This window comes from Engystomops pustulosus, chromosome 7 (genome assembly GCF_040894005.1).
Source record: "Engystomops pustulosus chromosome 7, aEngPut4.maternal, whole genome shotgun sequence".
Taxonomy (NCBI): Eukaryota; Metazoa; Chordata; class Amphibia; order Anura; family Leptodactylidae; genus Engystomops; species Engystomops pustulosus.
This window is the reverse complement of record NC_092417.1, coordinates 112,388,494-112,460,582: the sequence shown is the minus strand read 5'-3', so window position 1 is coordinate 112,460,582 and position 72,089 is coordinate 112,388,494. Positions and strand designations below refer to the sequence as shown.

The 72,089-nt window shown below is 43.1% G+C and overlaps 1 long non-coding RNA gene across 1 annotated transcript; it reads left to right on the top strand.

Moving 5' to 3' along the window:
* Window positions 1-48,695: 48,695 nt before the first annotated feature.
* LOC140068930 (uncharacterized) lies at window positions 48,696-68,441 on the top strand. The gene is made up of 3 exons (XR_011848638.1): window positions 48,696-48,875; window positions 50,791-50,927; window positions 67,957-68,441. It is a non-coding gene; the product is annotated as an uncharacterized lncRNA (long non-coding RNA).
* The last annotated feature ends 3,648 nt before the right edge of the window (window positions 68,442-72,089 follow it).

Here is a 72,089-nt window from a genome sequence, read left to right as displayed (position 1 = left end):
TGTTGTATTAGAATAGTGTTAGGCAGGAGTGATTCTACAAGAACCCAACAGCCCTTCTTAGGGCTACAATAACGTTATATATATATTTTTTTTATTTGCTTGTGGCTGGGATTTCTGGCACTAGTAGTGCAGCTAGTACCATATTGTGAGGAATTTGCAGGGAAACTTGGGACCGTTGTGTTTAGCTCTTAGTGACACACATATCCATCTCAAACACCTAAGTGGGACAATTTATTAGGGGTTTGATTTGAATTAGGCACAGTCTGCTGATTTATTTTTTTTTACGTTTTTTTTTTTTATAACTCAAAGTCATCTGGCATAGCAGTGTGCTTTCAGTGTAGGCTAGAAAATAGCCATAGGAGAACCCCAACAACTTACTTAGGCCTACAATAGCGTTATATTTTACTTTTTTTTGTTTGCTTGTGGCTGGGCTTGCTGGCACTAGTAGTGCAGCTAGTACCATTTTGTGAGGAATTTGCAGGGAGACTTGCGACCGTTGTGTTTAGCTCTTAGTGACACACAAATGCATCTCAAACACCTAAGTGGGACAATTTATTAGGGGTTTGATTTGAATTAGGCACAGTCTGCTGATTTATTTTTTTTTACGTTTATTTTTTGTTATAACTCAAAGTCATCAGGCACAGCACAAAATCCAGTTGTGTGCTGTCAGTGTAGGTTAGAAACTAGCCATAGCAATAGGATAGCATAGTTTTGTTTAAAAAAAACACAAAAAAACAAAAAAAATTTACAGTTCACACTTTAATTTTGAAAATGTTTAACCCGAGGGCTAGGGGTAGACGTGGGCGTCCAACTACTGCAGGGGTCAGAGGCCGTGGTCCTGGGCGGGGTGAGACACCACCTGCTGATGAGGGAGCAGGGGAACGCCGCAGAGCTACACTCCCTAGGTCCATGTCTCAAGTTACTGGGACTAGTGGTAGAGCACTGTTGAGGCCAGAACAGTGCGAACAGGTGATGTCGTGGATTGCGGACAATGCTTCTAGCCATTTGTCCACCAGTCAGTCTTCCCCGCAGTCCACCCATGTCACAGAAATCAGCACTCCACTAGCTCCTCCACCTCAGCCTCCTTCCCCCCAGTCTGCCCCCTCCCAGGAAAATTTGGCATTTGAACGGGCATACTCTGAGGAACTGTTTTCTGGACCCTTCCCACAGTCACAAACCACTCGTCAGGTTGCTGCTGAACTATTTTCCGATGCCCAGGTTTTTCACTGGTCGCAGTCTGTGGGTGATGATGACATTATTGACGTAGTGGAAGAAGTGTGTAAAGAGGTGTCGGACGATGAGGAGACACGGTTGTCAGACAGTGGTGAAGTTGTTGTCAGGGCAGGAAGTCCGAGGGGGGAGCAGACTGAGGGATCGGAGGATGATGAGGTGACAGACCCAAGCTGGGTTGATAGGCCGGGTGAACACAGTGCTTCTGAGACAGAGGCGAGTCCTATACCAGAACAGGTTGGAAGAGGCAGTGGTGGGGCCAGACGGAGAGGCAAGGCCAGAGCTGGTGCATCAGCGCCAAATGTTTCACGTAGTCAAGCTCCCGTGGCGAGGTCTCCCGCGGCGAGGGCTAGATTTTCAGAAGTCTGGAGGTTCTTTAAAGAAACACCGGATGACCGACGGACTGTGGTGTGCAACCTGTGCCAAACCAGGATCAGCAGGGGTTCCACCACTACTAGCTTAACTACCACCAGTATGCGCAGGCATATGAATGCTAAACACCCCACTCAATGGCACCAAGCCCGGCCCAAACACCTCCCGTGCGAAAACCCCATCTTTGCCTCCACGATCCTCCACAGCATCCACCAGCGTTCAGCTCTCCATACCCCAGACGCTGGAGCGCAAAAGGAAGTACAGTGCAACCCACCCACCCACACGCCCAAGCCCTCAACGTCCACATCTCCAAACTGCTTAGCCTGGAGATGCTGCCCTATAGGCTGGTAGACAACGGGACCTTTCGAAACCTCATGGCGGCGGCCGCCCCTCGGTATTCGGTCCCCAGCCGCCACTACTTTTCCCGATGTGCCGTCCCAGCCCTGCACAAACACATGTCAGACAACATCATCCGTGCCCTGACCAACGCCGTTTCTGACAAGGTCCACCTGACCACGGACACATTGACGAGTGCTGCCGGGCAGGGCCACTATATGTCGGTGACGGCACATTGGGTTAACTTGGTGGAGGCTGGGACCGAGTCTGACCCTGGGGCTGGTCATATACTGCCGATGCTGAGGATTGCGGGGCCTACCTCGGTCCAGGTCTCTCAGGCCTACTATGCCTCCTCCTCCTCCCACCCCTCCTCCACCTCCTCCTCCGAATTACCATCCGTGGGCACGGCGCCATCAGTCGGTAGCTCTAGGCACAGCAGCAGTGCCGTCGCTAAGCAACAGCAGGCGGTGCTCAAACTGCTGAGCCTAGGCGATAAAAGGCACACCGCCCAAGAGCTATTACAGGGCATCACGGCGCAGACTGATCTGTGGCTGGCACCGCTGAACCTGAAGCCAGGCATGGTTGTGTATGACAACGGCCGTAACCTGGTGGCGGCTCTGCAACTCGGCAGACTGACACATGTGCCATGCCTGGCCCATGTGTTAAATCTCATAGTTCAGCGGTTCCTCAAGACATACCCCAATCTGTCTGATTTGCTCACGAAGGTGCGCCGCATCTGTGCGCATTTCAGGAAGTCCAGCACAGATGCTGCCATTCTCAGGGCAGCGCAGCGCCGCCTCCAACTGCCCGCTCACCGACTGTTGTGCGATGTGCCCACGAGGTGGAATTCAACATTAACCATGTTATCCAGAGTTTACCAGCAGCGCAGAGCGATTGTAGACTGCCAGCTGTCAACTTCCACTAGAACTGGTAGTCAGGTCAGTCAGCTTCCTCAAGTCTACAATGAGGAGTGGACGTGGATGTCTCATATCTGTCAGGTGCTGAGTAACTTTGAGGAGTCAACACAGATGGTCAGTGGCGATGCCGCCATCATCAGCCTCACCATCCCGCTGCTTTGCCTGTTGAAAAACTCTCTGCTCAGCATGAAGTCGGAAGCTTTGCGCTCGTCACAAGAGACGGGGGAAGAAGATTCCCTTGTTGATAGCCAAAGCACCCTCAGGTCTGTTTCTCAGCGCAAATCGGAGGAGGTGAAGGATGAGGAGGAAGAGGAGGAGAATGTTGGCGAGACAGAAGAGGGGACCATTGTTCAGTCCTTCACTGTTCAGTGTGTATGGGCAGAAGAAGAGGAGTTGGAGGAGGAGGAAATGTAGAGTCAGGCCAGTGAGGGGAGTGAATTCTTGCGCGTTGGTACTCTGGCGCATATGGCAGATTTCATGCTAGGCTGCCTATCCCGTGACCCTCGCGTTCAAAGAATTTATTCCAGCACCGATTACTGGGTATTCACTCTCCTGGACCCACGGTACAAGCAAAATCTTTCCACTTTCATCCCTGGAGAGGAAAAGAGTGTGAGAATGCATGAATACCAGCAGGCCCTGGTGCACAAGCTGAAACAGTATTTCCCTTCTGACAGCGCTAGCGGCGGAGGGCGTACTTCTGCGGGACAAGTAGCGAGGGAGAGTAGGCGAGCAGGCAGCTTGTCCAGCACTGGCAGGGGTACGCTTTACAAGGCCTTTGCCAGTTTTATGTCACCCCAGCAAGACACTGTCACCTGTCCCCAGTCTCGGCAGAGTAGGGCTGATCTTTACAGAAAGATGGTGAGGGAGTACATAGCTGACCATACCATCGTCCTAAATGATCACACAGCTCCCTACAACTACTGGGTTTCAAAGCTGGACATGTGGCACGAACTGGCGCTGTACGCCTTGGAGGTTCTTGCCTGCCCTGCCGCTAGTGTGTTGTCCGAGCGGGTTTTCAGTGCAGCTGGTGGCATCATCACCGATAAGTGTACATGCCTGTCGACTGACAGCGCTGACAGGCTGACGCTTATCAAGGTGAATAAAGCCTGGATTTCTCAGGATTTTTATTCTCCACCAGGTGAAGGAAGCTCAACCTGAATAATTTATGCACTCCTCCTCCTCATTTTCTTCCTTCTCCTCCTCTTTGTACACTAAAGCAGAGGAAACTGGCTATTTTTTGCCAGGCCCAACTGGCTCTAGCTATAGTACTCTATGTATTTAATTTTTCTGGAGGGCCACCTACCCGGTCCTCTGTTTTAAACAATTTTTGGGAGTGCCACATACAGGCACTCAATCTACTTAACTTTTCTGGAGGACCACCTACCTGCTCCTCTGGTTTGAAAACTTTTTTGGACTGCCACATACAGGCACTCAATCTATTTCATTTTTCTGGAGGACCACCTACCTGCTCCTCTGTTTTGAAAACTTTTTTGGACTGCAACATACAGGCACTCAATCTATTTAATTTTTCTGGAGGACCACCTACCTGCTCCTCTGATTTGAAAACTTTTTTGGACTGCCACATACAGGCACTATCCAAATTAAATTGTCTCCATAGCAGCCTCCACACGTCGTCTTTTTAGCTACCTCCACACGTTGTCCATATAGCTGCCTCCATACATCGTCCCCTTATCAAACGAGCTGTGTCAGGCAGAATTTTGGGTTGTTTTCATGGCTTCCACATCAAACTTGTTAACTTTGTCGCCAACCTGCTGTGTTATCCACAAAATATACTGGCAAACTTTTATCATTTACCGATATTACTTCAGCGCTTCTTGCGCATCTGTTTACATTCCCCTCACCCGCCATAACCCAAACTTATAAGAACACTACTACACTTGATCTTATACAAAACGTTCTTAGAAGTGCTGTTTGGAGAGGAGCCGAGGACAGGTGAAAGCTCGCCTGGCAGCGGAGCGCCAGCTCCATCCCAAGATCCAACTAACATAGTTTTAACTGCAGCACCTTTAATCTACTACTACTTCACTGCCTCCATACATTCTCCCCTTATCAAACGAGCTGTGTCAGGCAGAATTTTCAGGTGTTTCACCAGATACATAGTGGAACTCGGCCCATCTGTCGCCGCCATGCTGGAGACCTGAAGTTGCAATCATAGCAGCGCAATATGGATGCCCCATACTGTCGCTCTTAATCTTGGAACCATTTCCGAAAAAACAATTAAAAATAGAACCACTATGCTATTCCATTATTCCTAGGTGAAATATTCAAACGACCCCGCCTGCTTTGAAAATTTACATTTTTTCAAAGTAAACATTTCTGGCCCCCAGGCCCATTTTGGGTGGGGAGGATCCGAGAGACAGGGGCTTGGACAGGCGAAAGCTCGCCTGGTAGCGGACCGCCAGCTCCATCCCAAGATTAGGCATGCATGTTGCCCCTGCTGTTTCCTGTCCATTTTGCCTCCACGATCCTCCACAGTGTCCACCAATGTCTCCATGCGCAACTTTCAACTCTCTATACCCCAGACGCTGGAGCATGAGAGGATATGCAGCATATCATCCCCTTATCAAACGAGCTGTGTCAGGCAGAATTTTCAGGTGTTTCACCAGATACATAGTGGAACTCGGCCCATCTGTCGCCGCCATGCTGGAGACCTGAAGTTGCAATCATAGCAGTGCAATATGAATGCCCCATACTGTCGCTCTTAATCATGGAAGTCGTCTCCATGGCTGCCTCCACATGTCGTCCCCTTATCAAACGAGCCGTGTCAGGCTCATTTTTCGGGTGTTTCACCAGATACGTTATGGAACTTGGTCAATATGTCGCCACCATGCTGTGTTATCGACTAAATATACCGTCAACCTTTTGTTCACATAGGAAATCATTTCAGCGCTTCTTGCTCACCTCCTTTGGTGAAGCCTGAGTCCATTTAGGGTATGTCGCCATGACACTCTCTAGCCTGCCGCTGCTGCCGCTGCCTCTGCCGTCCCCTATAGTGTCAAGGTCAATTATTGGATGTTTTAGATGCTATCTAGCCTCATTCGGTCACTCTGTCATGGCCATGCTGTTGCCCATAATTTTGGCATAATGGTACGATTAAGCAGCCTCAGAGGCATCCATGCATGCTGCTCCTGCTGTTTCCTGTCCATTTCCGTGGTGTTTCCATCCTTTTCTGAGGTTACCAGGTGTTTGGCCAAGCTTCCCTGTGCAGAGCCTTGGTCCCCTGGAAAAATGCTCGAGTCTCCCATTGACTTCAATGGGGCTCGTTATTCGAGCATCGGGAAAAGTTTGTCTCGAATAACGGGCACCCGAGCATTTTAGTGCTCGCTCATCTCTAGTCACAATACGAGGGAGAGATGAGAGGTTCCACAATATCAGAAGGAGATGAGAGGATACAATATGAGGGGAAGATTAGAGAAGCCACAATATAATGGGTAGATGAGAGGTCACAATATCAGGGAGAGATGTGAGGGTCTACAATATGAGGGGGAGATAAGGGTGACCACAATATGAGGATGAAATGAGAGGACACAATATGAAGATATGAGAGGAGGTCACAATATGAGGGGAAGACGAGAGAAAGCCACAATATGAGGAGGCAATGAGAGGACACAATATGAAGAGGAGAGGAGAGAAGCCACAATTTGAGGGGGATCTGACTTTCTACAATATGAAGAGGAGATGGGAGGTCACAATACGAGGGAGAGATGAGAGGTTCCACAATATCGGAAGGAGATGAGAGGATACAATATGAGGGGAAGATTAGAGAAGCCACAATATAAGGGGGGGATGAGAGGTCACAACATCAGGGAGAGATGTGAGGGTCCACAATATGAGGGGGAGATAAGGGTGACCACAATATGAGGATGAAATAAGAGGACACAATATGAGGGGCAGGTGAGAGGAGGCCACAATATGAGGGGGGAGGTGATGGATCACACTATGAGGGGGAGATGAGGCTGGCTACAATATGAGGACAAAATGAGCGGAGGAGATGAGAGGACACAATATAAGGGGGAGATGAGAGTGTCCACAACATGAGGAGGAAATAAGAGCACGCACTATGAGGGGGAGATTAGAGAAGCCACAATATGAGGGAGAGATGAGAGGGTCCACAATATGAAGGGAAGGTGATAGGAGGCCACAAGATGAGGGGGAGATGAGGGTGGCCACAATATGAGGACAAAATGAGGCTTTTACAAAGTGTGGGAGGGCTATTGCCAAGAGTGTTGGGGACAGACTTTTACTAAGAATGTGGGGGCTATTATAAAGTGTGGCGGGGCTATTGCTAAGTGTGTGTGAGGGGGATATGAGAGAGGCCACAATATGAAGAGGAGATGAGGGGAGGCCACAATATGAGGTGGAGATGAAAGGGACCACAATATGAAGAGGAGATGAGAGGTCACAGTATGAGGGAGAGATAAGAGGTCACAATACAAGGGAGAGATGAGAGGTTTCACAATATGAGAAGGAGATGAGAGGTCACAATATAAGGTAGAGATGTGAGGGTCCACAATATAAGGGGGAGATTAGGGTGGCCACAATATGAGGATGAAATGAGAGGACACAATATGAGGGAGAGATGAGAGGGTCCACAATATGAGGAGGAAATGAGAGGATATAATATGAGGGAAAGGTGAGAGGAGGCCATAACATGAGGGGGGGGGGGGGGGGTGAGGGACCACAATATGAGGGGAGATGAGGCTGGCTACAATATGAGGACAAAATGAGAGGAGGAGATGAGAGGACACAATATAAGGGGTAGATGAGAGGGTCTACAATATGAGGAGGAAATGAGAGGACACACTATGAGGGGGAGATGAGAGGGTCCACAGTATGAGGGGAAGGTGAGAGGAGGCCACAATATGACAAAATGAGAGGAGGAAATGATAGGACACAATATGAGGGGGAGGTTAGAGAAGCCACAATGTAAGGTGGAGATGAGAGGGGCCACAATATGAGGAAGAGATAAGAGGACACAATATGAGGAGGGGATAAGAGGAGGCCACAATATAAGGGGGAGATGAGAGGAGGCCACAATATGAGGAGGAAATGAGAGGGCACAATATGAGGTAGAGATGAGAGGGTCCACAATATGAGGGGGAGATAAGGGTGGCCACAATATGAAGAGATTTCATAATATCATGGGGAGAAGAGGGGCCACAATATAACAGGGAAGGTGAGGGGCCACAATAGGAACTTGCCGAGGCACTGATTGCTTTCAACAGCTCCTATATCCATGTTCACAAGATTGGATTGGATTGGATCCCTCTCCATAGGTCACATGTCATGAATGTAACACAAATGATAATATCAATATTTATTAAAGTACAAATGTAAAACAGGAAACTCAATTGGACAGACAATATAAAAACATTTAAAACACGAAAGTGCAGATCAACTGCCTTCGTGATTGAACATAGCAGGTGATGCCACACAATAGTGTCAAACAACCTGCAACAGGGCCCCCCAGAACACACCAAAAAGATTAACCAAATGAATATCACAAACTGCACTCTAGCTACAACAAGAATTACCATATAAACTACACAATGTAGGGGTCTAGGCAAAAGAGGACCAGATGTTGGTCAACTCCATATGGCGCCACCAGGGCAAGAAAGGAAAGTGAGCAGCCCTGACGGTATAATGTATAATGCACGGAGTGGGTATCTCTCCAAATGGGTAAATGCAGCAAAAACGACCCAAATGGCTGTAGGCAAAGCTAGAGGAAAATTGTTACCAAACGTCTAGAGGTGGTCCAAGGCGATGCCCCACGCGTATCGCCGCGAAGCCTGGGCTCCCTTGGACCACCTCTACACATTTGGTAACAATTTTCCTCTAGCTTTGCCTACAGCCATTTGGGTCGTTTTTGCTGCATTTACCCATTTGGAGTGATACCCACTCCGTGCATTATACATTATACCGTGAGGGCTGCTCACTTTCCTTTCTTGCCCTGGTGGCGCCATATGGAGTTGACCAACATCTGGTCCTCTTTTGCCTAGACCCCTACATTGTGTAGTTTATATGGTAATTCTTGTTGCAGCTAGAGTGCAGTTTGTGATATTCATTTGGTTAATCTTTTTGGTGTGTTCTGGGGGCCCTGTTGCAGGTTGTTTGACACTATTGTATGGCATCACCTGCTATGTTCAATCACGAAGGCAGTTGATCTGCACTTTCGTGTTTTAAATGTTTTTATATTGTCTGTCCAATTGAGTTTCTTGTTTTACTTGTTGTACTTTAATAAATATTGATATTATCATTTTTGGCTGCTCGACATATGTTTCTCGTGCTCTTCTTATGTGTTATTTGCATATGTGTAGCTTTACAGATCCCTTATTCTATATCAATTTAGGGGTCAGATTCTGCTGTTTCATCCATGAATGTAACACAAGGCACCATGTAAAAAATTGACACAATGGGGCACATTTACTAAGGGTCCGAACGCTGCACTTTCGTCAGGTTTTTGCGGCGAATTGCCCAGGGATTTTGGCGCATGCAATTGGCTTTTGGCGCATTGGCGGCGGCTTGCACGCAACAGGAATTTAAAAACGGATTTGTGTCGCAAGATCAAGCACTCACATGCACCAGGAAGAAGCAGGTGAACTCCGGCGGACCTCGGGGCAGCAGCGACACATGCAGGAACTCGGGCACACGATGTTAGTGAATCACGCTGGACCCGGATCCTCGTCGGACAAGGCACCGCGGGATCGCGACGGGACCGGGTAAGTAAATCTGCCCCAATATATCCCATCTGTACATAGAGCTTTATATGGATGTAGTAGAATATTAGCAGACGGTCCCTAAGTACAAGGGGGCAGAGCAGTTATTTGAAGAGACACAGAGCTGTCAGTCACAATAATGGGGTGTGGTTCACTGCCAGCCTGAAAGAGAGAAGAGTCACAAAGACCAGACATGAGTCACAAAAGCTAATTTGCATATCAATAAACGTCTGTAATTATGGTACAGGGCCTCACTGGCAGCTAATTTTAGGTGATATGGGGAGGACTTGTAACCCTTTATCAGCAGGTATTGTTACTCAGGGTGGACAACATCTTGTGACATGTCCTCTTTAAGAGCTGAAATAGCAGCTATTTTGGTTGATACCAAGGTTTCTACAAGTACAACAAATAATTGGAGCATTTATACTTTATGACAACCTTACTGAATTGGAGGGAAAAGTTGTGTCATTTCCTGCGTAGCAGCGAGTGCATCAGATTTGGGAACTACAGATCCTCAGCAGTCCTTGCATTAGGTTCTTAATAGGCAGTCTTTTATAATATCCATATTTTTCCTAAAAGAACCCATAAAGATCAGTTACTGGGATGAGACAACTCTATTTACAAAACAACTCGTAGCAGAAAAAATGGTGACAGCTTATTAAATACATTGGGTTACATAACGGAAATACTAAAATCAGACGTTCTTGTTGCTCTGTACACTGCAGACAGTAGACTGTTAAACCCACAGTAACATGGTATTCACTTCAGTGAAGTGTTTTCAACTCCATGAAGGACTTAAAACAGAGAACACCCACACAACTTCTGCTTAATATACCAAATTTGCTTCATGTCTTGTACTAATTTCCAGGCACTCTATAAACTGTACGAATACATATTAACAATCTGAGCCCAGAATGTGAAAAGTAAATATCTATCTAGTAGACAAAGGGACATTTTCTTTTAAATGGGCATGTTGGTGTAATTATCTCAAATTGGCCTATTGATCTTGGTTCACTATGCTTCTTACAATGCAAATCTATTGTCATTATTCATATATGTACATATTAAGATGCAATAAAGATTATTTGGATTAGTGTTGAAACCTAAAAATTACCTACTCTTCTATATTATTTACAGTGCGAGGAGGAAAAGTAAGTGAATCACTTTGTTGATAACAGACCTGGACAAAGGCTTTCTGTCAAAACACATGTCGGTCAGACACTACTTCCTATGCACATGCAAGGATGCCCAGTATTTTATATTGAAGAATTAAAGATATACAGAATTTGATCCAAGATCTGTGAGTTCCTTCACATGTTCCACTTTGTTAATGACCTCCAAAATACCGAATTGACAATGAATTTCTGAATATACAGGTGTGATAGGAAATGTGGGTTTCACACAATATACGCACACAAAGCCTGGTTACTGACAATTCTGTTTTTAAGAAATATTGGTTAGTGTTCACCATGACTTCAATTTCAGACCTGTTATACAGGAGACATGGTATAGAGATGCACAAAACTGGAAAAAACTGCAAAGGTTTGACAATTTATCTACTAATAGTAAAAATGATGATTTGTTGCTACTCTTCTAATGAAAGAGTAGCTGTTCATGACAATGTATCAACAGCACAATGAGCATTGCTGAAAGAGATAAGCAATAACCCAAGGGTAACAACAATGACCCGTAGAAGACTCTACAAAATGTAAAATCCTTTGTTTATGTGTCCACAACTAAAAAAACACTGAACAAGAATAGGGTGAGTGTTAGGATGGCATGAGGGGAGAAGGTGAGTTTTGGGTGTTGCTGGGATCGATAATCAATGCCCCATTTAGAAATTGCAAAGAATACATCTGTTAATACTCAATTTCACACTCAGGGGTCTATCTATGAAAAGCTCAGCCCCTTGTGTTTCAATGTCTCTCATATTTTTTTTGGATGCCAAACAAAGTGACTCAGTACCCTTTTTAAATACATCTCCCATGGATTCCTGGGAAAATATGTTTGAGCACATGAGACCAATGCTAAAGGATAGAAGTTGTATTGCTAAACCTCAAATTGGGTAAGGCAGAAATGTAAGTAAATGTAAATGGAGACAAGAAAGAAAATAGTAATTTACTTGCACTAAACATAGCATTTATAGTTTCAGGAAAGGCAATTAACAACATATGAGGAACATTGGATATACATTGTGAGAGAAATCGTGGGTGAAAGTCAATAATGGAGAAACTTTTCATGTAGAATTTTGCCATGTATTGTAATATTCGACTTGTCACTGAGTATTTTATATGTTCCAGAATTATACTGCTCCAGGCAACGTGTATTTAAAATTCAACTCAAACACTAAACTGTAAACTGCTGAATTCAGATTTCACAAGACAAGGCTCATTGAACTCACAGAGTCAGCTAATGTCTTAGTGTCTCTATTTACAGGGGAAGAGGAATTTGTACCTCTCCTTCTGCTTTATCTAATTTCTGATGTGTTGCTAATTGTGGCTGGTTGTAACACATATATAGAAAATTATTCAACTAGAGGAGAGATCAGTAAGATAGCACAATGAATGAACAGAACACACTGGAGATCAAAATTAGAGAACAACACACAATTTAAATGTCAAATGTCAAGATCAATGTGTAGTCCTCGCTGAATATACCCTAACAGCTGGAATTACAATAGCATAACATTGAGATAGAAAAGAAATAAACAAAAAATATAATTTAAACATTTATGTCACAGTTGTTAAAGGCTCTCTGGGTGTTCATACCCAATTAGTCATCCCCAAATGGTAAAAGAAGCAAAAGGAAAAACCAAACACCCTTCACTCTCTTTTGTGGTTAAACGCACTCTGGGTGTTCAGACCCAGTTGAATGTGGTTCAGACCCACATACTATGTGGGATTTAAACAATTTTTAATTTTTAGTTCCATTAATCAGGAATTGAAAAATTGTAATTTGAAGTACAATTAAACCAGAATTTAAAAAATTTAATTTGAAACTCCATTAATCTGATATTAAAACATTTTTAAATTTGAAGTTTCATTAAAGATGTATTCCCACAAAGACAAGTTTCTTAAATGTTCTCAGGATAACAAAATAACACGTTATCTAATTCCCTGTTAATAACAGAAATAGAGCATTTCACAGATATAATTCCAACCTGTCTCTATCAGTCTTGGTGTACACAATTTTAGTTGCCCCTAGACCCGACCCTGGATCTTCTGAATTTAGGGTCAGGGTCTTGTTCTTCTGTCTGACACTGGGCTGAGCTTCTTTCTCCCTCTAGCCCCCACCTTTGCATTCCAGGATGAGCTCACACAGATACACACTGACTTCCTGCCGGTGTGTGTGGAGAGTAAAACTACAGACAGATAAGATCTTTATCCAGGGGAGGCACAACAGATCTGACAGTATGTGTTATAGGTGAGGTGTAGCAGGGCTGTGTATGTTATGGCTGAGAATCACGTGTAATATGCATCTCATGGATCTCATCATCTCTCATCTGTCTTTTTACATAGGTAGCACATCTGTCTTTTTCTATAGGGGTAGTGGGCCCACTGGACCACCGGGGACGATGATGTAATCCGAAACCTGGGACCGCAGTGTAAGTGGTAACCAGTTTTCACCAGATCCTGCTGCAAAGTGGGTTGGCTTTGTAGCGGTTCGTTCCCCAGGCGCGACTTTGTCCACGGTGGCGGCCAAGGCGTAGTACAGAATCGTCAGGCAAACTCGTGGTTGGGGACAGGCAGGAGGTCGAGACAAGCAGCACAGGATCAGAGTCAGGAACAGAATCGAGATCACAATGATAAATCAGGATAGTTGCAAAGGGCATGGAACAAAGCTTTCTCTTATGCATTGAAGCTCAAAGGTCTGGCAGGGGACACAGGAAGGGGAAGGAATTTATGTTGTCAGGGGGCCAGCTAGCGGCAATTATGGGTGCGTTGGCCCTTTAAATCCTTCTGAGCCGGTGCACGCGCCCTTGAAGATGGGAAAGTGCACCGGACCATGGGGAGCCAGGAGAGGTGAGTCAACATGCAGGCAGGCTTCGGGGGCACAGTAAGGCACACAGGTGCGCCTGCAGCCAAGGATATGTGTTGCTGGGGCACCCGTGACGTATATCAGAAACTTGTGAATGTTCATAAGCTAAATGAAAGTGTAAATAGACCTGTACCCTGATAATCTAACCACATTGTCAGCACACACCATCCCACAACACTAGATGTCTGCTTAGAGAGTCCCTGCCCACACTCTGGAATCAGTGATAGGAGCTAAAACAGCAATAAAACTGAGTAAGAGGTTAAAAGCTATCTTTATTGTGTAAACATCACTATGGGATTAAAATTTGAGAATTCAGAATTCAGTTCCAGTAATCCGGGTTTGAAATATTTGAATTTGAAGTTGCATTAATCTGGAATTGAAATTTTTTTTTAGAATTTTAGGCATTTTAATTTGATGTTCCGGGAATGCTGGACTTATTTAGACACTGGCAATACCAATAACATTAGTTGTAAAGAGGTGGATCCTTTTAGAAGTGATGACACCACTTGCAGTGCTGAACATACACTTTGACAGCACAATTGCGGTAGGGCAGCACCTGCAAAGCATAAAGGGCAAGCTCTGGCCATGTGTTCAATTTTGCCACCCAGAAATTGAACAGGAAGGATCAATCCTTAGTACCCAGCCATGCTCCAATGACGCCGGGTAGCTGATCTGGTTGGTCACCCAACTCCTCCTCCTGCTCCAAAACTGTTACCTGGCTGGCCAATGCAGTAACTGACTACCAGTTTGGAAATCCACCCTTGTGTGGATTGGCTTGGCACCCGTTTCTCCTCTTCTTCCTCATCTGCCCTTGTTTATCCTCCGTCATGTCCTGAACAGCTTTTGCTAGCAGGTGAAAGATGAGGATTGAAGAGCTGCTGATGGCTTTATTGATGCTGACCATAATTGTGGCAAATTGGAAGCAGTGCAGCAGTGTTGATGGTGGTGAAGTGCTGCTGGTCATTACTTCGACTCTCCTGGGCATTCTAGAGCTGGAATTCCACAATTCCCTGCTGCTGACACACCCTTTCCAGTATATGTAAAGTGGAATTCCACCTAGTTGGTACATCACATATAAGGCAGTAGGTGGACAGTAACCTTTGCTGCTACCAGGTTTTGTCTGTTTCCATCTGGCTGGGCTTGAGGTTCAGTGGCAGCAAGCAGTCATCTGTCTGCTCCTTGAACCCAGTCGACAGCTTCTGGGTGGTGTGTGGTCTTTCCCCCAGACAGATTATCAGTTTTAGTTTTTTCATGGCCTGCTGCCATTTCCCCATAGTTTTGGATGCTTCGGGCGCTGTGTAGCAGGAAAGCGGAGTAGTAGTAGGAGACAACTGGAGCCAAGGAGTGATGTCAGGCAAATGTGAGTGACGGCAAAATGCGAGCCAGAGTGCCTCCTGCCTTGGGACCAGACACACCTACATTAACCTAGTGGGCAGTTAAGGAGATGTAATGTCCCTGCCCATGCTTACTGGTCTACATGTCAGTTGTAAGGTGCACCTTGAGACTAATAGCATTGTGCAGTGCGCATTTCATCTTGTCCATAACCTGTTGATGCAGGTTAGGGACTTCCTGCTGGAAAAAGTAGTGGCTGCTGCCACCGCCATCAGATCTTTCAAGCTGTCAATCTGCACCAGTCTACATGGGAGTATTTCAAAGGCCAACCATTTGGAAATGGTCTTATTCAGGACCTGAGCAATGGGCCAAACCTTCACTTTCTCTCCATAATTTGGGGGATGGAGAACTGAATGGACAAGTGCTTGTGGTGCTGCTAGTAGTGGTGGCTTCACATCCTCCCATAGCGGGGAGACAACTGGCCTGGTAACTAGAAAGGTGGTGGAACAGGCTGGGCCAACTGAAGCAGCAGGGGGAGCCTTAAATGTTTCCAGGCTTTTTTGTTGTCTCAGCCACTGCAGCTCTTGTTTACTCTGCATGTGCCTGGTTATACATAAGGTGCCCAGATTGTTAAGGTTTGGACCAGGCATTATGGACTGGTGGCACAGCCTACAGATTACATGTGTTCTGCCTTTTGTATTCTGTGAGTAAAAATGTCACACCACAGACACCATGTTGGATGGCCTTTGTTTTCTGGGTTCCTTGGAAGTGGGCCGTAGCAGTCGATGACGTGGCTATGGACTGACCATTGCTCCTTGGTCCCCTTTCGCATGTTCTGACGGCTGCCCGTGGCTTCCTGTACAGTACTTCTTTGTCTGAAGTATCATTACCTTCAAACAATATTGGGTATAGGACCTCATAAATTAAGCAATGAAAAAAAAGAGATGCAGTATTGGGCCAATATCTTCAAATTAATTATTTTTTTGATTAATTCATAATCAAGTAAATAAATGGGACACACACAAATATAAAAACAGTTAAAATGTTTTCCCATCACTGCTCTCAGTGTGGGAAAAGAGTGTGAGTGTGTGGACAGAGCAGAAGTGGTCCACAGTTCATTTTAGTGATGAAACGAAATTTAATTTATTTGGATCTGATGGGAAACATTGGCCCACATGTTTTTGCCAGTTTTTTTGTCTGACTTTGCACTGAATGGAATATGCAAATATGCTTGCACATGTATTCTGCGCCAGTTTTGTGTTGTGGCCGCACTGTGTCTGACAAGATAAATAAAAATGGGCACCTAAAGGGGCGTGTAAGTGCTTAGTCAGAGTTTGTGCCACATTTATTACTGACGTGAGCCACAATTCTGTCTGCATCACAATTCTGTAGAATGAACATTGGTGCGCACTTCCAGAGCAGTGCAGGCTGCATCAGATTAATTAACATCGTGTGGAAATTTTGATTAATCTGGTGCATTCTGCACACTCCACAGGCAAAGTGTTTTGTACATTGTTGACTTTAACAGTTTTGAGGAAAAATATAAACTTCCCCTGTTTCCTTTTGTGGTGTTGATTCATGAACCATTACTCAGCATATTCTACTTCAAGGCTGATATACGTGACAATTACAGTATTGAGTACATTTCAAGCAGTAAATATTCTGTACCAACCTCTAATGCCATATCAATTTTCAGTAAATCATTACATAGGCCATTCATCTTTATATAGCAAGATGTGGTGTTCTGTCACTAATACATATTGATATATGATTAATGACTGAATCCCAGCAATATTTCCCAACAACTGTGACCCCAATGGACTGCTTGAACTATGTTGCAAAAATATTTAAAAGCTGCCTGCCCTTTGTCTACATTCAAGCCTGGCTGTGCTACGACTGCCATCACTAGCTCTCTTGATACAATAAGATTAGGCTATTTATGCATATTTACATCTATTGCACCTATGCCGAGAATTAATCTGTGTGTTCATCCCAATCACTTCAATTAGTAAATCTGTATGTGATAACGGTCTGTAAGTCCAACTTGGAAAAAATATAGTCGTGTGGGGTCCTTAAGTTACCTTCTTGACCCTTATTGAGGCTTATTTACCTCTGTATACTTATCACAATTACTTGATTGAGTCTTAAAAGAAGTCTGCATTTTAATACCATTGTGCACTTTTAAAATAAGTTCACTATGACTGCATATGATTAAATATACAAGTCATTCAGAAGAGGCAGCTGTGCAGTCTAATAGATGCACTAACTGGTTTTCCATTAACACCTCTAAGGTGGCTTGTTCAACCAAGTAGCCTGACACTGTCATAAACAGCTCTGTTGAGTCTACAGTTGCATATAGTTTTGGACACTGACACAAATTTTCTTGTTTCCTGAAACATATTCAAGTTAAAATTATATGATGGACATGGACATAAAGTCCAGACTTTCAGTTTTCTTTTTAGGGTATAAACCTTAAAATTGCATAAAGGATTTAGTAGCGTCAGCTCCTTAACAAGTGCAACTCTGTTTTTTATATCATTCTTTATTAGAGCAAATGAAAATTACATTGCGGGATACGCAAGTGCAGGGATGTTTAGTGCAAGGAATAGTACACAACAGGACATGGTGTATTAAGGCACAGATCTTAAACAATGGGTTTCAGGGTCCCACAGAGAAATATCACATGGTACAACTGAAAGATAATAAAACAGAGAACAAAATAACCAGAATAGCTTGCAAGCCTGTAACTGGTAAATAAATATGGATATCATAAACAGGTGGAATGGACAAGGGAAGGAGGTTATCCATAGGGGGTGAAAAGTAGCAAACAACTATTTTAAGGGATGAGGGATGACTCACAAGAGCACTCTGCAGTAGACAGATATTGGAAAGGCCAGTAATGAGATCTAGGGGAAAGATAAAAGTGTAAGAGATTGCTTTAATGTCAGCCAAGGACCCCAGACAAGGAAGTGGGCTTCTCCTGTATGGTGGGAGTCTGACGTGAGTTCCTCTAGTTAGTTTAGGTGAGTAAGTTCACAGAACCAGTCGGCGATCTGAGGCGATCTGAACGATCTGAACCAGAGACTCTAGAGGTTTTCCATAGCCTGGGAATAAGGGTGCGGGCAGCAATCAGCATAAATCCCATTAAAAAGCATTTTGCTGCAACCCTATTTTTAAAGGGACCAAAAGTAATTGGACCATTGACTCAAAGGGATGTTTCATAGGCAGGTGTCATTCTCAATTAAGCAGATAAAAGTTGATGTGTGGTGCTTGCATTTGGAAGATTTTGCTATGAAAAAACATCTGAGAAATGTCTACAATATTAGGAGTGGCAAAAGCTACAATTTGGTACATCATGAGAAAGAAATCACCGATGACCTCATCAATTCAAAAAGATCCAGGCACCCACAGAAGACAAAAGTGGTGGATGATCACAAAATAATTTCCATGTTAAAGGGAAACCTCTTCCCAACCAAGCCAACCAAGTGAACAACTAAGTGTATCTGGGCAAGTCCTGGGGCCCAGAGCTGCTGGGGGGCCCCACATAAGGCTCTGCATAAGGAATCCATGGGAGTGAGGGGGGCTGTATCTAATGAATCCATAGGGTGTCAGGGGGATTGTATACACATAACCTTGAGGGCATGCCTGAACAAGTGCTGAGGCCTGGGGCTGCTTGGGGGCCCACATAAGTCTGTACATAAGGAATACATGTGGGTTTTCTAAAATATCCATGAGGGCGTTGTTTGGTATGATAATAACAGAGGACTGTTTATGTTTCAAAATTTTTAATGCCGCCAAGTGAGTTCACTTCAAAGGGGCCCATTGAGGCACTGTCGCCCAGGAGCCTACTGAGACCTGGAGTTGACCCTGTGCAGACATATCCATAAAGAGAAGACAGCATGACAGTAAATAAAGAGGGATCGCTGCTTGAAGCAAGCCACTTATATGCCTCAAGAATAAAAAGGCTAGATTGGACTTTGTTAATAACATCTAAAAAAGCCAGCAGTTCTGGAAGAACATTCTTTGGACAGATGAAACCAAGATAAACCTCTACCAGAATGATGGAATGGAAAAAATATGGCGAAGGCGTGGTACAGCTCATGATCCAAAGCATACTGTATCATTTGTAAATCATGGTATAGGAAGTGTGAGGGTTTGAGCATCGGAAGTGCACTATAATTGTAACGTCTGTGCCAAAACGTCCCTCTATCCGCAGGTTGCAGAATAGGTAGCGGTAATTTGTGTGTGAACTGTGGCTTAGTGTTCTGTGTTTGGATTACTGAGCCACACCCTGCTCCTTGCATTTCAGCCCTGCCCAGCAAGAGTTACTAGCCTGATGGACAGTTCTCCCAGTGTGCTGCTGGAGGCATGTCCTGGAACTGCCTTATATACCTGCTTACTCCCATCAGACCTTGCTGGTTATTCAGTCTAATGCTATTGCTATTTTGTTTGCTATTCTGTGTATTGACTTCTACTTTGCCTTCCGACCATTCTATTTGCTATACCATTCTGTTTGTCCTTCAGTGCTGTGTCTCTCCCAGTGTTATCCCGCTTTCCCTGTCTCAGACTTGTGTTAGATTTCTGTGCACCAGTGTGAACACTGGTCTATCTCAGTATTCCTGTTGCCTGTCCACTCCACCATCCAGCAGCTGCCAGATGAAGTAAGTCTTCCCTGTCATCTTGTAGGGTCACTCAAGGACAGTCAGTTAGGTTCCTAATAGCGGGTTTGCCCTTGTCAGGTAGGTTTGTCTGCTGTAGGAAAGGCCTTAGCTACAGGGACGTCGCAGGCGGAGTTCGCTAGTTTGACAGCTCGCGCCAAGCCTGGTCGTGGTCGCGCTGTTACTGGGCAGGTTCTGACAATAACATTGGATATTGGGCAGTAGCCCAGTGTCCAAGCCTTCTAGGAGTAAGAAACTTGTTTCTAGTACCATATGTAGGAGTGAATTTAGCAGTTTTAGTGGCTATAATAGTCATACATCCCAGGACCCATGGTATTCTTTATCCGCCCATGTTGAGCATGGCTGCCAGTGGCACTGGGTCACGAGTGTTTACTGATAATACAGGACAGTTGAATGAATTCAGATACTCACACACTGGGGCACATTTACTTACCCATAACTCAATACGTAAAAAATAAGCCATAAACCAGCTCTGTCAAACAAAAAATATAAAAGTTATGTCTCCGAAAACCTGGCGATATGGAAATAAATGTGATTTTCTCTTTAATAGGTTTTCTTCAGTAAAATTGTAAAAATATATTAAAAATCTATATAAATGAGCTATCACCGTAATCATAGTGGTCCAAAGATAATGGGGATATTTATCAGGACCTCTGCGCCACGCCAGCTTATTTATAGCTTTTGCGATTATTTGCCCCGATCCACCACCTTCACGCCAGTGGGGCGTGAAGGGGGGGCGCGGCCGGCCGACTCGGCTCGCTGCTGCCGCCGACTTTACATATGTGAAAAGTCGCCGGCTGCACTTTTTTCTACGTGGCGTAGAATAAACGCAGCCGGCTGCCCCTATACATCAAGAGGCGGAAGCCTCTTGATGTATTGGGCTGCGAACATGCCCATATAGCAGGTTATCACCACATATGGGGTATTGGCGCACTCTGAAAAATTCTAAATTGCACACGATTTTATTTTATCCCCTTGTGAGAAAGTGAGAGGTGTCATTTGGGAGAACCGCTATCTGTCCTACAGGCAGATAAAAAGTATGTGGTAAAAGCCCCGGATTTGTCTGCAGTAACCCAAGGGTTAATTTGTGTCATTTGACCTTTCAACCCGAGTAGCCCCCAAATTTATACACCACAGAAAGTAAAGTTCCCAGTGAGGGGCCCGTGTCTAGGTATATAAGCAGATCATCCGCATATGGGGACACTTTCTGGGTGATCAGCAATGTGACAGTACTCAGAGAGGTACCCATTGACCCAAACCCGCGCCATGGGCCTACGATAAAGGATCTAGAGCCACTTGATAAAAGGTGAAGAGTGTAGTCTACTCGGCACCTACCACATGAATCCCCCCCAAATGATTTAACAGCTTTCTCGTTATCTAGGGTAGCAATATCCATCAGCCCCCTATTGTCTTAGGATATCTGAAGGCTGGTGAACAATTGTCTTAGGTTAATATCTGTACACTTTCCTGGTATAAAGCCAGACTGATCCACAAAAATTATAGTTAATATGACTGTACTCATGCATATTACTAGCACCATAGCCAATATCTTTGCAGCAAGATTAATCAAAGATATTGAACTGCACCAGTCAGGGGGCTTACCTCACTTGTGTATTACCACAATTGTGGCCTCATTAAAGTTATCAGGTAACTTGGACACTCCCCATGAATAATTAAAGGTCTCAAGCAGTCTGGAGCAAATCCCCCTAACTGCCTAACGTACCACTCGGACGGTAAAACCCATCAGTGCCAGGAGCTTTGCCAGTAGATTTTATGTTAAATCTCCTAAATCTGTATGTATGTATATGATGTGTATACACTCTATTTATGACTCTTTACATGCATTTGCAACATCCCCCACTGGGGCCTAGCCTTTCTTTGGTGGCAGTAGAAAGCTGCCCAGAATATTGAGGTGGCTGACTTATGCCTGGGCACGCCAAGGTCATGGTGGTTGGTGTAGGATGGGCCTACAGCCTGGCAAGTCTCAAGCAGGCGGTGCTGGAAAAGTAGAGGGAGAATCTGATGAAAGAGGTTTCTCCCTGAGGTAACTCCTGAGGTGTATATGGGAATCCCTGGGTGATGGAGGATGGGGAGTCTGTGATGGTGATACAGCCTGATTCAGGGATCACATGGAGGCACGTTGTGCAAATCAACTTACAGTTCTTTATTCAACTTCAAACAGCAGTCAACAACCTTAACATCAGCAGTGGATTCAGCAGGCTGGAAAGCTGGTAGGAGATAGCTGGTCAACAGGAAGGGTTGCTCACAGCCTGATAGTAACTTCTGTCTGGGCTGGTAAAGATCTGGGGCTTAGTCTCCTGACTTGCCCAGGGTGTCAGGCAGTAGCCTGAGACACCATTGCTTCCGGGTATTATGACACTGGCTGGTGCAGCACAGGCACGTGCAACACACTCCTCTGCTTACTTCCTCTGCTTACTTTGCTTCTGCTCCCACTCACCAGGGGTTTTTATACTCCCCTGGTCAGGGGGAAGCACCCTTCCACTAGCTTCCAGCTTGCTTTACAATAATACAAAGAATATCATTTGTAATTAACATTTCACATGCTAACTCTTACTTTACCAGACAGTGGTTTCAGCTGCAATTACTAATGTCTCCACTTTTGGAGATCTCCTGGAGATTTGGAGATCTCCTAGAGAGATGGCCAGTCTCCCTAGCAGCTCCTACCTAACATGGAGAGGGAGCTATTCGCAATAACTACCTACCCTATGCATCAGCAGGGTTATTATATATATGAGTGCGTAAAAGTAGAAAATAAGGAGGATCAAAAACGGGGTCTAGCAAGTTAATGTGCAGGTGACACTATGTGAGACCATGGAGTAGTCGGCAGATTCAGTTTGGAACGCGGCAGTAAGTGTGTGGCGTGGCTGTGTACCATGGTGGAGTGTTTTAGCATGCGGCCGCTCCACACTCGCGGCCACATTCCAAACTGAATCTGCTGACTATCTGCTGACATCGCGCGACCACATCATGACGTCATCATGCTGCCTTACATTTCTCCCCCTCCCACGGCGCCAATGGCAGCAGCGACAGGAAGCTGTGAGTAATGTGCATGGGTAGGGTGGGGAGTGGTATTGTGTATGGGGGGTGGGAGGTTTTAATATGTATGGGGGGGGGTGGTATTGTGTACAGGTGGGTGGAGGGTGGTATGGGTGTGGGTGTATGGGGGGTGGTATTGTGTATGGGAGGGGTGGTAATGCGTATGTATGTGTATGTGTGTGTATGGGTGTATGGGGGGTGGTATTGTGTATGGGAGGGGTGGTAATGTGTATGGGAGTGGTGGTAATGTGTATGGGGGCTGATAATGTGTATGGGAGCTGGTAATGTGTATGGGGGCTGGTAATGTGTATGGGAGGCAATGTGTATGCTGCAGGGGGCAGGCAGGCTGTATACTACAGGGGCAGGCTGTATACTACAGGGGGCTGGCTATATAGTACAGTGGGCTGGCAGGCTGTATAATACAGGGGGCTGGAAGGCTATATACTACATGAGGCAGGCAGGCTATATACTACAGGGGGCTGGCTATATACTACAGGGAACTGTCTGGTTGGCTGTGTACTACATGGGGCTGGCTATATACTACAGGGGGCTGGCAGGCTATATACTACTGGGGGCTGGCTGTATACTACTGGGGGCTGGCTATATACTACAGGGGGCCGGCTGTATACTACAGGGAACTGGCTGGCTATATACTGGGTATAGGCTGTGACTAATGCATTTCCCACCCTCGGCTTATACTCGAGTCAATAGGTTTTTCCTTTTTTTGTGTTAAAATTAGGGGTCTTGGCTTATACTCGGGTCGGCTTATACTTGAGTATTTACAGTAATAATAGAATATAATAATGTGCAGATACTATGTGTAAATTAATAAATAGGAGGCAAGTTGTATAAATGTATAATTGAAGGGATGCTATATGCTCATTAAGAATTTGGAGGGGATTATATGTATAATAATATTTGGGACATGGTATAAAAACGTATAAGTACATTTTGTATAAAATAATTGATTATGCAGCATAGTTATATAACATATTTTTTAGTAGGGGAAATGTATAAAAATAATTAGAAGGGACATTAACCCCTTCCCGACGCGCGCCGTACTAGTACGGCGCGCGCCGGGTCCCGGTGCATGGAGAGGGCTCGCGGGCCGAGCCCTCTCCATAGCCGGTAAGTCTTTGCTGCATATTGCAGCAAAGGCTTACCGGTAACACCCGCGATCGGTGCTAGCACCGATCGCGGGTGCTTTCACCGCGATCGCCTCCGGCAATGCTGCCGGAGGCTTCAAAAAGATGGCGCCGCATGGGCGCCGCCATCTTGGCGCGGATCTCCGCTCCCCGATGACGTCACGGGGAGCGGTGATCCGTTGCCATGACAGCATCGGGCCTCACGAAGGCCCGAAGCTGTCTCGTTTTAACCTATTCATTACAATGTGCTATCAGAACATTGTAATGAATGAGGAGTAAAATCCCCATATACTGCCATATTGCAGTATGGCAGTATATGGTAGGATCGATCAGACAACCTAGGGTTAAAGTACCCTAGGTGTAATGTCTCCATGTGATAGCAGCAGACAGAGATGAATTCCATCAGAAACTTCTTTTATTATACATGTGCAGTCAGACATCCATCATTTCTTCTCCTAGCTCCCAGCAAAACACACCCCTTAACTTCCTGTCACATGTTCTCATTTCTAAAAGAGACATGTATGCTTGCTGTATGTTACATCACCCCCCTTTTTTTTTAAATGAATAATAATCAAAATAATGAAACAACATAAGTTAAAACTGCTAACGGAAAAAACAACTGGATCTTGAATGTTGCAATTTAACAGTCATTAATGGTCCATTTCTAGATAAGCAGAATATAAACCCCAAATTACGCCTCCTCAATAAGTCTAGATGGGGCTCTTCTTTCTCTCACTGGATAGCGTCTTGGTTGTTGAAGAACACTGTTATCTGAAGAGCTGGCTATGTCCTGTTGAGAACTGTCACTCTCAGTAACTTCTATGTGGGTCTGAGAGGCTTCACCAGCATCATTTTCTGGTAATCCATTGTCAGGTAATCTATTTTCTGGTAACACTTTGAAGTGTGAGGCATTCCGGGTAATAGAATGTCCATCTCGCTCAGCTGTGATCATACTTCCTTTCTGGGCTGTTACATGGTATTCCGCTGGGTCATATGTTGGACAGGTCTTGTTGTTCTGTTTGTGACGTACAACCACTTTGTCACCCCTCTTTATAAAAGATGGCTGAGCATGACGTCTCTTGTCTGCATACTGTTGCATTTTCTGCTTGTTGTTAAAATCTGCGGGTCTCACAGTAGAATCATCAGGAATGACGTGACTGGTAACATCAGGAATACGGATACGAGGGGTTCTGTTGAATAGTAGGTGGGCAGGAGCAGCATTAGTAGTTGAATGAGGTGTACTCCTATAGTTGCGTAGAAATCTGTAGAGCGCCTGTTTCAGTGGTATGTGCTCCAAGTAAGAGGCTTTAACTCTCTTCCCTAAAGTGCGCATGAATCTTTCCACAATTCCATTTGCTTGTGGCCAGCACGGTGTTATCTTTCTGTGTGTGAACCCCAGATATTCAGAGAACTGTACAAATGTATGGCCATTAAATGGAGGTCCATTATCTGTTTTGACTACTCTGGGAATACCATATGCTGAGAAAATGTTGTCCAACTCTGGAATTACACTGTTTGCTGAAGTCGAAGAAATAAATGCAATTGCAGGGTATCTTGAATATTCATCAATTGCTACCAGAATGTATTGCCCATTAGGCAGTGGGCCATAGATATCAACTGCTATTTCTTCCCAGACAGCTGTAGGTAAAGGAGACATTTGTAAGGGCTCAGGTTTTGATGAATGGGTCACCAGCTGACATGTGGAGCAATGCTTTATCATGTCTTCTACCAGCTGATCCATGTTTGGGAACCACACTTTTTCACGTAGAAGTTTCTTTGTGCCAACTATTCCCAGGTGTCCTTCATGAGCAATTTGTATTAAGGAGCGACGCAATGTTTTGGGAACAACCAGTTTGGTGCCTCTAAGAATAAGGTGCGCCTCTGTGACTGACAGTTCTGCTCTCACACATGAGAAGGATTTGAGCTCCTTGAGACTTATTTCAGGGTCTGGAAATTTTGCTCTCTGAATCTCATGCCATTTGCCATTCTGAATAATGTGCATCAAGGCACAGAGTGTCTTGTCATGTGCGGTTGCTGTCACAAACTGATCAGCTGAAAGGGCCTTAGGAATTGTATGAGCAGTAACAAAATTGATATATTCTTCAGTTGACCACTGAGTAGTTTGATCCACTTCTGTAGGATGCCTTGAAATGTAGTCAGCTGGATTGCTGTATTTTCCAGGTTTGTGAATAATTTTGTAATTATATCCTTGAAGTCGTAGACCCCATCGTTCAATTCTAGCTGGCATCTTGGCTCTTGGGTTTCCAAAGATAGTTAGGAGAGCCTGGTGGTCTGTGACAATGGTAAAAGGAGCTCCATACAGAAATAGATGAAAATGCTCACATCCCCAGACAACAGCTAAACTCTCTTTTTCAGGCTGAGAGTATTTTCTTTCTGTATTTGTTAACCCTTTACTGGCATATGAAATTATACTTGGATCTGAACTGTTGGGTTTGTATTGTGCTAGAATAGCTCCCAGTCCCACTGGACTCGCATCCACAATCAGTTCAGTGCGTAAAGCTGGATCAAAATAGCACATTGTTGTAGTTGAACACAGTTCATTTTTAATAGTCTCAAACGAGGTTTGACATTCTGGAGACCACTTGAATTCACAACCTTGTTTGGTGAGGTCTCTTAGTGGCGCGCTAATTGTTGAGAAATTTTGAATGTATCTAGCACAGTAGCTGGACATCCCAAGGAAGGAACGAACTTCACTGACATTCTCAGGAACAGAGGCCATTTTTATTGCCTCTACCTTTTTAGGATCGGGCTGTATTCCCGCAGCAGAAAAAATATGACCATAAAACTCTAGAGAAGTTTTGTTAAATTCACATTTCTCTTTGTTTAATGTGAGTCCATCTCGCTCAGCTGTGATCATACTTCCTTTCTGGGCTGTTACATGGTATTCCGCTGGGTCATATGTTGGACAGGTCTTGTTGTTCTGTTTGTGACGTACAACCACTTTGTCACCCCTCTTTATAAAAGATGGCTGAGCATGACGTCTCTTGTCTGCATACTGTTGCATTTTCTGCTTGTTGTTAAAATCTGCGGGTCTCACAGTAGAATCATCAGGAATGACGTGACTGGTAACATCAGGAATACGGATACGAGGGGTTCTGTTGAATAGTAGGTGGGCAGGAGCAGCATTAGTAGTTGAATGAGGTGTACTCCTATAGTTGCGTAGAAATCTGTAGAGCGCCTGTTTCAGTGGTATGTGCTCCAAGTAAGAGGCTATCCATCTGCCATCTTAGCTCTGCTCAGTAGAGTAGTGCAGGAGGTAGCTGTGCTGTAGTGTCAGGGAGGCAGATCTTCTATCTGTGTCTGTAGGTGTTTATCTCATACACCTTGGCATTGAGCACATGTAGAATGCAGTCAGTACTCACTGCAGCAGGACACCCATCCCATCCTCGTCGCCAGTTGTAATGTCTCCATGTGATAGCAGCAGACAGAGATGAATTCCATCAGAAACTTCTTTTATTATACATGTGCAGTCAGACATCCATCATTTCTTCTCCTAGCTCCCAGCAAAACACACCCCTTAACTTCCTGTCACATGTTCTCATTTCTAAAAGAGACATGTATGCTTGCTGTATGTTACACTAGGGAGTCTGAAAAATAGTTAAAGTAAAAGTAAAAAAAAGTTAAAAAAAAAAAAATTATATTAAAAAAACCTAAAAATTCAAATCACCCCCCTTTCCCTAGAACTGATATTAATATTAATAAACAGTAAAAATCATAAACACATTAGGTATCACCGCGTCCGAAAATGTCCGATCTATCAAAATATTATAACGGTTTTTCACTGCGTTTAACCCCGTAACGGAAAATAGCGTCCAAAGTCAAAAATGACATTTTTTTGCCATTTTGGAAAATATAAAAAAATTAATAAAAAGTGATCAAAAGGTAGCACAGTCCTAACAATGATAGCAATGAAAACGCCATCAAAAGTCGCAAAAAATGACACCACCCACAGCTTCGTACACCAAAGTATGAAAAAGTTATTAGCGCCAGAAGATGGCAAAATCAAAAAAAAAAATTTTGTACAGGAGGTTTTAATTTTTTTAAATGTATGAAAACATTATAAAACCTGTACAAATGTGGTATCCCTGTGATCGTAGCAACCCAAAGAATAAAGTAGACATGTCATTTGGGACGCAGAGTGAAAGCTGTGAAATCCAAGCCCACAAGAAAACGTCGCAAATGTGTTTTTTCACCATTTTCACTGCATTTGGAATTTTTTTCCCGCTTCCCAGTACGCGCAATGGAATATTAAATACCGTCACTACGAAGTGCAATTTGTTACGCAGAAAATAAGCCATAACAGAGCTCTTTATGTGGAAAAATAAAAAAGTTATAGATTTTTGAAGGTGGGGTGTGAAAAATGGAAGTGAAAAAACTAAAAAAGGCCAAGTCGTTAAGGGGTTAAATAGATAAATTGATTTATTAAAATATTAAAATTCACAAGGGAACCATAAATTATGGACCACACATACTTTTTAATGGTACAGTATTATTTATTCAGGGACTGTAGTATAGTAAGATATTTGGGGGTACCAATGTCATTTTTGATATGCTGGTGGCACAGAGGGGTTTCTTATGTAGATTCTTAAGAAGTACGGTGTGGGACATTGTTTTATCCAGGTGACATTATACTGTAAGTAACTGTGGTATTTTGAGGGGCGCAGTGAATGGGATCTGCTTACCAGAGCTGAACACATCTGCCAGAAAATTCTGCAACCAGATTTTACGATGATTCTGGACGTGAAGGAGAAGACATGACACCTGTGAGGTACTAGATCCTACTTCTTCCTGTGTCAGATCAGTATTGTAGTCACTGACTAACCTTCTAGTGTGAGGCAGCTCTCAGCTTATGAACGGTTATATCTATAGGGCCAGAAAGCCAGGTGTGACTTGTCTATGTGGTGCGGGGACGCCAGAGTAGGGTTAATGTCACCAGTTCTTGTAAAGGTTTTCAGCATTTCCTTATTGGAAGGTTGGTCACAGTGCGAACACTTACATCCCTAACCACAGCCCAGCCACCAGCAGAAAGCCTGGTAAACCAGGGGTGACTCTCATACTATCCCCAGCGTTAATGCCCTGAGATAACGTCACCACTGCAGCCCTTGTACACAAACCAAGAGCAATGCACTGCTACTGCACTACTACTATGTAGTAGTAGGTGGGCCCCCAAAATCAATTTCACAGGTGGGCCCCAGGTACCCCAGTACGACCCTGCCCATAGTAAACTTTTAACTAGCCCCCACATACACACACAGTCTGTCCATGCATAGGACAGCTGATACTCCCTGTAAAGTGTAAATTTGTCATACTTTTCACAGGACTGTCAGTTACCTATAGAGGGAGAAGTAGCAGCCCTATGTAAGGAACAAATGAAATAAGTAAATGAAGGCGACAATGATATCACAGCTTTGTGGGGTAAGACAGTGTAGGTTATTATCACTAAATGTTAAATGAACCAAAGTAGCTACATGCAGCACCAGGACCCACCTCACTACATAAATAAAGTACCAAAACCAAGTTCAGTACATACAAATGAAATATATGCAGCACCCCAAAATGAACATAATGCAGTGTCTCCAAACGATATATGCATCCAGTACCTCCAAATGGTCAATACGTAGAAGGCACAGATACAAGTGCCTGCATCTTATAGACCAAAGGTCAGGAGGATCCAGCATTGCCAGATCCTCCTGACTGATGTCCTGAAGATCAGGCGAAGAACTGATAAAGCATTTCAACCAATCTCCATGAGAGCAGTGTCTCTGCATTGTTCTTTACCACTACTTGCTCCCCAACAGTAAGGTACAAGGCCCTTGCCTGACATCTTCGGGTCATGTGACAATCTTAAGTCAAATGACATGGGAAAAAAGGCTCTGCAGCTACAGATTGTGAGTAGCTAGGGAGCTGCAGGAAAAGGGGGGCAGTGTTACAGGGGCAATGAAGAGTTGATGGAGGTCAGCAGGGTTATTAAATATAGGGGGTTGAGAGTGTATGCTATAAATACTGGTTATCAAAAGGAGAGAACAACACATAGGGGCAGATTTATCAAGCAGTCTGAAAGTCAGAATATTTCCAGTTGCCCATGGCAACCAATCACAGCTCAGCTTTCATTTCACCGGTGCTCATGAATATTTTAAAGGGGAGCTGTGATTGGTTGCCATGGGCAACTGGAAATATTCTGACTTTCAGACTGCTTGATAAATCTACCCCATAATTTCCTAAATGTCAAGGTTATTTTGTAGTCCTTTGTGAATATATCCTAACATGTGTAAAATAGCAGTATTTCGAACTTATTTCAGAAATTGTATATTTTCTGAAGCACAGTACAAAAATTTTAATGAGATAATTGTAAAAGAACACTGATCAAAATAAGAGAACACTTTCAGATAGCTGCAATATATTGGTGTTAATATGGCACCTGGTGCTAATTTCTTTAATTATCTGACAAATCATATTTAACTGGCAGCCTAACTTTAGTTTTGGTGTGCCGTTCCAAAGTGACTGAAACCCTTCAGTCCAGATGAAGGCCAAAGCCGTGGCAAGAGAAGTTGGTCGCTCCAAGGCTGTGGTGGAATAAGTGTCATGACTTGGGGAATGTTTTCTGTAGAGGGAGTTTGACCTCTCATACAACTAAACAGCAGAGTAAATGCAAGTGTGTATCAGAACCATTTTTAACAAAATGTGGCTCCTTCCTTGTGTTCTTCACCCAATCAGCCAGAAATTTTCATGCAGTGCCCCCTATTACACGTCAAAATGGGTACAGCAGTTCCTTGCAACAGAAAACAATGAAATGGCCAGCTGATCCTGAGTCCTGATCTGAACACAATTAAAAACCTCTGGATAATTTGTATAACAACCAGAGAACTTTAATTGGTGTGAAATATAAATGTATAATTATTGGTAGTGCCTTATAGAAAGAGAATTGATAAGCATCAGGCGCAGGGATAAGTACAAATCCATGTTACTCATTTCAAAGCGATTTAGTATGTGTTCTTTCTAAGGAGAATATTATTAGCCTAAATAAAGGAAGTGAGGTTGTTGCTACCCTTGGGATGTAACTGGGGATTCCCTCCCTGCTGAGTCATGTTTCTACTGATCTCCGGTTTGCCTGAATGGCAGTTTTAGGCTGTACTAAATACTGCAGCCCATTAAAGAGTTAACCCCTCTACTAATGGCTCACAGACAGCTTATGTGCAGATGGAATCATTTAATCCTTATAATGCTGCATTAATAGCACAAAACTAGCACATGGTAAAGGAGGTACATACTAGTGGCATTGTGATCATAAAGCAAGTACTTAAACATGAGCACCCATAGATGCAATTAGTGATTTAGGTATATATGGCTGTCACGGGCACCCCCGCGATCCATACCACGGATCGCGGGTGCACCCGTGCCTCCGTTACGGGCACCCCCGCGATCCATATCGCGGATCGCGGGTGCACCCGTGCCTCTCTCCGCTGCCCCGGTCCCGCTCCTATGAACTCACCTCTCCTGGCTCCCGCTCCCCTCCGGACTAGGTCTCGCGCGCGGCCCCGCTCCCTAGGGCGCGCGCGCGGCACTGTCTCAAGATTTAAAGGGCCAGCGCACAGGTGATTAGTATTGGTCAATTCCTGTCTTGTATATAACCCTTTGTTTCCCATCATTCCCTGCCGGATCTTTGTGCCTCTTAGCCTTAGAGAAAGCTTCCAAGCGAGTATTCCTGTGTTCCTGCGTATTCCTGTATTCCTGCGTTCCAGTGTATTCCTGTGTGTTCCCGTTCCTGAGTCCTGTGTTGCTGTGTTACCCGTGTTCCTCCCTGTTGCTGTGTGCCTGTGTTCCCGTTCCCACCTGCCTGGACCTCCTGTTGCTGACCCCGGACTTGAACCTGACGTTGCATCTCTGCCGCCTGCCCTGACCCTGTGCCTGGACCTGACTACGAGTTTGTCATCCGCTAAGGTACCTCGACCTCGGCTGCCACCGTGGGCTAGTCACACCTGGGAACGACCTAGTGGTATTCTGCCGCAGCAAGTCCAACCCGCTATGCGGCGGGCTCTGGTGAATACCAGGTGCCGCTAGGCTCCGGTTTTGGGTGTTGGCTAGTTACATCTCCCGCAGTGGTCCAGAGGATCCACTGATCCTAACAATGGCTACTTCTTCTTGGCACCTTTTGACATAAATATACAAATAGTCTATAGTCTAAAGAGAAAAATATCAAATATTATCAAGTCATTTTTACTAATCCATTTTACTAATCTAAACACAGGTCTCACGAGTCTTGCAGAGGTCAACATAACCCTACCATTGTCATGACATCCCACCATTGGTGATGGAAATAACTATTTTTATAGCCAAAAAAATTGTTTTTAGTACTCCTCCGGCACACATACATAACTGTTGCATTTCTCTCAAGTATAGAAGATATGTTACACAATGTAAAAGAAAAATAAAAGGTCCGCTCTACATGCACATGATTTAATAAGTGATTAAGACACATTTTCTCCCTCTCTGGGCAGGGATGTAGTTTGCTGTAAAGAAGCATAACTATGAATTAATGAGTGGGTGCTGTGTTATTTATGAATTGATGAGAAGGTACCGTACTTCGCCAGAATTAATGTGGGGTTGAGGTACTACATATGAATTATTGGAAGGTTGCTGGTGTGGTATTTGAATTAATGAATTAACTCATTAGGAGGCTTTCATTGCTGTGATTTCAGGAGATAAATGCATGGTGTACAGTTTTCTAATGTATGGAGGCTAAAGGACCATGATGGCACCCTGGTCACAAGACATTACTGCATGAAGTGAAAGCATGGACCCGAAGAGGCCATGCCCACTTTGACCCGCTATAGACATCCTTGGATACAAGGTAAATTTATAAAGTAAAATATATGGAAATCTGAGGGGAATAATTTTTATTTAAAAGAAGGGTGTCAGTAAGTCATTAGGGCTCTATAGGAACCTGCCACTACCTGTATTTGTGAAAAATGTGGTGACAGGTTCCCTTTAAAGAACATCTAACATCAGATTTACTGATGGAAGTTGTCCCAAACTTCCTTGCTCATCTCGTCTGTCAGGGTATGGTTTCACTTTTATGAAGTTCTGCAACATCGATATTTTTCTAAAAAAAACTTTATAAGGATATTCAAATGTGTTTGGGGCACTAGGGACTATGACACCTGAGTGCCTCTAGGTTCCGCCTCCTGCTAATATATGCACGACCCCTCCATGTTCATGGTGACAGGCTTACCCACCAATCCACTGACATCACGATCAAAGGGAAGGGCCTGGCACCATGAACCAGAGGGGGCGTGGATATATTAGCAGGAGGTGTTTTTTATTGCAGATTTGGAGTTGATTCCACAGGAGATGATCACATCTAAGATTCAATTAATTTTCATTTACAGATAGTACTGTAATCAGGGAAATCAAAATGGATTAAAAAAATTTTCAAAATTGGGGATATCTCAAAAAATACACATCAGATCACAAAACAAAAAATATTTCTTAAAATTCCATCCAATGATACTAAGGTTGACCATAAATAAATTTTTTAATGAAGAAACTACTATCGGTGTCACCCAGGAACAACAATGGATGTAGTAGTTATTCTCTTTGCCTCTAAAGTATTCAAATATCAAATACTCTTTGTCAGGCTCCAGGGGTAGTGGACCCACTGGACCACCGTGGACGATGATGTAAGCTGACACCTGGGACCGGAAAGCGGGGTTGGACTTGCTGCGGCGTGGTACCACTTTGACGGACTTTCTCCACGGTGGAAGCCAAGACGAGGTACACAGACTTTAAGCAGGATCATAGTCGGGAACAGGCAGGAGGTCAGGGCAGGCACCTTGGGATCAGAATCGGGGCCGTAGCAACAGGTCAGGGTAGGCGTTACAGGGTCAAAGTCAAATACGGAACCAGGGTCACAACAGGAAATCACACTAAGAACGCAGGGAATGAAGGAACAAGCTTTTTTAACTAGGCACAAACATCCGGCAGGGAATGCTGGGAGAGGCCGGCTTTAAACTACATCCTGGAATGCCCAGCACCAATCACCGGTCTAGCCCTTTAAATCTCTGCAAGCTGGCACACGCCTGAGGAGTCGGGGACGCACACACACAGCAGCCGGAAGAGGATAGGGTACCGGTGAGTGGCACGGGGCTTCGCTGGCGGGGCGAGAGGGGCACAAGTGAGCCCGCGACCGGCGATATAGGTTGCGGGAGCACCCTTGACACTCTACATAAAGTACTCGATTTGGTAACATTTATTCATCTATTTTCTATTTTCAGGTTTTGGATCTGATGTGTATTTATAGTATCCCCTTCTTGCAAACATTTTGATTTTTATCAATTACATCGCCATCTGTCAAAAGAATTGAAAAAGTTCAAATCAATGTAATTTTTCCTGGTGAATCAGTATCTTCAATAAAAAATCACCATTGGACTGTCTATATATGGCTGAGGAGACCACATTCTTTCATGTATGTTATAGTGCAGTGGTGGCGAACCTATGGCACGGGTGCCAGAGGTGGCACTCAGAGCCATTTCTGTGGGCACTCAGGTTGTCACCCCAGGACAGAGTTCACCAGACAGGAACAAATCTACCAAATCTTTCTGCAGTCCCAGGAAACTTAAGAGATACTGCTCTCAGCGCTATTTTAAAGCAACACTCCATTGGCTGTTTGGAAATGCGGGAAAAGTAAGAAGGTGTGGAAGGGGCTACATTATCTTTGGAAGTCATCCTGCTGGACCCTTCATTCTTCCTCTGGAGAGAAGCTACAATGATAGTCTGAATTTTCCCTCCTTCTTTCAACTGTATTGGTGGCCTTAGGGGCTGATATGATTGAAATATGTGGAAGAACAGGTAGCAATAAGTTACTGCTTAAAATTCCATGTTGGCACTTCACGGAAAATAAGTGGATTTTAGTTGTAGCTTGGGCACTCAGTCTCTAAAAGGTTCGCCATCACTGTTATAGTGTAATGGTGTGTGTCTCTGCAGTACAGCCTCCTCACTACCAGGTATGTAATGTGCATCTGCAGCTCTCAGTAGGGGTATATTTTACATAGAAGCACAGTGTAGGACAAAGTTTTTATCCAGGAGACACTATATTATGAGTGATTTTTATCTAAGTGAAACAGGGACAGACAGAGTGACAGACAGGGAGACATAGATGCATAGATAGATGTATATTATTTTTTGTTAACCAATTCCATTGTGTTATAACTAAGAACAATTATTAACTATCCCGGGCAACACTGGGATCTACAGCTAGTTTAACTTATAAAATAGAGTTATATTTATTTAAATGAAACAGAAGCACTTCTACCTCACCTCCCTGCTCCTTCAGCACTTCCCCCTTCACACTATCCACAGATATCTAGCAGAAGAGCTGATACTCTCTGCAGATATCAGCAGTGAGCGAGATGAGAAGTGTTAAAGGAGCAATAAGAAGTTCTTTAGGGGAAAGTGAAATAGCCAGAGAAGTCGTAGCCAAGAGGGGCTTTGGTAACTCCCCCCAAAGCACCTGTGTTTCATTCAAATAAATATAAAACTTTTTTTAAAATAGATCATTGTACATAGTATATTTATTGTTGGTATATATTTTATGATGTCTATTAATTGCTGGTATACCTTATATACTCGAGTATAAGCCTAGTTTTTCAACACAAAAAATGTGCTGAAAAACCCAAACTCGGCTTATACTCGAGTCAATAAAATAAATATATCTAAACCTTTCCGGCGACCCCTGTATATCTTCTGTGCGATCTGTCCGGCAGTGGCGGCGGGCTATATACACAGGGGCAGGGTCTGGCAGGCTATATACACAGGGGCAGGGTCTGGCAGGCTATATACACTGGGGCAGGGTCTGGCAGACTATATACACTGGGGCAGGGTCTGGCAGGCTATATACACTGGAGCAGGGTCTGGCAGGCTATATACACTGGGGCAGGGTCTGGCAGGCTATATACACTGGGGCAGGGTCTGGCAGGCTTTATACAATGGGGCAGGGTCTGGCAGGCTATATACAATGGGGCAGGGTCTGGCAGGCTATATACAATGGGGCAGGGGCTGGCTGGCTATATACACTGGAGCAGGGGCTGGCTGGCTATATACACTGGAGCAGGGGCTGGCTGGCTATATACTGGGGAGGCTGTGACCAATGCATTTCCCACCCTCGGCTTATACTCGAGTCAATAGGTTTTCTCAGTATTTTGTGGTAAAATTAGGGGCCTCGGCTTATACTCGGGTTGGCTTATACTCGAGTATATACGGTATTTTCATTTGTTCAATATATTCACTACAGGTATATATTTATGTGTGTATTTTATTTACTGCAGACACATTTATTTGCCTGTACATAGCTGCAGCCAATTCCACTAAGCTGCTGCATATCCCTTCTCCTATCAACTTGAGTAACAGCAGTTAGCAAGCTTCTTATTAGATGCTACAATAGAATGGACTGACTGGGGAGCAATTTGAATGCAAAAATCAAAGAAATCGGTTGTTTGGTTAAAACTCTCCCAATGAACCAAGTCCAGCTATGATCCTGTAATTTAAATTCATTTTCATAGTCCTGCTGCTACTACAACACACACACACAATGGTATGATTACACATATCATAGATTCGATCATAGCTGGTAGACTTGCATTAATTGTGAATAGTGATGAGTGGACCCGTTAAAATTGTTAATGTCTGGTTACCAAACCTGCACCCGAACCGCTGCTAGTAACAACTGCGATTGGTGCTGGCACTTATCAATGGTGTTAACTGTTTAGATGCTGCTGGCAAAGCCACAAGGGACATTTACATTTCTGCAGCAGGGGTGTTTAGATTGCTGTGCACTGCCATTTTTAGGAGAGGTACCCTAATGTTGGACAAAATGATTTTCATTTTTTTCCTCCGGAATTTCTAACTTGAATTTTTTTAGATCATTTTTATTTTAAATGAGTTTGAAATATAAATGATTAGAATCCCCCTATTTTCAAAAGCTCACTACTAAAACTATTAAAAACTGCTTTATGAATATTTTTAACCATTTGAGCACAGCACAGTAATTGAAACAAAATGGAGGGGAAACTTAGAATGGTCTAATTTTGTCGGTAATACATTCATTTAGCCAAAGATAAAAATAGAAAACCCATCTGTGTGATGCGATTTCTCCCGAGTATGGAGACACCCCACATGTGGACGTTATTGGTGCACAGCGAGGCGCAGAATTAAAGGAGCAACATCCAGCTGCCAGTTTTGTCCCATAGGATGTAGCGTATATTAGTTTCCTCATTGGCGTACTTTTGTAGGCTATAACATTTAAAATTTTTAGCGGGACCATGTGTGTGGATGAGATATATTTTCCAGTGATACCATTTTGGGGTGGCTATTTCCCATTGTTAAAAACATATTAACTTTTTTCGCTGGGGTGAACTAGCAGAAAAGCATCATTTCTGTAATTTATTTGACATTTTTTTTGGTGTTCACCATATAGCCTAATAAACATGTTATCTTTATTCTTTAGGTCAATATGATTACAGGGACACCATACTTAGATATTTCTTCGTACGGCATGATATAAAAACGATATTATATATTATCAAGGAGTGTCATTTGTAATTCATATTTATTCAGACTGTAAGCTCTTACGAGCAGCGCCCTCACTCCTTTGTTTCCATATGACTATATTTTTACTCTGTATTTTCTTGGTTTTTTTATATATATTCCCAATATGCGGAATATTATGGAGCTATATAAATAAGGATCAACCCCTTACCGACATGTGAGGTAATAGTACGTCACACATCGGGTGTGGGTGCATGGAGAGGGCTCTCGGGCTGAGCCCTCTCCATAGACGCTATGTTTTTGATGCATATTGCGGTAACACCCACGTCACCCGTGTCAACCAGCTGGCGGCTTCAAAAAGATAGCGGCACATGGGCAAAACCAATATTGAAGAAAATCACTTTTTTTTACTATCTACAACTTTTCAGGGGCATAACTTTATTTTAAAGTTTAAAGTATATTTTTCTGTTGACGATCTGTTTGAGGGCTTATTTTTTTCTAAAAGAGTTGTTCTTTTCAGTTGTATCACAGGACTACCCATCTGAGCACATAACTTTTTGATCACTGAGCACATAACTTTTTGATCACTTTTTAGAACATTTTTTGTGAGGTTATTTGATAAAAAATTTATATTACATGAAGTTTTTAGTGTTTTTTTTTTACGTCTTTTACCGAGCGGGTTGAAGATTTATTTTACAGATTAAAACAGACACGGTGTTACCAAAAATGTACTTTTTTGTGTTTTATATACTTTATTTGGATTTTAGGCTGTTTACGGGACTTTTATTTTATTTACTTAATTATTATTATAAAATTATTTTAACTTTTTTTTTACATTTAAAATTTTTCCACACATGAACAAGTGTTCGCTTGATCGCTTGTTCCAGCCTTTACACTGCAATACACTTGTAATGCAGTGTACAATGAAAGTAACTGAGCATGCTGACACATGAACAGTTAGTTACAGCCTCATCCTGCCAGGAGGCGGAACCTGACATGAAGAGGACATTGGGGCACATGCCAGACCCCGGGGCTGCTGCAGCTAGGATCGGATTCCCCGTAAGCTCACCTGGGGAATCTGATCCACGTGGAACACACTTACACTCCTCAGTCATGCTTAATGTCACAGCCCAACATTGGCACCAGCGGGACCCGATGTCCAGTCTTCTTCTGACGCACAAGAGTAGAAAGGCGGCACATTAGAAAAAGTACCATTAATGGCCACCATAAAAACCCGATACAGTGGTCATTAAGGGGTTAAGATTAAGCGTTTGAAGGTGAAAGACCTCTTTCATTAGAGCTGACTGCCATGGTAATTGTGCTTTATCTACACTTAGCACACCGATTGGCTACCCAGATATGATGAAGGAAGTTGTTCACTTCCTTAAACCAAAGATAAAAAAGTCTTAACTTTAATTCTCAAAGTTTGGACGCACTACTTCTCTTCCAGAAGCTAATCCTTATCCATCCTTATTTGGCCCCAATCCAGTCCATCCCTGGTACCTGGATTGTTTAATTGATTATTCATCATATAAAGATTATTAATCATATAAAGTGCTAAACAAATTAAAAATAGGCATTGTCCTACTCGCCAGCCAGGACTACCCATCTGGGAACTTAATAGGCAAGGTTCTATTGCAGTTTCTTTACCCAATTCACAAGACTTTTTATTGTCAGATGGGTGTTGGTAGGCTGAAGCAGACAGCCTGGCTCCACCCATAATGACATTGATTACTAAGGAATGCTGGGGCTACAAAGAAAATTCCAACATCAGTGGAATAACATTTAGAGTTGATGAAGGTGGTAAAGGTTACTCTTTAAAGGAAACCTGTTACCACATTTTTCACAAATACAGGTAGTGGCAGGTTCCTACATAGCCCTAGTAACTATCTGACACACTTTTAGATAAAAATTGCTGTCCTCTGATCCCCATAAAATCAGAAATATAAACTTGCTAGGTATCTAGGGATCTATAGAGCAATTTGATTGGCATGACATAATGTCATGTGACCACGGTGAAATCTTTACAGGTCCTTTAGCCTCTTAACATTAGCAAACTATACCCCATGCACATATCTGACCACATAAAAAAATCACAGAATTTCTACAAGGACTTCTACTCCTCTCCATGCAGGCGACTGTGATTTCATTTGATATGATGTGCTGTGATTTCAGGAGATATATGCATGGTGTACAGTTTTCTAATTTTGGGAGGGCTAAAGGACTATGATGTCACCCTGGTCACAAGACATTACATCCTCAGGTTCAAGGTAAATTTATAAAGTTAAATATATGGAAATCTGAGGGGAATCATTTTTTATCTAAAAGAAGGGTGTCAGTTAGTCATTAGGGCTCTATGGGAACCCGCCACTAGCTGTATTTGTGAAAAATATGGTGACAGGTTCCCTTTCAGGATGAGGTGTTGTTTCAACCACACCTTCTATGCAAAATAAGGTTTTTAATTTTTTGATAACCAATAAAAGCTTGTTTTTTGGAATGAATTGTTATTGTAAATAAAAGTTTTGAGCTGTTCACCAAAAAGTAACATACTAAAATTATTTACTAAAATAAAATTATTATTTACTAAAATTATTTACAGAGGTATAAAGTATGCATAGCATACTGCTTTTGAACAAAAACATCTTTAAAATAAATAAAATAATAATAAAAATAATAAATAATTAGTTTTTATGTTAGAATATTCAGGTGTTTGCAACCTGTCTTTAGTGAAAATTAGATCCCTGACGACAGGTTCCCTTTAAATTTAAAAGATAAAATAGGAAGATAAAGTAGTTTTGTAATTCACTGTAGATTTTTTTTTGTTTTTGCAAAGGTTTGAGCTAGGGCATTAAGATGTTTGCTTTCACAAAGCTATATGGCATTATTTATAGAAGTTAAAAGTCTTGATGCCAGGAAGTGTAGAATACTGTCAACCTCTACAATCACCACTTTATCTCAGTTATCTCCAGTTCTTGAAACATTCACATACTTGTTTGCTAATAATAGCTGTTTCTCTGCTAAATTTGTTGTCATTTAGAAAATATAGGGGAGGGTAGTCCATACCATTTGTGACAATCTAGTCAACACACATGAGCAAATTGTTGTATTTTATTGGTTCTTCTTTTTTCCCTAATAGAACAGGAAGACAGATTGAGAAAAACAATTCTGTAAGATTGACTATTGTTTAGTAGGTAAAGGTCATAACGGCTTCAATTGCTATGATGAACATTTATAATTAACATTAAGGTTACACACAGATCTTTGTTGGATGGAAATTCATTTTCACAAAATTGTTAATTCAGAAACCTAAGTAGATTGCATTTTACTGGTTTCAACTCCAGTCAATCTGGGCTTTAACAGATTTAGATGGAGGGACAAAGACTTAAAGGGGTATTCTCATCTGGGCATTCACATTCAGTTTCACTAATCTTCCATATATAAACATTTCTTCAATTGGATGTTATTAAAAAAAATGTTCCTGTGTGAAGATAATTTCCTATAAACATAGCCATGTTGTTCCTTAGAAGCGAGATAGCTTCCTCGGATACGACCACGTCATACTCTGGCAGCGGTGGCCAGACATGCGCTATAGAGTCCTGCCTGACCTCCTGGATTCAGCCTCCATTACCACAGGACGGCTGTGGGACTTGCAGTAACTCCAGGACACTTCATATACAAAAACCTTTTTGTTTATTTGTGCAATCTCTCAGGCAGACGTGGCCGTATCCGAGGAAGCTATCTCGTTTCTAAGGGACAAAATGACTACATTTATGAGAAATTATCTTCACACAGGAACATTTTTTTTTAATAACATCTAATTGAAGAAATGTTTATATATGGCAGATTTATCAAACTGAATGTGAGTGCCCAGACGAGAATACCCCTTTAAGAAGTTTACAAAATCAGGATTGGTCGGTGCCTATTTAAAAAAAAAAAGTACACAAAAACACAGCTTTTCTTTCAGCACAACCAAAAACAAAACCTGCTTGTCTGAGCTCTAACTAAACACAAATCAAACTTGACTATACAAGGTACCTTACTACCAGGCCCTAGGAAAACAATGGCAAAACACTCTTACAGTTGTGTTTGGAATCCCAGACTTTCAGGTCTCAGTTCTCATGCAGCACTTTGCAGTCAGCTTCTGGATAGTGATGAGCAGGACCAAACTGCTCATAGCTTTGGTCTGTACTGAATTTCACAGGTTGAGCACCCACGGACCCGCGTCCAAACATATGTCATTATTTGGTATTCGGGTCCATGTTCAGGGCTGGACATGTGATTCTGCAGTAAAAGAGGATGGTCACATGCTCTGTCTTCAGGAAAACAGATTTGGCCCTTGAATAGATATCATCTTTATTGAGATGATATCAATTCTACACTGATTATAATCAATCAAAGAAAACAGGCAGACTTAACACACCATGATTTTCAGGGAAAAGACGCAATGAGAAAAATTAGGCCTTTCTGCTCATCTCTAAACAAGACAATTGCCCTGCAAAAAATGTGTTTGGCAAAGTTTTTAAAATAATAATAGAAAATAAAAAATAAGATAAAGAAATAAGAAAAATGAAAAAAGAATAAATTAAAATAATAATTTTAGACCAGTGTCAGAGGTCAAGTGGGGGGAGGAGGATTTGGTGATGGATGTGGAGGTGTAAGTGGAAGAGATGGAGGAGGAGGAAGACACCAAGGCAGCATGAACACTGGGGAGAAGTGAACATGGCATTCAACATTGTGGCCATGTTCACTTTGCTGATCTCCACAACCATCAGATGGGGCACGTAGTACCAGGAGGCAGAATGTGACTCATATGGCGGAGGGTTATCCGTCCATACTTATCCTGGGTGGGAAAATTTGACATGTAGCCAGAGCTTGCCCTCCTGCCCGAGCAGGTGCTGACCTGCAATAAATGTGCTGTTAGAGCAAATGTTCAGCACCACTGGTGGTGTTATCACCAACAATAGGATCCGCCTCTCTACAACTAATGTGGATACCCTAATATTTATTAAGACTCAGAATGGATCTCATGCAAGTTGGTTTTGCCAATATCCGAATAAGTTCCCCATTCCTGGAATGTCAACTTCAAATTTTCAATTCTGTATTCCTGGAACTTCAAATTCCAAAATATTTCAATTCCTGATTAAGGGAACTTCAAATTCAAATATTTTTCTATATTCTAATTACTGGGTCTGAACATCCAGAATGCCTGTAACCTCAGTGAGAGGTACAGTGTGTGGTTTTCCTATTGCTTGTTATACCGCTATAAGAATGACTAGCTAGGTCTGAACACTCAGAGCACCTTTAACCGCAGTGACATAATTTTGTTTTGATTATATGTTTTGTTATTTCTTTGAAATAATAACATAACATAAAAAATAAACAAATACTTTGCCTAGCCCATTGTGGGCAGGGCAACTGCCCTGTTATTCACACCTTTTTGTAGAGCAGTGTCCCCTTTACAGTCAGACCCGGAAGTCGGAACCGGCTCCAATTGCGAGTGTCAGAGCGTGGTGTCAGCTTTAATAAACAGCAGACACCCGCTGCTTCTGGTGCTGCCTCCGTTCATGAGCATGTGCCAGACACGGGACATAATAGAATGTGCTGGTGCGGGAAATATCTTCCTGCAGGGACATACTATTATGTCCTTGTGCGGATTAAATCTTTGTGCACTCTGTACCCAGACCTACAGCCATTGCCCAAATTGACCATGTAAAATCTACTGATGCCCTGGAGAAATAGTGCACCTTTTTGACAAAACCCATAAAAGAGAGCAAAAATGATTCCCATTTCTGTGGTAACTTTTATCTATGTATGCCCGACTGCAGTGATGTTTTAATAGCACTGACCTATTATTTTTTAATGTGGAGATTTAACAATAAAGGGTAAGGTAAAATCTTTTTTGAAGGCTTTGTTATTCAGTCTCCACTGCTGATTTTAACAGCATGCAGTAGTAAAGTATTATTAGGCCTAATATAATCAATTGGGGTCTGTTTGGCGTTAGTATCTGCCATGTCACAGATCCAGCACTTGAGTTATTTTTGTTGTTCTGCTTCATCATAGGAAATAGCCAACAATGATGTGAACAGAATTTGTTAGCACTATTATTACCTTCCCAGAGGCAATCTCTGTAATCACAGATCACATTCAGGGTAACTTATTATGTACATATTTTTGGATACATTTCTGCTGGTTTTCTGGTAGAATTCCTCCATCAGTTCCTCAGCATGAAAATCAATAGGTGATGAGAGCAGAGTCTGGTTTTTCCTTTGCATGTATACATAATTCAGTGACAGCCGCTCACTGTGAGAAGCCCTGAATGACACCTGCTTCCTTCCATTCTTTTTTCCAAGTACCAGCAATCAGAGCTGGAGATACTACATTTTGTGCTGTAAAATTAATTACATGTTACAAGAACTGAACGACTAAATAAACTGAACTAAAATAGTTGGGGGACAGACATGTCATATAATATCTTGTTAATAGTTACTACTAGCTGTAGTATCCAACTATTTCCTGATGGGACGCTATAGCAATTGGGGTCATTAGAAGATAGCCCTGCAGTGTTGGGATGTGATGCAGAGGAGCCCTTCCCACTCGAGGTTATTTAAGGAATGTGTCCCCTGCCTAGGGGAGGGGAGGGTTAATACTGTACACATCCACTGACAGAGGGGTGCCATCTCTCTGTCTGACATCAATTGGTGCTGGTGGCTTCCCCTCTCCCACAGCTCTGCCAAGTGTCAGTCCTCACTGTAGTTCCAGTATTCTATTCATGAATTACCCATCTTGGAATGCACAGCCACTGCCTTCTTCTCATCCTGTAGTACTAGGTATTATGATAGAAGATTCAAGAAGTATGAGATTGCAGCTCTGCATGTGAAGTGTCAGAGATGATATGACGTCAGATTTATACTCCAGTCATATGAAGAGCTGCAGTTATCTAAGATATATAATGGTAGATAGATGATTGCAGTTCTGGATGTGACTGAAGTATAAGAGATGATATAATGCCAGGATAAGACTGCAACTCTGGATGTGACTGGAGTATCAGAGATGACCTATTGCCTCTACACCAAAATCGTTAAGAGTTCCAGTCAAAATCATATTAACCCAAACATAAAGTGATTTTTACTGAGAATGTCCTTTGTTTCCTATAGCAACTAATCAGAGCTGAGAGTTTATATTAATGACCTTTAGAAAAATAGAAGCTGAACTGTGATTGGTTATTTGCTATCCAGTCTAACTGCCACAGCAGCCAACAAATAAAGGCAGTGGTGTGGATTTCTTTAGCAGACATACATACACTTACATACACTCAGCTTTATATATTTGTTTATATATAATAGCATATTATTGATTAACCAGACAAAGATGAAAAAATGGCTTTAGGTAGCTATCATTGTTCATAGAGCTAATTAACGAACAATAGAAAACAGTTTTCCCTACTCAGAATTCTGGTGTCATTTCCACCTGAAATGCAGAGCGCCAGCGACATTTATTATAGATTTTAGACCATTTTCGGAAATTTGGCAACACATCCGTAAAGGGGTGTGGCCTCATCAAAAGGAGGCGTGGTCAAGTCCGGATGCCAGGAAATTTCATTGGAGCACCAGAGGAATTCAGCTGTGCAGCACAAAATTCTGGCATAAACTAGACCAACTAACAGGTGGTCTAAAACTCCCCTCCCCAGTCTTACACAGATAAATCATCCAGCATGATTTATCCAGAGTAGAATATGACTGTGGAGTCAGACTCTGCACTTGCCTATTCACCGAAAGTTTTAATAAATCTCTCCCAATATTGTTGCTGTTGCACTTGATAAATGAAAATGTAGAGAAGGCATCAGCACAGCCCATCCCAGTAATACTATATTCACCAGCATTAATGATATACTGAATATATGTATATATATACTTTCTGTACAAATTTCTCATGGTTATTTTGACAATGGTCACACAGGTGTACGGCTTGTTATAACACATAGTTCTGAGTACTCTCTGAGCCATGAACCTGTGTGACCATGGTCAGATTTGTGTCCAATGGAAATAAACAATGAAGCTTTCTATAGCAGGACAGCAAGCAGAGTTCTAGAAAACCATGAGTTATTGATACAGAAAGTGTTGGAAAATTGTATGATTGTATGATACAATAACATTAATTTGCTGAAATGGGAATACCCCTTTAAGCAACAGAGCAGGGCAAGTACACCTCTATCATGTTGGCCTACCCCGAAGGGATTTATGTAAAAATGTCCTTTCTGTAAAAAAATCCTTTAATCTGAAGGAGACCAAAATGGTATCCATTAGGAGCTGCTTTCGCAGATTCTGTTTTTTCTGATGGGAAGCACTATTTTTCTGTGGTAATGTACAACAAAGCATAACTTTTCCACACTGATTTTTCATAGCGCTTAGCAGTACACCTAAGACATTGGTAGACTTATATATATTGATTTATTGATTGATTTACCCTTTGTTAAATCACATAAACATGTAATAAGCATCTACAACACTTCAGTTTAAAGGACGCAGATGGTCAATTAGAACGATGCCTTGAGCAACACCCTACATAAATGCAATCCAATGACAAAGAAAAGCAACACCGGAAAATGTCCATTCAAGTCTTCACTAGAAGGAAAAACTGTAATGCCAGACAGAGCCCATGGACATGAGTTCCTGGAAAAATACAAAAAAAAAAAATCCTAGAAAACCCTTTGAATGTATTCCATGGTGAATATGAACATCCATTGAAATAAGACAATAATGCAGATGCTATCTAGTCATTCTGTCTTTCATATCTGCTTCTCCCAGCCCCCACTATTTCACAGTGTTATACTCTATACCCAGCCCAGAGGTTGTGAGCATGGCTGGATTTTCCCATTCAGAATTAATCTCCTTAAACCAACTTGTGTCTTTTCATGGCATTTGCTGGCATTAATATAGTAATGGTCTGTGTAAGCTTCAGAGAGCTGCACAAAGGAGAATTATGGATTTTGTGATGTTTGTGGGCGTGGTTATAAATCACTCATTCTCCTTGCCCTCTGTCCTGAATGGTATAAGCAGATGTAAGTCATTTGTCTGTTCTATATTAACACATGATGAAAAATGAACAGTAGTGATATTGGGGAAAAATGTAATGTAAACTTAAAGGTAGGGGGTAATACCTTTATTAAACTTCTGGCTTATTACACATACATTATACATATATGTTTCCCTAATCTGGAACTTTTCTGAAGCCTTCGAAGCTTTGACAATCTTCAGAAGATCTACAATCTACATTCATTAAAAGTCGGTGGGGTACTACTTTTGTGACCTTTATCAATTCTGGGAATAACAGGGGTGTAGTATATTGCTTCACCAGATGTCAGTAACAACCCATCCAGACAAACTGTAGATGTTCATAAATTATGTTTAGTAATGAGAAATTGTACAGGGAAAAGGTATTGAACACATGAAGGAAGGCAGGAAAGTCCATAGAAAGGCATGGCACTAGATGAAATTTATCAGAAGTTAGAAAGCAATCCTGACACTTAGTGAAAAAATAATAGACATTGGCTCAACTGATGTTCTCTAAAAAGGTGTCTCATTACCAAGGCACCACACAAGAAATATCTCATGATTGGTTACACCAATAATTTGTCTTAAGACCTTCACAACCATATTGTAAAACATACTATTGGCATTAGGTTTAGATGAATTTCTAACCTACTGAAGGTACCATGGAGCATTGTTGGGATCATTATCTGGGAGCATTTTTTCAGCATAATCGGGCCACAACCTAGTGTTCCCTGAAAGATTTAAGACACAGAAGTGAAAAGAATTATCAGAAAGATTGTCTATGAGAACCTGTAAAGAGCTACAGAAAGACACAGAATCAGCAGGTACAAAAGTTTCAAAGAAAACAATAAATAAAGCACTCACCATCCATGGCCTAGAGCAGTGATGGCGAACCTTTCTGGGACCGAGTGCCCAGACTACAACCAAAACCCACACATTTATCACAAAGTGCCAATATAAGCAGTAATTTATTTATTTGTTGAACTGTTCTCCTAACATAACAGCCTCCTACGGACACTGATACATTTGAAAGCAGGAGGGCAAATCCAGACTATGAGATACTTCCTTGGCGATTAAAGGGTTAAAATAGCACTGAGATTAGTAAATCTTGACTTGTGTGGAACTGCAGTTAGATTCTTTGAGTCCTGTCCGGTGAACTCTGTGCTGAGCTTAAGTGCCCACAGAGAGCACTCCGAGTGCCACCTCTGGCACCCGTGCCATAGGTTCTCCACCACTGCCCTAGAGGTACCCGCACCACACAAGACTTCATTGCTGAACTAAAAGTATGTTCAAGCATGTTCAACGCTTTCTCAACAACAATTCTATCAAATTAAGGGAGAATGTAGTCTGGTCAGAGAAGACCAAAATTTAAACCTTTGGAAACCAAAAGACACTACATATCACCCCAAAACACTACCAACAGTGACGTTTGGAGGTAAAAAATCATAATGAAGGGCCAATCTCCTAGCCTAAATTCAAAAGAAAATCTATGACTCTATGGTAGTAAATGTCAGAATTCATAGAAGAAGCTTCTATGTTTACTTCCAGTGGACAGAGATCTGACCATGGTCACACAGATGCACAGCTTGTTAGTATCACAGTGGGTTATCAGAGCTGTGTGTTATAACGAGCCGTACACCTGTGTGACCACGGTCAGATTTCTGTCCACTCAAAGTAAACATAGAAGCTTTCTGTAGAATAACAGCAAGCAGAGATCTAGAAAACAGTAAGAAATTGATACAGAAAGAATATTGGAATGTTGTATAACTTTTTATAATACAAATAATAACATTAATTTGCTGAAATGGGAATACCCCTTTAATTATTAAAGAGGTGCCGTATATTTATTAAGGATCACATGTTTTATTTCAGGGTGCTTTTTATTAATTAATTAGGGGGTGCAGCAAATATACAATTCAGGTGGATAATATATATTTAAAATTGGGGGATGGTATTTGCAATCAGTCTAGGGGGGTGTGGTATATTGTAAAAAACATTGGGGATGCTGTAATTATTATAGTTTGGACATTATACTGTAAGTAACAGTAACAGCCCCTATGTCCCTCAAAGCCCCCACAAACAATGTCCCCCACAGCCCCCAGCAATGTCCCCGCAGCCTGTACTGGATTTCTTCTTAATTGCAATGGGGAAGTAATGTAAGTAATCTAATTTCCTACTGTATCACTACTGGTGTGTGATACCATGACCATAGGTAACATCACATTACTGTATTACAGATTCTGTAAGAACCAGATGAATGATAATTCCAGTTTTTGGTGCAACTGTGGCCATAGTCTTTCAGCAAAGCATTCTCACCAACCAGAGAGCATATAGTATATATCGCATGAGGAAGCCTAAAACCACAGAATGTAGATGGATTACAGAGGGATTTCAGGGAAAATGCAATCGGCTTTAATTCTTGGTGAGTACATTACACTTTTACCTTGAGCTGTGAATGCCTTTTATTCTGCTTTTTCTTGTTATATTTCCATTCTACTAAATAACTTCTGGGAACACTCTGCAATATCACTCCTGTAAAAAGGGTGGTCATTTAACTACTTAATCACAAGCAACATCATTGATGATGATTCAGATGACTGAAAACAGAGAGATTTGCATGAGGTCCTTATAGCTTTATATCAAAGTCTGTAGAAGTACTATCCAAATATCAACATTATTAAATTATGTTATATTTATATTTAACTTTCTAATTACATGTATATTGTTTATGAAGGCCCCATATCCACAGAGATCCGTTTTAAGTCATATATATTTCATATATATATATATATATATATCATATTATTGATTTTAATATGAAAGATTACTTGAATCCACCAGAAAAAGTGATTTCCTCAGCAGCAATTTTTCCTAATTCCTGCCAGTTATGGATAGTGTGATAACTGCACCCAGTTGAAGCCCTGCACAACATAATGCCCTAATGCCATGTGATCTTGCAGATGAGATTAAGTTGCAGCTGTAAAATCATGCAGCAGCTGCAGTTTCGGCATTATGTGAGTGAACTTTAAAACACTTTTTATAATTGTGAAATTCAGTTTTCATAGATTGTGTGACACAACTTGTCTTATAATTCAGCAGACATCCCCTTAAATGTTGATTGCTAATGACTGGCAATTGTTCATACAGCACCCTGCTGATATGAACATCTCATGTGCACTCATATTCTAGCCTCATTTCTGCATCATTAGTATCTTTGCATTTCTTTAATGAGTTACTGAATATTCAATTCAGTTTCAGATGCAAATTGGTTTTCAGATATTTTCTCCGTTACACACAAACTTTGACGATGGCTACCTCTATAGAAACCACACTTATCAGTTTTTACCTACATTCCTAATAGACTTCACATTTTTGATAAAGACAAGGTGGGAAGGTTTGTGAACATCAGCCACTTTGTAATATGAATATAAGATGTTTAGAGCCATAAGGTATATTCAGCTCATATCCCATATACTCCTACAATCGGGCCTCCCATATATTCTCTTCACCTAGTGTTTGGTTTCTTTCTTTTGGGATCCTGTGCCCTTTATGTTTAGCCGCCAGCCTTGTTAAGTCCTTTGTTTTAAGTCTGTAGCCTCTTAGCTATTCGTACACAGTTACAGGCAGTCCCCTACTTAAGAACACCCGACTTACAGACAACCTCCTAGTTACAAATAAACCTCTGGATGTTGGTAATTTAACAGTTATTAAAGCTGTCTTTAATTAAGCTTTATTGGTAATCCTGGTTCTTATGACAACCCAACATTTTTAAATTCCAATTCCAATTGTTACTCCATTTGAGATACAATTTTGGGGTTACAATTATAAAATATACAATTCCAACTAACATACAAATTGGATTGGATGAAGTACACTATCCTATATGTGTTAGCTGTCACGGGTGCTCCCGCAATCCCTGTCCCGGTTCGCGGTCGCACCCGTGGACCTCCGTGGGCCCGCACTGCAGCCCCTGCGCCGGACTCACCTCTCCCGGCTCCTGCTATCCTCCGGACTGCCGCGCGTGCGTTCCTGCCTCCTAGGGCGTGTGCTGGCTGCCGAAAATTTAAAGGCCCAGCGCACCACTGATTGGTGCGCTGGCTGAAAACCTCCGCCTTATAATGCGGGACCTCCCGTCCTGCTCTGCCGGATCTTTGTGCCTCACAGCCTGAGAGAAACCTTCCTAGCGAGTATTCCTGCGCTCCTGTGTATTCCTGCGCTCCTGTGTATTCCTGCGTTCCTGTGTATTCCTGCATATTCCTGCGCTCCTGTGTGTTCCTGGTCCTGTGTTGTCATGTGTTGCCGTGTTACGAGTGTTCCTCCGTGTTGCTGTGTTCCAGTGTCCCGTGAGCCTGAGTTCCCGTTACCATCTAGCTGGACCTCCCGTTGCTGACCCCTTATTGGACTTGACCCTGCATCTCTGCTGCCTGCCTTGACCCTCTGCCTGGACCCGGCCACGAGACTCTCTTCCATTAAGGTACCTCGCCCTCGGCTGCCACCGTGGTGGTATCCTGCCTCAGCAAATCCAATCTGCTTTGCTGCGGGCTCTGGTGAAGACCAGGTGCCACTTAGACTCCGGTCCCAGGTGTCGGCTAGTACCACCTCCCGCGTTGGCTCAGTTGATTCACACATCCCGAATCCTGACATTAGCCAAACAATAAAAATACATTTATGTAGGTGAGGGCATATAAAACATAACTTTTACTGAATGTATTAAAAAGCAACAACTAAAATCTCCATATACATCTACAAATCACACTAACCACCAAATCGTGGTCAGTAGCTCAATAGGACATGGTGACCATCAGAGTCCATATGCAAACACAAACAGCACCAAGTATATGAACTCTAAGTAATATTAAATAGTTCAGTTCTCACCCATTATGCGAGTTGTGATGAAGAGGGCTGTTGCTGGCAGGTAATCGGCACATTTAGGTCAGGAAAAAGATAGAAGCACTGCCCCTAGTGTGCCCTAAACTCCACTCGCCCTCATTACCCGAACATAGATCCCGTCCTAACAAGGACAGTCCCGCGTTATCCCTAATTTTAGAATACCCTAGTATACCCTATGGGTCCAATTGTAACAGCGTTCACGACTCGTTTCTAGTGCCACCAACAGTGGAACTTTCATCAGGGGAATCATATATACCGATGTATGAGTAGCTGAGTATCGTCTATGGCCCACCTACAGTGGGTGTACACCAATAGTCATGATGGTGGAAGAAAGCCGGTTACTGTGCTGGGGTAGGATTTAAGACATCCTCTTTTAGTGTGCGTTGGCTGCGTATTTCTAATCAATAAGCATGCAAAGGATGACTCAGAACAAATTGCTGATGCAAGATTTGCTAATGCTGTTACCCATGGCAAAAATCTGCACTGCACAAGCTTTATTTGGTTTCACAAAGCTATATAGAAATTATGAAGGAAGCTGAAGGGGGCGGAGAATCCCCAGCTCATGTAGTCTCTTGATTGGAGAAGTTCCCTGCTGTTGCTTATTGACGTCACTTCCACATTCCTTTAGCCTTAATTGTTTTCATTATAATCACGATGCCGGCGCCATCTTAAAATGAAGTCTCTGTTATAATGCTTTTAGGAAAATAGAAGAAGTAGAAATGACAGGATTTGATCTATCAGCTAGGTTTACCTTAACAACTATAATGAAAGCAAATAGTTTACTTAGTTTAATGTAGAACCGGCATCGTACATATTTCCATGTGTGGTGAGACGCCGGCACTCCATTTCTGGTCGGACTGTCTTTCTGACACATCACTTCCGGTATCGCAGGGCACTGGGTCATTAGTTTACAATCGCCATAGAGACTGGAGAGCGGGGTAGAGGCGTGGTTGCGCTGGACATTTCTCTATGGAAGCCCATGTCCACTGCCTCATAAACAGCAATAAAGAAGAGACTGAAGGGACAAACCCTAATAGTTTTGTGGCATTAGTCATATCAGGTTAGGCAAAAAGGTCACCTATCTAGCACTTTTTGTCCCGAATATTCCCGTGGAGTATAATTAAGTCAGAACGGGATAATCGCCATCCATCTGATTGCCAGTGTTCTATAGGGCAGTATGTACCTGTGGCTTGAAGTACATATAGCAGACCAAACTGGAACTGAGACGACGGATTGGGGCACATCTGGGAGATATTACCAATAAACTCTTACACGACATATCAATCAATGCCATGCTGGTAACGTCAATAGTATCAAATCAATGGGCATTGATGTGGTGGCTCCAAGCCTTAGGGGTGGGGACTGGGATTGCATGATCCTGCAGAGAGAAACTTAATGGAGATTTAGAAGCGGAACAGTATCCCCTAAGGATTTGAATGAGAATCTATCCTTTATATCATTCATCTGAATTTGGTAGCATCCGTATGAAATAATAGATAGGGAACAAAAATTTCATACTGAAAAGCAGGGAGATATGGATGGATAACTGTGCATCTACAACTGTTGTAATTTTTTGAGGCTATGATATTCTCCATAGAAGATATGACCTCTCTATTTGGTTTTCTGTCCATTGAATATCTAGGATGGAATGTATAACATATGGATCTAGATAGTCCTTTGTCTGGATATGTCCTACTTCTAACCAACCAAAAAACAACTTGGTTTAAGAGTCTTCCGTCTTTTATCAAGGTCCTTTCATGCAATGTTAGGGTTTGTCCCTTCATTCTCTTCTTCATTGAAGTTTATGAGGCAGTGGACATGGGCTGCTATAGAGAGATATCCGGCCCAACCATGCCTCTACCCTTCCCTTGCGTCTCCACGGTGATTGTAAACTAATGAGGTGGCACCTCGGAATATTGGAAGTGATGTGTCGTAATGACAGTCCGACTGGAAATGGAGCGCCGTTGTCTTACCACACATGGAGACACGTGTGCGATGGTAGTTCTGCATCAGTAAACTATTGCCTTTCAGCACAGTAACCACCTTTCTTCCACCTTTCTTCCACCATCATGACTATTGGTGTATACCCACTGTAGGTGGACCATAGACGCTACTGCGCCAACATGATTGGATTGTATACTACAGGGATACACTGACCAATGGGTAAGCTGGAATGGGTGCTAGACAGGAAGTTTTCTAGTTGCCGGTACCCTTCAAATATTCTTAGTTTAGGAATATTTGGCTGCTGCGGGAGTGAACTATGCCACACCACTGACCACTGTCGGTTTCTCTGCAGCACTGATATACATTGGTATATATGATTCAAATGATGGTTCCACTGAAAGTTCCACTGTTGGTGGCACTAGAAATGGAACGCGGTTACAATTGGACCCATAGGGCATACTAGGGTATTCCTAACATTAGGGATGGTCACCGTGTCCTATTGAGATACTGACCACAATTTGGTGGTTAGTGTGATTTGTAGATGTACCTGGTGGTTTTGTTGTTGTTTTTTAATACATTCATGAAAAGTTATGCTTTATATGTCCTCACCTATATAAATATATACTTAATTGGGTTGGTGAACTTGTGAGCCATCTTTTGTGCTTGTGGTAGTACATTATATTAGGCTGCTAATTTATTGATTTCCAAACAATAAAAACCAGAATCCCATGAGATTTTTTTTTATTGTCTACAAGCTTTTAACCCTTTAACAACATGTGACATATTACTATGTCATGCGTCAGCTGTGGTGATTGCAGAGGGCTCACAGGCTGACGTCATTGGGGAGCAGCAATCTGTTGCTATGACAGCCATGGGTCACACAAAGACTTTCTTGTGACTGAGGCTGTCTCATTATACACCATATATTACAATGTTGGAGCAGGTCCGCAGGAATGTAGTTGCTCACAGCCTCATAAAGTATCTTCAGGCTGGGCAAGATGTGAAGGGACATAGTCCATGTGGTGGAGCTTTGTCCTAGATCTGTGTCAGGGCAGCTTGCCTCACACACTTCTTCTTCCTAGGCTTAGGTAGACTCCTCTCTGGTCAAAGACCTCCTGGCCAAGACATGTGCCAAAAGACCCTGTGCTCCCACCTGCGAGGGGTTTTATCAGCTTCCCCTTATGAGGTAGCAAGCACTTGTCCAACCAGCACACTCCTTTCTTACAGTAATGACAGAGCAATGACATATCATTGGTTAGAACTGTTAACTCATGTCCTCCCAGGCAGAGGCTAACAGCTGCAATTACTAAGTTTACCATGTTAGAGGTGAGAGAGTTGTGAAGGCTCACCAGATAGCTACAGACATGGAGAGGGACACTTTCGCAACATCCACCTATCCCATGCATTGGAAGGGCTGTTGCATATACAGTCCTCAAAATGATAGCATTGAAAACATCATCAAAAGTCTCAAAAAATTACACATTACACAGCTCCATACACTAAAGTATGAAAAAGTTATTAGCGTCAGAAGATGGCAAAATAAAGAATAGTTTTTTGTGCAGGAGGATTTTTATTTTTGTAAATGTATGAAAACATTATGAAACCTATACAAATGTGATATCCCTGTGATCGTACCAACCTAAAGAATAAAGTAGACATGTCATTTGGGGTGCACAGTGAAAGCTGTAAAATCCCAGACCACAAATACATGGCACAAATCCATTTTTTCACCAATTTTACTGCATTTGGAATTTATTTTCTGCTTCCCAGTACAGGGCATGGAATATTAAATACAATCACTATGAAGTGTATTTTGTTACACAGAAAACAAGCCCTCACACAGTTCTTTACATGGAAAAGGTCCTGGTCGTTAAGGGGCTAAAATTCTGATCAGCTCTTTATAACTGGGTCTTCTATTGAACCAGAGGCTTAACTACAGGGGTAGCAGCCACACAGTGGCTCACAGTGTCAGGGAGCCCCGGCATCTGGGGTATTCAATGTAAACATGCAGTATGTGTGTATTTATGATGTGTATATGCTCTAAATGTATATGTGATGTGTATATGCTGTATGTCTGTGTATATGGTTTGTATATACTGTATGCATTATTTTTTTAAGGGGTAAGGGGTCCCCATTTAGTAGTTAGCTATGGGGCCCTACCTCTCCTAGTTACACCGCTGTATAGAACTACAGGAAAGTAGGGAGCTACAGGGAATGTCATTTACCATGTACTGCTATAGAATATTGAATACAGCATGACAATGTACACTTGAATTTGGTTCTGGATGTAAAAAGCTATTTATTTGAAAAGAGCTACCAGTGAAGCAGGAAGATGTATTTGGATATAAAGAAGATGTCACTGTTCAGAGAAGTAGGTATATTAGCAATTAGCACGTCTTAGAAATTAGGAAAGACTAACGTTTCTCCACTCTGAGGTATGGTAAAAACTAAGTCTACATTCACAGGACAGTGTGAGTGCTGCTCACCCCCGCCCCTCTCCACAGTGATGTATGGCGCACAGCGCCATATTACGGGGGAAATAAAGGACATGTCCTATCTTTTCCCCTGCTACAGAATGTTACGTTGCCGCACATGTGCCGCACCATATCACTTCCATACAGCACCGTGCGCCCATTGCCATCTATGGGGAAGTATACACTCACCGGCCACTTTATTAGGTACACCTGTCCAACTGCTCGTTAACACTTAATTTCTAATCAGCCAATCACATGGCGGCAACTCAGTGCATTTAGGCATGTAGACATGGTCACGCACAAACATCTCTAGGGTTTACAGAGAATGGTCCGAAAAAGAAAAAAACATCCAGTGAGCGGCAGTCCTGGGGGCGGAAATGCCTTGTTGATGCCAGAGGTCAGAGGAGAATGGGCAGACTGGTTCGAGCTGATAGAAAGGCAACAGTGACTCAAATCACCACCCGTTACAACCAAGGTAGGCAGAAGAGCATCTCTGAATGCACAGTACGTCGAACTTTGAGGCAGATGGGCTACAGCAGCAGAAGACCACACCGGGTGCCACTCCTTTCAGCTAAGAACAGGAAACTGAGGCTACAATTTGCACAAGCTCATCGAAATTGGACAGTAGAAGATTGGAAAAACGTTGCGTTTGAGTTTCGATTTCTGCTGCGACATTCAGATGGTAGGGTCAGAATTTGGCATCAACAACATGAAAGCATGGATCCATCCTGCCTTATATCAACGGTTCAGGCTGGTGGTGGTGGTGTCATGGTGTGGGGAATATTTTCTTGGCACTCTTTGGGCCCCTTGGTACCAATTAAGCATCGTTGCAACGCCACAGCCTAACATGGTATTGTTGCTGACCATGTCCATCCCTTTATGACCACAATGTACCCAACATCTTATGGCTACTTTCAGCAGGATAATGTGCTATGTCATAAAGCTGGAATCATCTCAGACTGGTTTCTTGAACATGACAATGAGTTCACTGTACTCAAATGGCCTCCACAGTCACCAGATCTCAATCCAGTAAAGCATCTTTGGGATGTGGTGGAGCGGGAGATTCGCATCATGGATGTGCAGCCGACAAATCTGCGGCAACTTTGTGATGCCATCATGTCAATATGGACCAAAATCTCTGAGGAATGCTTCCAGCAGCTTGTTGAATCTATGCCACGAAGAATTGAGGCAGTTCTGAAGGCAAAAGGGGGTCCAACCCGTTACTAGCATGGTGTACCTAATAAAGTGGCCGGTGAGTGTATACTGCGTATATACTCCGGCCATATATATGTCCCCATACGGCCATGTGAATGTAGCCTAAGGAGGATAGAAGTCAAGAGCATTAAAATGAATGCATATGATCAAAGAAAAACAGTTAAGACTAATATTACCATATGCCCTTTGTGCTCTGATGAATATGGGATATACCATGGTTTTGTGTTCCAGGGGAGCACCAAGAGTGCATGTGATAAGGGCCCTGTAATGTCTTCCACATACAGCAGAAGCTAAATAAAAGAGACCAGCACTGTCTTTCGTACTACCGCGCCAGAAAATGGTGTACGCTAAAGTACTTTCCTATGCTATTTTGGGCCTGCTGTAGAAATACCCACGACGCAACCCCCACTGGATTTGTATTCTCTATCAATTCTATAGCAAAGACTTTACTGTAAGGGACCCAGGGCTGCCAGTACTATCCTGTATCCTGTATAATTCACAGTATAATGTACTGCACTCCACAAGTGTGAGGTGCCTTCTAGAGATCATGCTATCTCCTGTCAGTGCCAACTTGTGAGGCAAAATAATAAAAAAATTTAAATTAAAAATAAAGTTTATGTAAAAAAAATAAATAACTAATTAAAGAAAAAAGTAAAGAAAAGAACTCACAAGAATGACCTGCCCCATTAAAACTAAAAATCTAAAATCACATTTTGTACTTCCACGCCTGTTTCAACCTAGGTTAAAAACTATAAAAACATTTATCAAATGTAACAAAAACTTTAAAGAAATAAAGAAAAAAAGATGCTCAAAAATGACACAAAAAATTTAAACATGATCAAAAGGTTTGTGAACTTTTTATGTGAACAAATAAACACTACAGCTCTATATAACTAATCCCTTAAACAGCCACATTGTTTTTTCCCCCCTAAAAGGATTTATTATGCAAATGAAACTAATTAATTAATTATGTTGAATCAAGTTTATTGAACTATGAAAGTAACAAGTCAAAATACACAAACAAACGAGGCTTATAAGAATAAGCATACAACATAACTTGCAATAAGAAACATACATATTTCCATATCATACATTTCTTTTTCAGCAAAGCCCTGTGAGAGTATAGTGACCTCCAGGGTGATGGGGAGGCACGACTCAGAGATAGAACCCTAAGAGATATACAACGTCTCACATCCTTTCCTCTTCCCCTCGAGGCCCGTTATCTCCTGACGTACTGTATATATTAGGGCATAACATGAATCCATATGTCTGCTGAGGATAAAGTGCCAGTAAATGGCACGAGAAGGACAAACACCAAGAACACAAAACAAGAACACAAAACATTAGACAGAAACATTCAGGGGAGAACACATAGGGAAGAGGATCCTATAGGGTGTCACCCCTCGGGTCAGGAAAAGGGATAAGTGAGTAAATGATCAGATATTTTCAACCTCTATAATAGGGTTATAAGTACCACTGAAAGAGAGCTAAGGGAGCCCATCAGGTGGCCTGGGTTTCAAAAAGAGCTTTGAATTCCTGGGAGTCTCTAAGGCTCATCCATGGGGACCACACACGCAGAAACCTTTCATGAGCCTCCGGGGTTATAATAGATAGTTCCTCCATGCAGAAGAGGTGAGACATTTCGTTGGCCCATTCGGCCATAGACGGGCATGAGGTGGAGCGCCAGTGGCGCGGGATCACCGCCCTGGCCGCAATTAAGCAAAAGCGCAAAATGTCTCTTTTTTGGGCCCCGATCTGGCCGGGAAGAACTGAGAGGAGAGCCATATCCGGGCTAGCGGCCACCTGTTTGCCCGAAATTCGGCGATACATTTCGAACACCTGGTTCCAAAAGGGCTTAAGAGCCTCACAACCCCACCACATGTGCAGCATGTCTCCCTTGTTGGTTCCACAGCGCCAGCAAGAATCCGAGACCAAAGGGAAGGCTAGATGCAACACTGTCGGCACCTGGTACCACCTTGACACAATCTTATATCCCTTCTCCTGGGCCTAGCAAGCAGAAGACATCTTGTGTGTGAAGAGGAAGGATTTGTCCCAGTCTTCCTGCATCAGGGGGGCCCCTAACTCTCTTTCCCAACTTTTTACAAATGTGAGTCCTGATGTCTTAGAGTCACCCGTCAGGATAGAATAAATTTGAGAGATGGCATGTGGTGGGGCAGAATCCAGTCGGAATAACCCTTCAAATGCTGTAAGGGAACCGGCAAATGCTGCTACTTCCCCCGCCCTGACTATGAAGGATCTCAATTGCGAGTACTCAAACCACAAACTACCAGTGCGACCCTGGCATTGATTAAAATCCCCATATAGAGGTAGGGGGGATCCCTGTAGAATATCATACATCCGGGGGTCTTCAAGGACCCCCCAGCCCAGAAAAGACAACCTGGCCATTCCCGGGGGAAAGCCCAGGTTGCAAAATATCGGGGAGAGTGGGCTGAGTTCCCGGGATAGGGACTTCTTAGCAATCAGGGATCTCCATAAGCGTAAGGCGCAGGAAAGGTCCCCGACGGAACCCACGGCAACAGTTTGAGAAGTGATGAGGCGTACGTCTGTTCCAGAGCGACCCACTGTTTAGAAAGCGAATTGTATGTCCAGTCAAGCAATCTAAGAAGTATAGACGCCTGATGGTACAATCTAAGATCGGGGAGGCCTGCCCCCCCCTGACTTTGGTCTGATTAGGGTCTTCCAAGCTATCCTAGGTCGCTTGGAACCCCAAACGAACCGCAGCAAGGTGCGGAAAAAGCCTGTGGGGGGCAGGATCGTCACACCCTGAAAAATGTACAAGAAGCGAGGTAACACGTCCATTTTCAAGACATTGATTCTACCGAACCACGAGAGACGCTTACAATCATACGTTTGCAAATCATTCAACGTACGCTCCATAAGGGGTGTATAATTGAGAGCGTATAACAGTCGGGATTGTGACCCCCAAGTATCTGAGAGAGGCCTGCTGCCACTGAAAGGGAAAGTTGTCCTTAATGTGATCCACCGCCGAAGGTGGTTTAATTAATTAATTAATAAAAGTTCAATAGTATGACATTAAACTGAAGATTGTGCTATTAAAACAAAGACTGGGTGACTGGAAAATAAAAAAGTTATAGCTTGTAGAAGGCATTGACAAAAAAAATACATTAAAATAGCCTGGGTATTAACATGGAAAACAGGTGTGGAGATAAGGGGTTAATAAATTCCCAGTTGGGCAGTCGTCACAAAGATACCTGCATGAAAAAAAAAGATTAATTACACAGATCTCTCAGGGGTCGTCCCATTGGCTAATTACTGTGTGATGCAAGACCTCTAACTGCTGGTCTCTAGTGTACACCCTAGTGTAAAGCAGTAAGGACACCGTCTATGGAATGAAACAGAAACATGTCTACTAAAATTATGTCCAATATGTACAATGATCCGGAAACAGTGACTGTGAGATGTAATGGGGATGAAGAAAAAGAACAGTAAGTGAAGAATCACAAGAGGTTTCAGCAAAGGTTGATTAGACTGTGAGCCCCATTGGGGATAGGGACCTATTTGGCAAGCTCTGTGCAGCGGTGTGTAATCTGTGTGAACTATATAAATAAATAATAAAAATAATTATAATTTTTATTATAAAGTATTTAATAAATGGTAGAGGAAACATCTTTACTTTTCTACTTGGAAAAAAAGAAAGATTATTGTTGCTATTGTAGTTATAATATGACCTTACAATCTCAAGGCCTCCTCACACATTGCCTTAAACCTATGAGAATAAGGCCATAAAAAATGTGTCTTGGCAAACAGACCAGGCTCAATATCTGATTTGCAGGATCATTTGAGCAGCGGTGATCACAAAATTGGAAGTTACATCTTGGAATGAAATAAAAAAAACAGTTGACTAAAGGAAGAGCCTTATGCCTTATGCCTCCTTACTGGTCACAGTTCATGTCATGTGACCACTTGTAACCCTTTATTAGCAGACAGTGGGGCTCACTTACTAAGGGTCCATCGGACGCATTTTCGTTGTGTTTCCTGCCAATTTCTTTTTTGCGCCAAATTGCCCCTGGATTTTGGTGCATGCGATCGGATTTTGGCGCATCGGCGCCGGCGTGCACACGACAGAAATCGGAGAGGCAGGCCGTCGGACAACCCGATGGATTCGGATGACGCGCAGGATTTAACATTTAGAATTGTGACGCAAGACACGCACTTACAAGCACCGGGAAGAGGCAGGTGAACTCCGCACGGACCTCAGCGCAGAAGCGACAGATGCAGGAACTCGGGAGCACGAGCTTAGTGAATCGTGGCAGACCCGAATCCTTGTCGGACAACGCACCGCTGGATCGCAACAGGACCGGGTAAGTAAATCTGCCCTATTGTTAGTCATTATGGTAAAAATCTGGTGACAGGTCCTCTTTAAGCCTGCATGTGTTTTTGGAAGTCATGAGGCTTTTATTCACACAAATTCTCACAATATTCTCAATAGCTCTTGTCATGTAGGACATAGTTGCCTATTACTTTTATAACTTATGTCGGGCAGTTTCTATCTTCATTAGGTAAACCTTCAATTGCTGATTAATTCTGTGAGAGAATAATTTGTTTACACAAGATACTGGACAGATTTTAACAGCTTGGGGGGGGGGGGGGGCGTTCGGTCCAGTATGTCTAATAATTGACGGAGGGGTGTACATACTGTAATTTATTATGGAGTACTATATATAGGGTAATGAATTTATGAAGCCCTGCAAATATTTATCATATCAGTGGGGATAATATATGACAAGTTATTCAGGGAGAATATAGTGTATATCATATTACAGTATGAGGGCAACACTGTGGATGTTTTATATACTGTATGAGCATCAGAGTGGTTAGTTGTGTTGTGAGGGATACACAGTGGGTACAGAAAATATTCCCTTATATAATATAACCCTTTAAATTTTTCACTCTTTGCAGCCAATTGGTAAGATCAAAAACGTACCGTATTTTTCGGACTATAAGACGCTTCTTACTAGGGGACGCAGCCCAGATTTAGGCTTCCAAAAAAGGAAAAATGTATTTTACTCCAATTAAAATATCCCTGTTGGTCGCACTAAAGCACAGCACACACAGCTCTGCTTCATCCATACATCTACACACACAGCACTGCATCATCTATACATTTAAACACACAGCTCTGCTTCATCCATACAATTACACACAGCTCTGCTTCACCCATACAGTTACACACACAGCTCTGCATCATCCATACAATTACACACAGCTCTGCTTCACCCATACAGTTAAACACACAGCTCAGCTATACACCCAGAACCCCCCCACACTTCTCCCCTTCTACCCACTTCCCCCCTTCCCCTCTTCCCCCCTTTCCCTATTCCCATCTTCCCTTTCTTCTTACCCTGTCCCAGCGCAGCATATCCCCATTCTTGGCAGTATGTGGTGATATAAGAAGCATGTGGTTAGTCACATGATTCTGACATCACCGCAGGTCCTGTAGGACACCCGGGAGAGGGGAGAGGTGCAGAGGCTCCTCTCTGGGAGATCGGGTGCAGCTCTATATCAGACCCTCTACCAGACCCTCCTGACCTTCAGTCTTTAAGACGCAGTCACTTTTTAGCAAGATTTTTCCTTGTAGATTTTTTTGCTTTTTAAATATCACCTTTTGAGACCTCTCTCTGTCTCTCATGTAATGCTGTGTCACTACTCTGGAGCCTTACCATATTTTTGGCAACTAGCTTCAGAACAGTAAAAAGAAAAGGAAATTTGGTAAAATAATAATAAATCCATGGATGTGAGATTTTTTTCCTTTTTACACTGCATGAATTTGTACATTTCAGGGCTAAATTAAAGTTTTATTGTAAACTTCCAAATTCCATATAGATCCTTAATTTTAAAAGCATTATAAAAAATAAATTGGACTATTATTGATTCTGAAATTTCCTTTAAAAATTTGGAAAATTGTTTATATCTATATCGGAAAGGACTCTTTACAGTTAGAGTCCTTAAACCATGCAATGCCCTAACCTAAAAGATAGTAATACCAGAAACTATGTGTCAGGCTCCAGGGACAGTGGACCCACTGGACCACTGCAGACAATGACGTAAGCCGACACCTGAGACCAGAAGTGGCACATGGTTTTCTCTCGAGCCCGAAGCAAACTGGGTTGGACTTGTTGTGGTGTGGTACCACCAGATCGTTCCACAGGTGTGACTTTGTCCATGGTGGCAGCCAAGGCGAGGTACACAGACGTTAGGCAGAATTGTAGTCAGGGACATGGTCAGGACGGGCAGCAAGTGAGGCAGGCAGCAGAAGAGTGTAGTCAGGAATGGAACCAGGGTTACAACAGGAAAACACACTTATCGCAAAGGGCATGGGAACAAGCTTTTTCTATGGCACTAAGCACGAAGATCTGACAGGGTGTGCAGGGAGGGGCAGGTTTATATGGAATTTTGGGAAATGGCCAGCGCCAATTAACAATGCGCTGTCCCTCTAAGGAGCGGGAGCAGGAGCGGCGACAGGTAAGGGGTGCGGGCGAACGCTTGCAGGCAGTGAGGTGCACGGGTGAGCCTGCGACCCGAGATATGAGTTGCGGGAGCACCTGTGACACTATGGCAGCTCTTTGCACTTATGAAATACTTGGTTGATTAAGAGATTATTCTGATAAAGATATAGTAAAATCTTTTGCAGGACTATATTTAAATAAAATTAAAAAGCTGCAAAACACTTGAGACTGAGGCCTAGGTTCACCTTCCAGCAGGTCAGGATCTTAAAGATAAATTGCGGTTCACAAACGTTTCCCAACCAATCTGAATGTTCTAGAGCTTTTTTGCAAAAAAAATATTGAATCCTACAAAATACTCACTATAGGCACCAATTATACCATGCAATGTACAAGAAAGAAGGAAAAAAATACTTTCACCGTTCAGTCCAAAATATATATTTATTGTTTTTGGCCATTACGGTTTTGAGGTTGATTTGTCTTCCAAAACTGAATTAAACATGTAGATGGTTTGTACAATGGTATGTCCACAAAATATTTTTTTCTTAGTAATATTCTAAAAATAATGGAAGACATTAAAAAAAGAGGAGCCAAGATTATCACCTCTTACAAATTGTAAAAGTACAAACTCAATAGGCTGCTCTCAATTTAAAGGGGCTGGCCCAGAATAATTGTTGATGGGAACCATGGCCATTACTACAGCTTTTAGCCACTACAGACCACATTGCTTCTTACTCCATTCTGTCCATTCCTCGTCAACCCCTTTATGAAGGAAGTTGTTATTGTCTAATGATTTTTATTTCTATGAACTAGTGTAGAAAGAAGAGCTGTGAACACAAAGAAAAAATTTAAAGTGCACACACTTGGCATAAGGGATCTTGAGTATATGGTGGTCTCTATATCTAGTAGCTAGTTACTTAGTAGTTTTTCGGAAAGCAATTTGATTAGCTCATCAATCCACATTTTCATCTTATCAGTAATGGAAGATGTATTATTTACAGTGAGATGAAAGCTTGTACAACTATGTCCACTTTGTGGGCTTGAGCCAAGTGCCGACCTTAACGTCCGGGGATCTTAATTTCTTGTAAATGAGTTTTATTCACATAATATTGTTTTTTAAAGAAAAGGGTAGGTGAATCATCAACATAATTACCACAAAAAAACAAGAAACATAGACTATGTGTGCATCTTCAATCTAAAAGTGGTTATTCATTTATATGATTATAAGAATTATGAAAAAGCAAACCTACCATCTCAGATCTACCTATTAAAGGTAGATCCGGTGGCAGGTTTCATTAATGAATGACATGGGAGCCCTTTTTAGGGCCTGTCTCACCCCTGCAACCATGTGCCTTCTCTCATCCCTGCAGCCATGTGGCCTGTCTCAAACCTACAGCCATGAGGCCTGTCTCACCCCTGCAGCCATATGCCTTGTCTCACCCCTGCAGCCATGTGCCCTGTATCACCCCTACAGCCATGTGGCCTGTATCACCCCTGCAGCCATCAGTCCTGTATCACCCCTGCAGCCATCAGTCCTGTATCACCCCTGCAGCCATGTGCCCTGTATCATCCCTGCAGCCATGTGCCCTGTATCACACCTGCAGCCATGTGCCTTCTCTCACCCCTGCAGCCTTGTGGCCTGTCTCAAACCGACAGCCATGAGGCCATACCTCCCAACTTTTGGACAAGAGAAAGAGGGACAAAAGCCCCTCCCCCTTTTCTAAACCACGCCCATTGCCCCACCCACAAGCATGGTATAATATCAACATTGACGGTCCCCACATAGTACAGTGCCCCTTACTTTGGCCACCCCTATGGACCCGTATAATATCCCCTAAAGCAAATCTGCAAACCCCTCTTTAATTTTATCCTCCCTTTACATTTCGTTTTCCACTTTTATTTATCTCCCCAAACTTACACATAATATTATCTGTACTCCTACCCCTTCCCCTCCTCACATGGTGTGGTCCCTGTTCTCTATCCTCCTCATTCTGTGGCCTCCTGTCCTCCAGCCTTCTCCTTCAGCATCCTCCACCTGTCCTCCAGTCCCACAGTCCCCTCCAGAATCCTCCTGTCCTCTGACCTCCCCCTCAAGCATCCTCCTGTCCTCCAGCCTCCTCCTCCTGTCCCCCAGCCTCCTCCTGTAGCCCCCTGTCCTCCAGCCTCCTCCTCCTGTCCCCCAGCCTCCTCCTCCTGTCCCCCAGCCTCCTCCACCTGTCCCCCAGCCTCCTCCTCCTGTCCCCCAGCCTCCTCCACCTGTCCCCCAGCCTCCACCTGTCCCCCAGCCTCCTCCACCTGTCCCCCAGCCACCTCCTCCTGTCCCCCAGCCTCCTCCACCTGTCCCCCAGCCTCCTCCTCCTGTCCTCCTGTAGCCTCCTCCTCCTGAAGCCTCCTCCTGTCCTCCTGCAGCCTCCTCCTCCTGTCATCCAGCCTCCACCTGCCCCCTGTTCCCCAGCAGGCTCCTCCTGTTCCCCAGCAGCCTCCTCCTGTCCTCCAGCAGCCTCCTCCTGTCCCCCAGCAACCTCCTCCTGTCCCCCTGCAGCCTCCTCCTGTCCTCCTGCAGCCTCCTCCTGTCCCTCTGCAGCCTCCTCCTGTCCCCCTGCAGCCTCCTCCTGTCCCCCTGCAGCCTCCTCCTGCCCACCAGCAGCCTCCTCCTGCCCACCAGCAGCCTGCTCCTGTGCCCCATCCCCCCTGTAGCTTCCAGCACCCCCTGTCCTCCTCCTGTGCCCCAGCCCCCACTGTAGCCTCCAGCCCCCCCTGTCCTCTTCCTGTGTCCCAGCCCCCCTTTCCTCCTCCAGTAGCCTCCAGCCCCCCCCTGTAGCCTCCAGCACCCCCCCTGTCCTGCTCCTGTGCCCCAGACCCCCTGTAGCCTTTAGCCCCCCTGTCCCCCTGTAGCCTCCAGCCCCCCCTGTCCTCCTGTAGCTTCCAGCACCCCCTGTCCTCCTCCTGTGCCCCAGCCCCCACTGTAGCCTGCAGCACCCCCTGTCCTCCTCCTGTAGCTTCAAGCACCCCCTGTTCTCCTCCTGTGCCCCAGCCCCCACTGTAGCCTCAGGTTTTTACCTGCTGTCATTCCATCTTCTCCCCTGGAGTCCGACTGACTTGCGGAGGGGGCGTGGCCTGCCGGGGGTGGAGCTCGCTCCTCACATGATTGGTGCAGACATCATGTGAGGAGGTAGCAGGGGCCGGCCCCCATGCCTTGGATGCTCTGCAGCTCTAAACTACGGGGGCTGGAGGAGGCGGGACAAAGCGGGGAAAGTGGGCGGGGCCCGGGACATTCTCTCCGCCTTCCGTGGCAGCGTGACAGAGCCCGAAACACGGGACTGTCACGCTGAAAGCGGGATGGTTGGGAGGTATGCATGAGGCATATCTCACCCCTGCATATCTCACCCCTGCAGCGATATGCCTGGTCTCACCCCTGCAGCCATGTGGCCTGTCTCACCCCTGCAGACATGTGGCCTGTCTCACCCCTGCAGACATGTGGCCTGTCTCACCCCTGCAGCCATGTGGCCTGTATCACCCCTGCAGCCATATGTCCTGTACCACCCCTGCAGCCATGTGCCTTCTCTCATCCCTGCAGCCATGTGGCCTGTCTCACCCCTGCAGACATGTGGCCTGTCTCACCCCTGCAGACATGTGGCCTTTCTCACCCCTGCAGCCATGTGGCCTGTATCACCCCTGCAGCCATATGTCCTGTACCACCCCTGCAGCCATATGTCCTGTACCACCCCTGCAGCCATGTGCCTTCTCTCATCCCTGCAGCCATGTGGCCTGTCTCAAACCTGCAGCCATGAGGCCTGTCTCACCCCTGCAGCCATATCCCTTGTCTCACCCCTGCAGCAATGAGGCCTGTCTCATCCCTGCAGCCATGTGGCCTGTATCACCCCTACAGCCATGTGGCCTGTATCACCCCTGAAGCCATGTGGCCTGTATCACCCCTACAGCCATGTGGTCTGTATCACCCCTGCAGCCATTTGGCCTGAATCTCCCCTGCAGCCATATGGCCTGTATCACACCTGCAGCCATGTGGCCTGTATCACCCCTGCAGCCATGTGCATACCCTTCCCCTGCGAACATTTGTATTGCATAGTCCCTGCAGCCATGTGGCCTGTCTCATCCCTGCAGCCATATGCATTATAAAAGTGTTCTGTATGATTGCTGGAAATAGGAACTTCTTTCATTATTTTTTTTTTGTTTTTAGTAAAAACGGTCTCTAAACTCTGGGTCTCAGCACGATGCCACTACAATCGGGAAAACAACAACAAAGGGAGCAGTGGAAGGGGCAACCTGCTAAAAAAATCTTATATATATACGAGTTACTTTTGGTTTTTGGATTAGGTGATGGACGTGGTAGAGTAAGTTGTTTAAATTTTTTTTGCCTGAAAGCTTTATTAATAAAATCCTTTTACATTCTTGTCTCTTAAGAATTGTACTTGCATAAATGGACTTTTTAATATGAGCCCAAATTTTAACGTTACATTCATTTTTCTTTCACTAGAACTGCAGATAATTTGGAGGACACTCCCGCTACCGACACAGCAGAGATAGAAGCGGAGCAATCATTTGAGGAGCAGCCAGGGGATCTCTCCAACCAACCACCAACACCTCCACCACCACCAATGCTGCGTGCAAATAAAAGGAAGCAGCCACCAGCACCCACAGTCAGTATTGCTGCCGAGTCAGAGGTGCTGGAACAATTGAGGGAGAGGTGGGAAGATCCTCAAGGATGTGTATGAGAATGACAAGATGAACTGCAGGGCAGCATTGCTTGTTCATAAAGGGTAAAGCACAAGAAAAATCTGAGGTGGTTCTGTTTTTGGATAGATGCCGAGAGCGTGTCGGCGGCCTGCTCCCTCCCAGCCCACCTCCACTCAGCAGATACCCTGCCATGGCCCCTATGTTCTATGGCCCCTATGAAGGCTCTTCAGCCATGGCTTCTCAGAGCCAGTCGTCAACTGGGCCCTACACTAGGGACCTGTTGGATTTGTAAGATCTAGCATTTCTGAATGATGTATATATTGTATATTTTGTTCATAAAATTTGTTTAAAGAATTTACTGTCTTTTGAGTTTTCTTTCTTTATTCTTCACACCATCCTCTATCATTCGTTATACTTTTTAATGGATCTTTTTTTTATTTTAAATGGGTACCGACTATTCATCCTGTTGGATTATTTTGGATTATGTTTTATTTTGTTTTAAAGCATAACTGTAGTTATTTTACCAAAATATTATACTTAATGTGCTGTTCGCCCTTTTCTTTCCAAAGTTATGCCATTTACTGTTCTGAAAGTGTTTGACTAAAATCTTTCTCACCAGAGGTGGAGTGGGCGGAGACTAATGTCTGTCAGTCTATGCCCTCAAGTCGAGTCCAGTTAGCTTGGCCACAGATCCCATGATGCCTTGTGTTCTCTCTTAATTTAGCGTAAAAATCCATTTAGTTTCCAACAAGTAAATCCACTGAACATTGCACAGTGCACGTACAGGATGTATATGGTGATTAGCCTGGCAGCTCTCATCACATGGAGGAGCAGGGAACATGTAATAAGTGGAAGAAATCTTAAGCAAACCAGTTACATGAAGTCTATTAATAGCTTCTCTGCACAGTGCACAAAATGCTGACTGTAAGGTGAAGGAGGGGAGCAGCATGAGGTGCAAAGAGAGACTGGAATGAAGAGACTGATAGGGAACAGGGAAGATCTTGTACCTCACTTTTCTGTGCAGGAGACATGTGTATCCGCAATGCTGAACATATCAAGCACTGCTACATTCACAGAGAGAGCTATGTATAAAATTGTTTTACATCTCAAGAGCTATTGATTTGTGGGGAAAAAAATGGAAACCTTTTGTCCAAGAAAAAAAAAAATCTTCATTTTGCCATATTCTGGGGCTAATAACTTTTTCATAATTTGGTGTGCGGAGCGGTGTGAGGTGTCATCTTTTGTGGGATGAGATGACATTTTCATTGCTACTATTTTGAGGACTGTACAACATTTTGATCACTTTTTATAAAATGTTTTACATGTTGCAAAATGACCAAAAAGTGGCTTTTTGCACATTTAGGTGCTATATTCTGTAACAGGGTTCAATGATGGGAATAATAGTTATTATATTTTGATAGATCGGACATTTTGGGACACAGCAATACCTAACATGTTTATGTTTATTATTTTATTTGTTTGGCATATTGACAGATCTTCAGACAATAATCTTATAAAGATCTGAGTTTGTTGCTCTCCTAAACCAACAACAATCTAAACCAAGATGGCGGCTTTTCTTGCAACAATCAAAAGGCTACCACCCAAGATCAGTGCTAGCAATATGCAAAAAAACACCCAGCTTGTTTGGATAAGGCTCAGCCCAGAATTGAGTTCTGGTACATAGGGCAAATACAAAAGTGGTCCTATGCTTAAACTGTCCCTCCACAAAGCTGGCAGTGGACCAGATAACTGAAACACTGTGTTTGTATTGTGTTGTACTGTTATTTTTAATTTGATGTTTCCTATCCATGTGTGCAGCCACCCTTTACCCCCTCATTGGAGAATGTTCCCTTTCTTATGTGATTATTCTGTTTGTCATCACAGAGTAAGATATAACTCCTGATCTCTCTGGACATGTTGCTTTTGTTGGTATCTAAATACCAATGTTATATTAAAAAACTGCTATCCAATACTGTAACTCAGACAGCCCAGGCACATGAACTAGGCACATTGTATATATATACTCTGTGCATCTGTGGATACAATATATCTCCATCATGATTTTAATCAGATGGGAGATCAGATGATAACTATATGTGAAATTTGCTCTGTAGCTCAGTTCTTAAAGAGATTTAGAAAAGGCAGGGATTATAACATAGCGCATTGATAGGTCTGCATGACAGTCTGCGATGAGTACTGGGTCACACATAAAACACTAAGTGACCTTCTAGGGTTAGCAGATGGCCCGCAGGTTGTCAGGCAGAGATGAGCTTGTTATCGTTTTTAATCCAAGAATATTGATTCCTCATTTAAAATTGTGATATAATTTATACAATGTCACTCTCTATCACATGTGTTCCAAGACAGGAAAAAAACACTAACACCATAATGCCCACAATGACTTGGCTTTCAAGACAAATTCTGTAATCCTCAGAATAAGCAAAGATGGTTACTCACCATCTACTGTATACACTAAAATAAAAGTGAAAGTTCTGTAAAGATTGTCAATTCTTAATACAATTGATATCTGCCAAAGCTTATTAGAGCCTACAATCATCATAAAATGGAATAGATGATAGATACAACTGTTTGGAGTAAACCACAGCTGTAATTTGTTGATTCAATATAAAAACCAACTTTTATTAATGAATATTAAAATAAAACAAAGGCCACACTGTGTTCAGGGGATACAAGGGATGATCCAAACCTGACACTGGCTGACACTGAAAAACTTAAAGATATGCAGTGGCTCTATCTCTATAGTGAAAAGTGGAAATTTTGATAACTGCGTGTATAGGACATACATCAATTAACCCACTATTGCGGTGGGAGAGTACGGTAATTATCTAGAACCACTCTCGAGCGGTATATTCAAGAGCCAGTACTTGAGACTGACTTGAACTGTTCCTCAGATGTACTATTCAGGGAGCAGGCATGTGCCGTTATGTTACGATTCCAAAAGAAGGGCCACATTTTGAAGAAAGCATATCAGGAGGCTCTGAGTAGGGACTGGCCAACCTAACTTGCCTAATCGAAGGTCAGATTGATCACAACATTTAATAATGGATCAGACAGGGAAAGGGGAATGGTTAAAAGCCACTAGTGTACTCTAACTGTGGACCCTGACATACAGGGTGTCATTGCACCTAATCCTTCAATAACATATAGGCATGATAGGTCTTTGAAGGATAGACTGATACATAGCAACTTCCAGCCACCGATGGGAACCACTTGGCTTAAGAGCAGCATCCTTTGGTATAAGTAGTCGCTGTGTAGCTTTTCCTTTCTTACAAGTGAGTACATGGTTTATAACATAGGTCATATGAAAGACGTATAGTATTAGATCATTCATCAATTGTAAGTCTGTAGTGTTGTTCAGGGCATTGGTACCTACCTCGAGTATATTATTAAGACAATACGTGAAGTCAGATCTAGAGTTGGAGATCATTTACAAGATATTGTCAAAAAACATGATACCCTAATTGCATGTCATATGAATTCAGTCCATGGTGTGGGCATTGATATGATCCACAAAGTGCTAGGGGAGTAGATTGGGATAGACACATCCAACAACCAGAAGCAAGGTGGATTTATCTTCTTGACACTGTCTCACCTTCATGAGGCGGTATTCTTTAGCTACTTCACCTCAGATATCCCTACTGTACACTGACAGCAGTTTTCTCTTTTAGAGTGTTATTTGTAACTACACACATGGTTACCAACCCCTTCTGTACATATTCTCTTTATTACGGAGTTGAACATTACTGGTATTTCATGCAGATATAATATTATTGGCTGGGATCCTCACTATAATTAAGAGGCTTCCTCTGTATAGTAGTGCAGAATTGCAATGAGTAGACATTCTTACTTTATACAATGTGTCATGTTAGCTTTATCATTGCTCCTACCCCTTTTGTGGTCTTAGCTATATAC